The sequence below is a fragment of the Ptychodera flava genome, chromosome 5, assembly GCF_041260155.1.
Source record: "Ptychodera flava strain L36383 chromosome 5, AS_Pfla_20210202, whole genome shotgun sequence".
Lineage (NCBI taxonomy): Eukaryota > Metazoa > Hemichordata > Enteropneusta > Ptychoderidae > Ptychodera > Ptychodera flava.
The window spans coordinates 23,021,661-23,093,749 of NC_091932.1; the positions used below are offsets into that span (position 1 = coordinate 23,021,661).

At 38.1% G+C, this 72,089-nt stretch overlaps 4 protein-coding genes across 4 annotated transcripts in view; 1 reads left to right on the forward strand and 3 right to left on the reverse strand.

Moving 5' to 3' along the window:
* LOC139133294 (gamma-aminobutyric acid type B receptor subunit 2-like) overlaps positions 1 to 5,523 on the reverse strand; it is a 40,400-nt gene extending 34,877 nt beyond the window's left edge. The window contains exon 1 of the mRNA XM_070699825.1: positions 5,395 to 5,523. The gene's annotated coding sequence lies outside the window, so the exon portion shown is untranslated. The remainder of the gene's footprint in view (positions 1 to 5,394) is intronic.
* A 7,948-nt stretch (positions 5,524 to 13,471) lies between these two features.
* On the forward strand, positions 13,472 to 22,453 carry LOC139133296 (proprotein convertase subtilisin/kexin type 9-like). Its single transcript, XM_070699826.1, has 6 exons — positions 13,472 to 13,628; positions 15,597 to 15,837; positions 18,188 to 18,331; positions 18,760 to 18,885; positions 20,730 to 20,933; positions 22,053 to 22,453. The coding sequence occupies exons 1-6, from the start codon at positions 13,572 to 13,574 to the stop codon at positions 22,178 to 22,180; spliced, it is 900 nt and encodes a 299-aa protein (XP_070555927.1). The 5' UTR covers positions 13,472 to 13,571; the 3' UTR covers positions 22,181 to 22,453.
* A 4,847-nt stretch (positions 22,454 to 27,300) lies between these two features.
* On the reverse strand, positions 27,301 to 39,661 carry LOC139133297 (interferon-induced protein with tetratricopeptide repeats 3-like). The gene is made up of 3 exons (XM_070699827.1): positions 39,409 to 39,661; positions 37,906 to 38,018; positions 27,301 to 29,291 (listed from the first exon to the last, which is right to left on the reverse strand). The coding sequence occupies exons 1-3, from the start codon at positions 39,599 to 39,601 to the stop codon at positions 28,074 to 28,076; spliced, it is 1,524 nt and encodes a 507-aa protein (XP_070555928.1). The 5' UTR covers positions 39,602 to 39,661; the 3' UTR covers positions 27,301 to 28,073.
* Positions 39,662 to 59,114: 19,453 nt separating this feature from the next.
* Positions 59,115 to 69,014, reverse strand: LOC139133586 (NXPE family member 1-like). Its single transcript, XM_070700318.1, has 5 exons — positions 68,925 to 69,014; positions 61,385 to 62,139; positions 60,954 to 61,006; positions 60,213 to 60,502; positions 59,115 to 59,246 (listed from the first exon to the last, which is right to left on the reverse strand). The coding sequence occupies exons 1-5, from the start codon at positions 69,012 to 69,014 to the stop codon at positions 59,115 to 59,117; spliced, it is 1,320 nt and encodes a 439-aa protein (XP_070556419.1).
* Positions 69,015 to 72,089: the final 3,075 nt, after the last annotated feature.

Here is a 72,089-nt window from a genome sequence, read left to right on the forward strand (position 1 = left end):
TATGGAATCATTTCCAAAGTAGGAGCGGCATGGGGTGGGATATAGGGATCAGATTCTACTAGCCATTTGTGTGCAACTATTAGCAACTATTTGTATATTTAGATATACACTAGTACCCAACAGCCCAAATTGATTATATTGAAAGTATAATCTACTGTGGCGTTCAGGTACACATCAATTTGCGTTTTGACGCGATTAAAAATGAATGTTTATATTTTTACGTAATAGATCAGCAAGGTGACTTTGTAGTTTGGACATATCGGGTCTAAATGTATCGTAGTGTTTTTATTACAACCATGTTCCTATCAATACAATATATATAGTTGTCTTCCTCCATGAAGTACCATACTGTCCCAGAGATAAAAAGGGAGGTATCATAATATATCTCGTAAAATATCACTGACTGAACCGGCAGGGAAGCAACTACAAGGCGACGTCTGATCTGTAATCCTGATCAAATTTCAGCTGTAACGGTAGATATTTACATAATGTATGTATGTATGTATGTATGTATGTATGTATGTATGTATGTATGTATGTATGTATGTATGTATGTATGTATGTATGTATGTATGTATGTATGTATGTATGTATGTATGTATGTATGTATGTATGTATGTATGTATGTATGTGTATGTGTGTGTTGTGTGTGTGTGTGTGTGGTGTGTGTGTGTGTGTGTGTGTGTGTATGTATGTATGTATGTATGCGTGTATGTGTGTATGTATGTCCTAAATCTATTATATTTTATAGACATGCAATATATATTCAATTTTTTATTTGAAATGCATTATTTATGTGTGTGTGTGTGAGAGAGAGAGAGAGAAAGAGAGAGAGAGAGAGAGAGAGAGAGAGAGAGAGAGAGAGAGAGAGAGAGAGGCGTTTTGTGTAACATAAAACGCTTTCAAGTTGAAAACGACACTATTCTAGTTTCTGCTCTGAGCTTCAGTCTCGAATATCCATTGTTATGCGCGACAAGAAAGAGAGCGCAATACATCTGATAACTAAACATCCAGTAATTCGCAAGGCATTTGAAAACATACCGACAAGAGAACAAAGCGAAGAGATTACCAAACGCTGTGCAGTTTACTGCAATGGAAATGAATCTTGTATCATTTTGAATCCTCTAAAGTAATCAGACCTCATGACATCATGACCTCAATTCGGATGCATTCTACGAATATTAACACTTTTTGTGGCAGATATTTGAAAACGAGACCACCAAACACTGTGTAACCTAGCGACCTGATTAAACCTATCTATTTAAACAGAAAACGACACGGCAAAGATTCTCCCCTTTTCAGAATTCACAACCCGGGTGACCCGTGCGAATTGAAAACGAGCAAATGGAAATCCGGCTGATGTTTTCATTTCCTGTCTTGTAGTGACGTCCGTTTTCTTGCCGAGCCCTGTAGCTGATCACTCAAGTTTTCAACGATGCGCTCAGGTTACGGAAATGATAACAGTGGTGTTACGAACAGTTGCTGATGATTTTGCTGTTTCCAGTTCTCGCAGCGAGTTGTTTGTGTGCTGGTGTCTTCTAATTTCTGCAGGACTATATTTTGATCATTCGATGTACCATATATTTCATTGCAAATAAACGCTCCTTTTCATAATGTTTATGTTGTCAATTTTGGTGAAATATACCGAATTATTTTACGATAAATTTTCACTCAATGATTCTGTTAACTCGTACAAGTCATGCATATCAAAGCTAAAACTGCAAATCATTATGACGGGTACGGTAAAATATCATCAGCGATGTTCAAAGCACATAAGAGCCTATACCTTACTATAGCTTTGGGACAGGCAAAGTCGATAGCGATTTCTTTGATACAATAGACACTTGTGAAGCAGCGGCGCCGTGCTTTTTACCAATGTTTGCCAATGGTTTCAGTTCTTATCGATTTCATTGGTTTTAAGAACGTCAACATAAAATGTCATCAAATCAGTATTTCTGAAGTCGGAGTCACCGTGTTCTTCTTTGTTCATTGCTGTTTACATTCACACATCCGTGCAGCAGCTAGATCGATTGATGGAACAGCAACAAGTTATAGGAGCGTTCGTTATTATTTGAATATTTGGCTTGATAAATATCTATCTCAGTCTCCGCGTTGAGGTGTTCTAAACATTTAGTCATGGACTGCAGTCATAACCAAGATTGAAAATTACGCCTCGAGTTTGAATCACCGATCTCATAAAGTAAACATTTTGAAGTGACCTACATATCAGATTTGAAACTTTCAAAATTCTATCGAAAACTATCAATTATTGGATGGCATTGTGCTTATTTCTTTATTCCGCTATGACTTTATACCCGGTCATCGTCGAACATCGTATATGTTGCTCTGTTGCTATAGTGATATGAAACTGAACGCACGCCATCTTCTCTCCCAATCTAAGGGAGACCAATCATGGGTAAAGTTGCACTGTAACGTTTCATCTATTGCAAGAAAAGAGGTGCAAAGTTGTATGCAAATGAGAACAAGTGTAGCGAAGTGTAGCGAAGCTAAATTAACACTACACTGCATTGATATTAGTAATCACTGTAATTAGACTTCTTTTCTTAGCCTTTGCTACACTCGCAACACTTCGATACGTATCGAGAGGGGAGTTTCTAAAAAGTTTGCACCTCCGATCTTGCAGTGTATATAACGTTTAATTCCACTCCTTGTAAGTTTTGTCGATTATAGATAAAAAATAGAAGACACCGTGCCAATTATCAATTCATAAATATCGGTACAAAACGCCGAGTAAGAATTTTCCGATGATTGTTTTCCTACCGAAGATAATCGTTTGTTAAAGTGTCTTGCAAAATTAAGTACCTTAGTCATAATATTTTTTAAATATTTTTTAATTTCTCTTTGTCCTATTGGACTTTTAATAATCTTGACATTATCAAAAGTCAGCCTGCTCTCTACCCAGTATCACAATATTTACGCGGCAAGGCTTGTGTTTTTGTTTTTCATCTTTTCGCAAAACAACTTGGCGATGCGTTTGGAGGATACAAATGAAAGCGTAAACTGAACTACGCTGACATGCAAAGGTTCACTCTGACTCTAAAAGTTTTCCAGAAACTTCTTTTTTAATGATGCCTTTTAGCGCACGCTGTTAAATGTATGCTGTTGCTATAGGTTTCTCTTGATACTTATGTTGTGGCCTCGGGTTGCAGTACATAGACTTGTTTTGTATTCAATATAATGTTTTCTGAAGGTCGAAGCAGTATGATTTAGAAATCTGACGACAAAGGATGCGAAGAGTTCCTCTGAAGACAGTGTTTTAAGGCAACGTTTCAAACATACTCTTCTGAAGTTTGATCAACTACAAGCCCAAGGACCCAATCCAAACAGAGTGGGCCAGTGGGCCGTTAGACGCACGTGTGTATACAGATCTAAGATTGCGTGGAACAGATTTTGGGTAGATAGTGACACCATATGCGAACCCTAAATTCTCGGCCATAGTTTCTTCTGTAAAACTGTCGTACATGTATATATACAATCTGTATTATATGTCTCGAGAAGTATTCATTCCTGTTGAGACACCTCGGATACATTAACGTGTTTTCCGAATAAGTTCAAATGTCAGCCTCGGTGGTGTTTAATACAATGTACACTCTAAAGTGAAAGTTTGAAATTTCGCTCATATTTTGATCGAAACGATAGCAAACAGAGTCTTTAGAATAAAAATCACTTTTCTAAAATTCACGCAATTTCTATGGTTGGGATGAATCGCGCTATATTCACGTACATTCACAATCCAAAATTACCACAATTCTCTCTCTGTTCAACTCTATGGGAAACATGAAATCTACAAGAAAAACAAACTTGACCAAAAATCGTAAAAGAAAATGAAAACTTCATTTAATTTACCATTTTTAAATCAAGTAGTCAAAATTGAGTGGTCAAAAGCTGTAGATTCGAGAAGAGTTGTAAGATAAGTCTCGAAATTATTCCCAAGCTAAGATCAGCTCATTCAAGATCTTTGCAATTTTCAAGGAAAGTATACATACTTCAGAGGTTGAGATCTGCATTTTCTCTCTATAGACGACGTCAGCAAATCTATTTAAGTTTGGTTGCCCTTGCCAAACATTGTGCGCAAATATCGTCTATTTAAGTCAACTCAAGGTCAGCAGCTGTTTCGTGACTGAAATTTACGATTGATGAAAAGTCCATCGCTATTTGGCGGACGGTCATGTCACCTAGAATGCAACGTGGAGTTATTACCAACCACCTCACGAGCTATTTGAGGTTCACTTCTCGTCGCTCAGACTGAACAGAGAATTACCATGTTCAATAGGTCCAAGCTTTAAATAACAAACTGTGGGTTTCCTCGCAGGAAACACGAAGCCTGTTAGATTTCAACCCGCTTGTGCGCCACTTCCCGGACACACACACACATACACCTTCCATCAGATTTCGCCGCCGCGTCTCGCCCGTTCCCGAAGTAGCGATTATTCCGTGTCGCGATGACAACACGAGCGCGAACCATAACTCCTTATTTACGGCGCGGGCGAGATGAAAGCGACACGGATAGCGACAAGTCTGACGGCCTCGAGTGACCCAAACACATTAGCAAACCAATTATCGTTCAGCTAACCTCCACCTCCATTCTCCTCGCCAAGTTTCTTAGAAATTGTTTTTTTTTTTCATTTGACGGAGTTATTACAATGTCGTTCACGTCGAGTTTACGCGACTGTTGGCAATGCGAACAAAGGGACAGCTAAATATAGATGTTTGAATTTCTCAACATTGAAAAATAACGCATCACTACAATGTAACCGCACTGTCTTCGCCACTATACTCATGTTTTCTCGAATGCAGCGGACAGACATGAGTCGAGTTTTGACATCATTTGACAAAAAGAAAGGTTCACAGAAAATGGCCGTGATATCGAAAGGAACTCTGCAACCGGCATTATATCATTGGTAATGAGTAGACACGGTGTTTAAACCATCTACGAGTAAGATATGAAGTCTTTCGCTCACGTACAACCCCCTTCTCGAGATCTCTTTTCCCCGAGAATCAATTTCTAGTGTCTCTCTGACGGAGCCATTTTAAAGTTGTCCAACATATGCTATATGGATAGAACACCAGAAAGACAGGGTATTGGGGCTAAATGTGTGGTTTTTTGAGAATAAGTGTCTGTCAATCTGTGTCTGCCTGCCATCTCTCTTGCCAGTGCTTTCTTGTTTGGTACAAACGTAAAATTTGTTCCAGCTCCAAGCACATGAAGTGATCAACGCCATACGTCTCTTTGTCTTGAAAGAGTATATAATACAATTCCAAATTGCTTGGAGACCGTAGTTTGGCAGGCTGACACTTTGAAGGCACCGACCGATTCAATAAACGGTCGGAGCGGCCGAATCTAACACATCCTAGTACAGATCATTGACTCACCTATTGTGTCGGGGGCTTGATGCTAAGCGTTATTTTCTTCGACTGTCGCCGAGATGCCGTGTAAACCTCGCGAGACGACGCACGCAAGTCTGCCGAAGGAACACCTTTCCTGATCGGCTTTTATCAGCATTCGCAACAGAACTCGACCCTTTAAGAATTGCGGGTGGTTGCCATGGCAACTGCGGCTGATAATGCATGATAGATGAGTAGAGCCTTATTTGTCTGTACTGCAATGGTCGATCAGCCATACCGTGTGGTTTCATAAACACACGACGCTGAAATGTATAAGCTTCTCCCTTAATACATATTAATTATTCACTACGTAGCCTATTCGCATCAACCCGGACCATACTCCACGAAGTAAATAATTCTCGAGGACAGAGCGGCAATTTTTCTGAGTGCTTTCTAAGCGCGGTAGGCCGTAATGAGTATTTCATCGCTCGGACATGATAGCATCAGTGTCCTGAGGCGGATCTGAATTATCTATGACGCCGAGTTTTCAGAGCTCATTGACGACATACGTGACTGTCGACTCATTTCTGAACTGCAATGGCGCAGGCGAAAGGAGGCTCGACCGTGTCTGGGAGAGAAAGTCATAGAATGCGGAGCTATATCTTGTGGTTAAAAAATTGTCTCGGATCGTTGTTGCAGCCCGACATATAATCTGCGGATGTTTTGGTGACGCGTACAGGAGAAAGATTGCCTTTCGAATGTTTTGGTGGCGGTTGACAGGAAACACGAGGCTTGAAATTAGATTATAAATGTCTTACTCTGCTTATCAATTCAGCTTGTAAGACCGGAACGTCCAAAGTCTGTTTTGTACACTGTAGCAAATATATTTCGGATCTATTTCCGGATCTATAATTTAAGGAGCCAAATTCAGAGTGTACTTCCCGACTTGTAGATCCCGTGCTTAAAGGGTGAGCCGAGCTCCTCGCCTACATGTAGGTATTAATTGAATGCATGCATGTATTGCTGCAGAGACAGTGAAAAAGACACCTGGGAATAAAATTGCTCCTTTCCTCTTTCAATCTGTGATATTTTCCAAGAAAAGGTGTATTAGCTGTCAGCGGTCTTCCCTAACTTTTAACCCTTCATCATTTGACTTTATATATATATATATATATATATATATATATATATATATATATATATATATATATATATATATATATATAAATAAATTCCTTACAGTGTAACTTCTTATATATATATATATATATATATATATATATATATATATATATATATATATATATATATATATATATATATATGCGTATAGATGGATTGATGTTTACATACAATAAAAAACACCGACGAACCCTTAAATTTATGAACAAGTATCAGGCCAGGTAGGGATATGGTGGAGAAACATGATGTGTACATGTAAGTATATATGAATGAGATTATTTACTGAAAACATCGATAAAATCTTGGAATTGAAACTTTGTGAAATTATACTATTTTTTACAATATAAATCTCACATAGTGTAGATTCCACTGTGGCTTTTTGCTTAAAAATGCAAGGGTTTAAATAATTAATGTGATTTCCAACTTTTGGGAAAACGCTGGCTAAGGACGTCGCCATTTATTCCGTGAAACATAAAATGCTCTTGTGTAATTACTCACTGAGAAATCTTTCCGGGAATCGTGTTCTGTAAAAAAAGACGCATGGTATTTCGCTCGAAAAGCCCCGACAGAGTCAGTGAGTTTTGAGTTCATAAAAATCTGATGATTCGCATTTCAAAAAAAAAGGAAAAAAATAATCCCTGCAGATATTTTAGGAAGTAAACAACTCTCTGTCTTTCGACCTTTTCATCTGTCAGCAATTCCAGACGTGGCTGTGAAGGACGCCACGCACGTCATAAAATGCACATATTACAGTTGAATGGAAGTGAGAAGTAATTATCTCAACATTCAGCACAAATACTTGTCGAACGTTTCAGAAAAAGTATTCGGTTTTGAAAAATCTCCCCGTCGAGACGAGCTTACTGGTCGGCACCCTATCTTTTTACCGCTTAACACTGAAGACGACGAAGTTCTTGAAATATGATCAAAACATTTTTGACGGAATTTTAATGAAGGTGATGAGTGAGACAGCCATAGAGAGATGTCGTACTCCTCAAACCTCTCTAAGGATATCAATTTCTCAGAAGAGATGCTATGTCAAAACTTGAAAGGCTAAACTTTGAAATAAGATGGTCCTCTTAGACTTTCGAAGAGTATAGAGCGGTTTCTTTTCGAAATTGCTCACAGTGATAAATCGAACCAGATTAGTTAGAACGCGCCCCGGGGACAGAAATTTGGACTTTCAAATTTAATCAATACTCTTCTGACCAGCCACTTGTGGGGGCTCATTTTAAAGCTCTTGATAAGAGTAAAGATTTCACCGTCTTAGTTTTTCGAATATAGAAAATCTTATTTTTCCACATAGAGGTAACACAGGAGTGGCGGCCATTTTGAATTTCAAATATCGGTAAATCTATGGTAACTTCAAGTTGTCGCTCTAGTACCAACTTTTGCACTGTGACCCCTTGGCCCCGAGTTTTATTCTTGCTTTGGCAAGAGAATGGTCGAAAGTTTCATCCAGGGAAGTTTGAGTAAAAGTTTAAGTCTTTCACTTTCGAGGCGCATATTACCTTAACGAAGAATTTAGAATCTTAAAACAGATGTGGTCAGAATACTGTGGATTATTATCCCACTCGTACCGAAAATTTAAAATTTTGCACAACATGCAAGCTACTTCCCTCAAATGTATTTCCTATATTTTATCTTCTGGTTAGCGTTTTTCATAAAAAAACAGCATACTGACTTTAAAACATTTGTTGCTCTTTTCATTTCCCCCATAGTTAACCTCCAATTTCAAGGTCTGATGACCAATCCACGTGACTAGTGGAAACTTACCCTTTCAAGAAACCATGGTTATGTGTTTTTGATATTTGATTAAGAATGAACGATCGAACGTATAAACGAACAACCAACCAAAGAAACAAACAAATCTTTCAAGCAGTAAAGGAAATCCAGGAAAATGGGATTTTTATCATGATATAATTCGGCACTCTCGGTTTGTCATTGAATACAAATAAAGAGACAACGACCCCTTTCCAGTCCTTGATTTAAAAATAGCTTTCGTGCGAATTCTCATTTCTCTGAAAGATAAAACGTTAAGTGCCATTATACTGGAGTAAGAATTGTGTTTTTATTGATTATCAATATTTTTTCATCTCGAATGGTATTTGTGTAAACAAGTTTCAGGCAGAGGCGATGGATTAGCCATTTTTTTCGAAAGGAAAACACAACAGCACTACAAAATGGCTTTTTACAGAGGCTGATTTCTGACTCAGAACACGACATTTGTACTTTGAATGTTTCCACTAATTCGCTCGGTGCGTTGGTTGATCTTCACACATTACTGGGATGCCTGGTCACGTGACACATGCGATTCACAACAAAGAAAGAAGGAGAGGTGCTTATAAAACGTATGGTAATATCATTCCTTCATTTGGACTCAGTGATAATTGGTCTAATTCGTTTGATTTCAATGGTTTCATTTTGATGTGGCGTTACAGAGATCATTCATGTTGACGTCATATCAAGTCGTCATAAAGGTCAACGATCAGCTTCAGAATTGTGATCGACGTACGATAGCGATACGGACTTTGAGAAGTCAAACAATTAAATAATTGATGTGGTGTTTATGGTGTTGGCTATTGATATGAGCATTGGCCGTAAATACGTCATTACGGTGGAGAGACACTAATGACGACTTTGCATTTCAACTGTATGAAAATAACCACTGTACAGATTGTATATAGGAGGTGTCTTTACGAACACAAGGACAGAAGGTAGATGGAAGCAGGTAGGGCAGAGGCACAGAAGGTAGAGGGGAGCAGGTAGATGGCAGGCAGGAGAAGGGACAACACCTGGCAATATGTAACATCTTTGTATAAGAAACAAACGATGTTATCTTTCAAGACTTTGAGCCACAACTCGGTTTCCGTATCCCGACGACCTCTCGCTAGCTATTCCCCGGAGGGAGACGGTGAGCTGTAACAATGGTCTTCCGAAGCTAAAGCTTTCCATTTTTTAGGGTTGATGTGTGACCTGGCTCGTCACAGTGTTTTTTCAATGCCGAGGACGATAATTGTAGAATTCATTTCCATATATATATATATATATTTATTTTTTTCTCTCTCACAGAAAACAGATCGTATTAGCTCTTTCATATTTAACTGACCTAAAACTGCGCCAATGCATTGGGTCAGTGGTTGAATTCTTAGCATGTACGCACACGTTTAAGTGAGTGGATTTGTGCATCTCCCATTGCTATACTTGTTGTTACAATACAAAAGCTTCTCGTTAATTGTTCGCGTTTTTAATCGAACGATGTATTTGAGGTGATGAGGTAGTGCTTAGGCCAAAAACGATATATATGCATGGTGACCCTAAACAACACATTTTAAAATAAGGTAACTCTTAGCATGGTGGATCTTATCAAATATAACTCTGAACAAGACAAGATAGAACATGGTGTATTTCAGGTGATAAATGTGTGTGGTTACTACAAAACATCCCACTTTAAAGTATTTGACCCCAAACATTGTTCGACTTTATCAAATGCTTTCCTATTTTTTATTATGTGTAAAGCAAAACAGAAGTCAAACACTTTTCCCCACAAATCACAGTCACCTGTGGTCTATTCCGCTCTGCGTCTATGTTCCCCATAGACGTTTGTATATATGCCGGAGAAGAAATGTACACACACGTCTATGGGGCGCATAGACGCAGAGCGGAATAGACCACAGGTGACTGTGCACAAACCTATCACATTTGACTTTTCACTTCGGCATATAGTTGATGTCTTTCTATATTTTCACGATTACGGAGTCTTACCTATCTTTCCCCGTATCACGAAGTAACGTCTGACTGGTGATAAAGTCTTCTCCACGTTAGTGCCAGATAATTACAGTATCCCGATGTTCCAAGACGACTCATGTTTCATTACACTTCAGGAATAAGTAATTCTTGATCGTTGCGCGGAACAGCCATCATAAGCTAAATGACTTTGCCCACTGGAAGTTCAAAAGCTCTTACTGAAAACGGGACCCAACAGCTGTATTTTCTCCACTTTGAAAGCAAGGTTACTGGTTATCTCACACTAACTCGTCCTTTTGAAAGGGATTGGAAAATTTATTAAATATAGTGAACGAAAGGTAATGCTTAAATTTCTTATCGATACTCTTAAAGCACTTCAGCTGTTCAAAAGAGACAGAACTACCGACCCTGCGGTGTTAAATGATATTAAACACTATGTTTTAGAAAGATGTCACATTTCAAAATGCACGTTTTTAGAAATCTATTTGAAAGAAAACATGAGTCAGAGTCTGGATTCAAGATCCTTGTTCCTACCATCTATCCTACAGTTGGACGTGTTGGGAAAGTTCTACTTCTGATCCCCCTTAAATTACGGAAGTCATGAAATTTTCTAGCCATGCCGAATATTTGTAATAGCCCAGACTGGCGATTAATTTTAAAGGTACACACGGAGAAAGGCAGTACATCACTACTAGACACATCTTGTTGAACTGAGTTTAAAGGCACAGGTCATTTATCAGCTTTATGTAAAAGCAAATTAACCAACTTGGTTAACATCTCAATGGAAAACAAAAGGCTAACACAATGCAAGCACCCCATGTCAACAAAAACTAATCCAAATACCAGGATTGAGAAATGCCCCAATCAAACCATGCCCGTGTTGTATGTTTATGTGAGGGGGGGGGGGGTGTATCGGTGGTCATCCTGTCCACGAACAATTGCTTATTATCTCCACCTCTTCATATTCAAATTTTGAATTATCTGTCACCACAGTATCTATGGAGAAGTGTTTGTGTGTTAAACTTGGTATACCTTTTTACTACGTAAGTAGTGCGTTTTTTTGTGGATTAAGAAAGTTGGTATACGTATAAGTATATGACTGCAAAATAAAAAAAATAATTTTGTTTTTTTTTCTTTAACAATGACTTCGCCCCACTTTCCTTCTTGTTGAGAGCAAATGGCACTTGAATCAAACTGCCTCTCACACACAATAACATAAACTACATTCATTGCGGAGGCATCATGGGCCGGTGGCTATAGGGCAGTGGACGTACAGGATCGCGAGTTCAGAGACCCGGCTTGCTATGATGCAAGTTATGTCCTTGAGCAAGGCACTTTATTCCTCATTGCTTCTCCCTACCAGGGAGTGATGGGTACCTGGTAGGACAGTGGATGTAATGCGTGGGTTTAGCCCTGCTGCGCTAATTGGCTGCACATGTGAGCTGTTGTTTGCTTCCCAGGGAGTGGAGTGGTATCAAATTAGTTTTAATGACCAGGGGTAATAATATATTGTAAGGCGCCTTGAGCACAACTTGTGTATATGTGCACTATATAAGAACCTATTGTCATTAAGAACTCATTATTGTTATCATTAGCATATATAATATATATATATATATATATATATATATATATATATATATATATATATATAATGTATCATTGATATATTAATATATAAATAATATATATATATGTATATATATAATTTGTATATTTAAATATATAATTTATATATGTGAAATCCTACAATAAAATAAATTAAAAAATTGATTAAAATAAACAACAAACCAACTACATACCTAATAATTTATGTTACCATAGTGACTGCACCCAGCATTTCAAAATTTGACTTCGTTATGTTTCTGACAAGCCAGCTGAAAAAGTTTGTCCCTGTCGTTATCAGCTGTTACAAATAAGCTTGAGGTTCAAACCTTGAATCAATTACCATTTCAAATACATAGGGAAAATATCCAGGACCACTGCAGTTACGTAATTGTTCAACAGGTGTCAATTTCCCTGAAAAACAGACTTGTTCTGTTTCTGTGTTTGAATAGCTCATTATTCCCGATCGGTTAATTAGACGACGTGTGAAATGACGAAGCTGGATCTAATTTTAGTGGCAGCGGTTTCATCAATATATAAGTACGGTTAAATGTTTTCGGGCTCTGAATCGTTGACGAACAGTTTGGAAATTCAACAAAAGTGCAACAAATACCATAACATTACAATTTATCAAAAATTGTACGGTGAAAACCATTAACAAACTTCTGTAAAGGGCAATAAAGACTGTCGCAAAATATTCAGACTGTATGCCAAATTTATATCGGCAGAGCCAATGTCGCGAACAGAAATGATGTTGGTATATGTCCATAACACAAATAGTAGCATTGAAGGTTTGTTTCCGTTTTTGACTGTAAGTGTTTTCAGTTCTCTGTCATGATCAAGTGGTTTCTTATATTCAAATAGTTCAATATTGCCAGATAATGTATGTTTACTAATCAGTCGAAATCGCATCGTTAAGTGATAAGGAAGGCAGTAGCCCTATGAATGTACTTGTTTAAAAGCTGTAGTTATGGGTAAGCTACAGTATAGACAGAAATTATGTCAGTAAAAGAACTTAAATCAAGTAAATCCTTTTCTCATATTCGTCTCGTAGACTAATAAAGTTCTAATGTATGTAGATATCTCCATCTCAAAATTGAGAGAGAGAGAGAGAGAGAGAGAGAGAGAGAGAGAGAGAGAGAGAGAGAGAGAGAGAGAGAGAGAGAGAGAGAGAGAGAGTCAGACAGACAGACAGACTGACCTTTCGTCGGACAAACAAAAACAAAATAATGTGACTATTTTCTTCAACAAAGCATAGCAAACGTGTTAATTGAACTGATGAGGAATTTTAAAACAGGTGCTATTTCTCAACTGTCACTATCCTTGTCGAGTAGGAAAATATTCAACAATTTCAAACCGTGAAAGGATGTATTCCACAAAATCAATATAGTTAGACAGTACTGTCTTTAAGGGTTCAGCAAAGACTCTTTAAATTAGATACAGTAATACTGTCATCTGGTAGCTCACAGTGTTACGCCGGTTGATACCCACTGACCGAAATGAACGTGTCGACAACAACACATTGGCATAAATTAAGTGTCAACCATAGATATTTTTGAAGGTAATCAGTATTCTATATTTGGCAAGTTTGACACATTTTGTACAAAGCACTATTCAGAGTACGGACTGGGCACAGAGCGGATCGAACTCAAGTTTTGGACGTTATATCTAACACTTACTGAATACACATCGACATGAGTTGGCTAAGATCTTCAATACTTTCATTTATTTTCATATTGGCGGCATACACGGTAGGTTACGTGTATTTTCATATATAGCCAGTGGTTTATTACGTAAACTTTTAGGTGTCATCAACTGAAAGTCGAGTTGTTTGAAGAGCTACTGTCGGTTGCGTTGTCGTGGTAAAGTGAGAGAAAGCTCGAACTTTTTTGCGATATATCGACTAGGAGGCTAGACTTCGATAACGCGTTGTTCAGGTTCAACGCGTTGTGCAGGTTCAAGTATAAAAAGTGTATTTCTAAAGACCATATCTCTGCCAGGTCAAGTCAGCTCTGTCGGCAACGGTGAAGAGGAGCGAGATAAAATATCGTAGCAGTGAAAATAGTTTAGGTTCAGTGGGTTTCGAATAACATGGGTAAGGATACCTAAGTTAGATTAGTCTACGAATGTACAACAGTAAGCAAACGAGCACACAACCTCGCAATTACGATAAACCTGTGTTTCTGATCACAAGCTCAGAATTGATCGCCGTAGGTATAATATCTAAATCGTCTTTAAAGACGAACGTACGCTCATCGGAGACAATACCGGTAATAGAAACTTGATTTCATCACAAAATCTTAAATCTAAAGAAAAAAAATCCACCAACGCACGATTTGTTTTTCTGGATGCCCGCAACGTTTAGCTTCATTCATTGTAGTGGAATTTGTGTCACCTGTAGTGGCGCGCGAACAACATGACTAACTTGTCATAACATTTGCTGGTATATTCCGCCGACTTTTAAAGCGGAGACGTGTTTAGTTCTTTTGTTGATTTATTACCCATTGGTTGGTGTGGCAGAGCACATGTTAGGTCAAAACGTGTTTTTGTTTTACCAATATTTTGTTGCCAGATATCGTTATTCAAATTTCCGAATTGTCGAGAAGTCATTCTTTAACAAACGAAAATACTTAGTTCACTGATATCGTTATTCCGAATTGTCGAGAAGTGTTTCTCTATCTAAGGAAAATTATGATAAATGCTGACGCTATTTAGCGCTATTTAGTGTATTAAAAACAAAAAACCTTGTTTCTCTGTAGAAGAGAGTGTTGTCTTAGTTTGGAATGTAGAATTCTAGACGATTGCTAAGAAAAAATCTAGTTAAGTTCTGGTTGGGCAAGTCAAATAGGTAGCATACAGTGCCCATTATTTACAGAAAGGTCGAAATTTACATCATTAATTACCTTATCCTGCTACAGATGTTTTATTAAATTTTCTGTTCGCTGAAATGCGTTTAGAATGGGTAGTAGTCATTGTCCGTGCGATTCATACATCACCACCACGCGTTGACTTGCAGTCAACAAAGACTTTGGTGGCCTTACTGTGATTCTCAAAGGTCAGTTCAACTTAGGGCAGTCTAAATATATCAATCTCGTACGTGGATTTCCACTCATTTTTTATCTATCTGTGACTTTGTTTTGTATCGCTCCGGCGTGGGTGGAGCATATTTTAACTAGCCGGGACCAGAAGAGGATATTTGCCTTCACAGCACATCACCGAGAAATTATTGGACAACGATTACGTCAGAATCTTTAGATCCATTATTTTTTGTCGAATATATAATATCTGCTAATATAAACGCATATTTCCACTGTTTCATTATTGTTCACATGAGTACAGTTATCTTGCTTTGTAGATTGTTATAACCTGTGAGCCGCCAGTGACATTATGATCATGTAAGTTAGGACAGCTGTGTCTAAGCCTTGTCGGGGCGCCACCGACACTCAAATAATGTGAAACACAAGGCATGTATGAGGGCGCCTTTTAGAATATCAGCCTAAGAGCTAAAACATACCACGAAATATAATGACTTACCGCATTTGGAAGCAAGAAAACCGATACTTGTCGATAATTTGGCATTACTTTGGCATCAAATCATCTGTATGCTTTGCCCAACTAAAACGTGCGCTTTGAATGAACGCTCGAAAAGCAAAACTCCGCTGAATGGTATTGGCATTCGTCACTAACATATTCTCACGCCGGAATGTCTAACAAAACAGGCACGTGTCAGCTCGTACCTGGACATCACCACGCCGTCTTTCTGCGTGTCCCGATGGTCAGTTCTCTCTGGAAAGAAAGACGACGCCACCGCCACAGTCATGTGCGACGTTGGCGAAGTGATGACAGGATGTGGCAGTTTCCTACCGCATGGCAGCTCCGGTTCCCGTGATGGTGATTACATTGAAACAGACGACAACGGCGATGCTGTCTGCGTTGCGCAGAACGGAGCAAATGGACAAGGTTTGCACCTGCAAATGGGTAATCGATATTATTTATTATTGATTTATTGATTTATTGATTTATTGATTGATTTATTTATTTATTTATTCTGACATCCAACAGGCATAGCGCAATAACTGGATGCAAACAGAGATAAATTAAAACATAAAAAAGACAAATTACAACATGTAGAAACTAATTTAAAAAAGGCACTAAACAAGTAACAACAGATACTGACAAACATCAAAAACTCTCGGTAGTAAAATGACTATCAGCAAGAGATAATAAAACAGATGACACTTGTGTTTTAAAAGCACTAAGACTGGTAAACAAATCGATATCAAAACGATAGACACTATTTAAAAGTGACATTGCCCGAGACGAAAAACAATATTTAGACAGGTTAACGCGGTGATTTGGAATCCGGAAAAGGTCAGAAGACCTGAGACGCCTTGGGGCACAAAGAAAGTGAAGGAGCTATTAATATCTGGACAGTCGGTAATGAAATTGACACACTTGTGAATAAAACAAAGATCTAAAACTTGACGACGAATAAAAAGAGGCGAAAGTTTAAAATAAGAACATAATGTAAAACAATTATCAACATTGTACTCCATACCCTCCTTAAAACAAAGAAATGTAATAAATTTCTTCTGAACTCGTTCAATTTTGTCAATGTACGACTTCTGGTGTGGAGACCACACTACTGAACAATACTCAAGGATACTCCTAACAAGTGCAATGTAAATACTTTTGATGGCAGTGGTATTAGTGAAGTCGCAGCAAGTCCGTTTAATAAAACCGACCAATTGATGTGCTCTTTTGATTGTGCAATTGATGTGATGTACAAAGCTTAGATTTTTGGAGAAATAAACACCAAGATCCTTGATGACATCAACACGTGTGATTGATTGCTTATAAAGCTTATAATTGGAATGAACGGAATACGCTTGTTGGAGAATGAAATAACAAAAACATTTTTTAAGATTTAGTTTAACTTTCCATGCTTTGCACCAATTACCAACAAGAGAGATATCTGATTGCAATAGTCTGCAATCCGATTCAGTTTTGATGATCCGAGAAAATTTCGAATCATCGGCATACAGAAACATGGTCGAATGATGGATAGACATGGGCAGGTCATTGATATATAAAATAAATAAAAGCGGACCCAGTAGTGAGCCTTGAGGAACACCAGAGGGAACACACATCTCCGCAGACTCGTGCCCACCGATGACAACCCTTTGTCTCCTACCCTCTAGGTACGAACAAAACCAAGAGAGTAGGTTTCCATGTATGCCGTAATAATTTAATTTGTGAACCAAAAGCTGATGATTAACTGAATCGAAAGCTTTTGAAAAATCGGTGTAAATGGTATCTACTTGAAGACCAGTGGAAACAGCCTCAGTAATAAACTTGTTGTATGACAGAAGATTAGTGGCTGTTGATCTGCGCGGAAGAAACCCATGCTGAGAATCGTGAATTGTACTTTTAACGTGATTGTAAATATACTTATGAACTAAACCCTCAAAAATCTTGCTAAAAAGTGGCAAAAGAGATATTGGTCTATAGTTTGTGACATCGTTTCTAGCACCAGACTTAAAAATCGGAACAACATTCGCGATTTTAAAGGCAGACGGAAAATAGCCAGCACTGAGAGACTTATTAAAAATAATGCAGAGCGGGACACTTAACTCATCTGTGCACTGTAATAAAATTGTGGGCGGAATATTGTCTGGGCCGCATGCCTTACTACAATCGACCGTCTTCAGTGTCCTAGAACTTCGTCAACTGTAAAGTGCAAATTACTAAAAGTGTCATTTTTGAAAACCTGACAGGATGGGACATCGGTAAGATCAGAATCTGCACAATATGTGCTCAAAAATAACAACGGAACATATCCGTGATATCATCGATGGTCGAACATTGAGAATCGTTGTAGCATAAAGTTGAGGGGAAAGAAGAACATTTACGTTTGCATTTAACGAATGACCAAAAGCGTTTAGAATTATCGATAATCGACACCTGAATGTTGTTGATATTTTTTAATGTTCCAGCGGGGCGATTTCGTAAACTTGTCTCACCGACAGCCACTCTTGTTGCTCACTCCACGCGTCACATGTTTGACGGTAAAACGGATTTCAAAACCCAACGATGCCTAAAATCCCATCGTACAAAATTCCATGGCACATGTTCAACTTACTTGAAACCATGTGGTCTGACTTCAATTCAGAGAGAGAGAGAGAGAGAGAGAGAGAGAGAGAGAGAGAGAGAGAGAGAGAGAGGGGGGGAGAGAACTTGAATGTTTCAATAGTCCTTTAATTCAGGGAAGGGCCTATCAGGCTAAAAGCTCACTTTCATTTTGATACAGGTGTTCACGCGATTGCCCGTTGCTGTGTATGGCAAGACATGGAATGCTATTACATAGAAGGCGAGAAGTCGTCTTGTCACGAGAAGTCAACTAGTATAGCTCAATGCAGCGACAGAATCAGCGGATTATTGCCCTATCCCACAGGTGAAAAATTGATTTAAGTGTTGTTGTATTAAATGACTATATAATTGTCTGTCTATGTGTGAACTCAGCGTCACTGTGTTACTTGTACATGTACATATACATATGTGGGTTGAATGCATGTGTTTGCATACATGCTTCTTGTATACAATTGCGTAAAAGCGCGCGTGTGTACTTCTCCTCGTGTTTATGTTTTACTTTTACAAGTGCAGTTTCTTGTATTACAATATTTTATAAAAAAGTGCACATTTGATTTTAACATGTATGCTTTATGAATTAGAAGCTTCCCTGTTAAAGCCAAGAGCTTAAAGTTTTCCAGTAGTTTTTAATCCGAAGCACAAACGTCATCGATCTCCTGTAGTTTGTCTGTACGTCGAGTGTCTTGCTCTTCATAATTTGATAACTAGGGCGGCATCTCGTCCTCTTTCCAGACTGCATGTCATTCACTCCCGATGCAGACATGGATGGCGTCATGCCCGACGCACCGGACCAGGTCACGTTCCTGCAAGATTTCGATTCAAGATCGTGTGTCGCCAAAAATGGTTACGGGGGTGATGGTAGGTATTGTATGTATTTGTTTACTTTGAAGTGCCTGACACAAAAGTACACGACATAGAGAAAACATCTTTTCGTGGGAAAAAGGAGTCCAAAATTGGAAGTGATGGCAAGTTTGACAAACATTTATAAGACTGTAATAAAGCCAGTTTGCCTCCTTTATCTGTCGTAAATATTACACTCCTCCAATACCAGTGGATTTTGTGATGTCATCCCCCAGATTATTACTGATAATATATCAGATTATCCAGCATTCTGGCCTCAGATGTTTTCTACATATGCAAATTCACTGGCATTGCCGAAACTATAAAATAAAAGTAAGAATGTAACCCCTCCCGGCCCATAATAGACGAAAGAAATCTTTGCAAAAAATAATGTACGAGGCGAAGATCATTAGTATGGCAAGTCGGTGAGCACATTTTTGCGTAAATAAAATACTTAATTGAACTGTTCGAAGGGGCAAATAATTGACGACATTATTACATTACCTTTCATATTTGGTAAGTACACATCCTTCAGTATCAACCACTCAACCGATAGCCATAAAATTAATCAATCAGTAATTGAGCAACAAAACGTATACAATTCAGCTTAATTGAAAATTGCAATTGATTGGATGCACCTGTTAAAGGGCTATGAAATCGTGAAAACACGACGATTTAAAGAGTTGCACTGTGGCTACTGCGAATGGATTGTCGTTTACATTGAAAATGTTCAGTTGCCTGAAAAACAACACATTTCGACTTGAAAAAGTTTTGCAATGATCATTGTGTACATAGTTATTACTTCATTTCACATACAGTAATTTTCGTTGTCCCCGAGTATTCCTCTTGTTTCATCTTGTGCTTCTACGCTCTTTTGACCTAAAAAATTGCATCCTTTGGGAGTTTTTTCCATTGTTGCTCTCTGTCACAGTATAGAGCACTGTACAGTCAGTTGGTTATACATGTAACCTGTAGCTGAAGGCAGCAGTTGTGGTGATATTCCTATTACTCTGTTAACTGTATGAGCCTGTGTCATATGCAAATATATGTAAAACGTACAGTGTATGACACCTTAGTTAATAATAATACTTTATTTCTAGAACCAGCTAAAATGTTTAAATAAAGACTAAAAACACCAACAGAGCGAAGATTTAAAAGCAATCCCTATACAATATTTTCCAAAAAGCACTATTAAGACGCTCATACATAGACAACGCAGCACCAATTAAAGTATTTCACTTTTTTCCAATCTTAGATAAAACCTGGATCGCAAAGTGCGTTCCTTGCTCTCAAAAGTCATGATATTATTATTTACAAAAGTACTTATAATACTTAATTTTCGATAAACCCGTAACAAAGATTGTGAATAGGCTACGTTATTGTATGCAGCTTGGACATCATTGATGCACGTTTTCGTGAAGAGACTCCGTAAGAGCGAACAATACATTGTGCAATATGCTTGAAACAGTGTTATTTAGAACTGTTCCAAATTTGGCGAGCAAGAGAATTGGCATTAATATTAAAAGACCTAATCTGACGCTTCGTCTCATCGATATCATTACCCATGCAATTCAAAATTACTCCAAGGTATGAATGCATATCAACAAAATACAACTAGGTGTCATTATGGAAAAGCATGAGGGATATGATAATAACACTGCACTGTTTCCACACAAACATAGAAAATTACCCAGGGAGCGCTGTTTATGATATTTGGGCTAAAAAGACCCCTTTTTATTGTTTAAGGCAAAAACGACTCCCTCTAGAAGTCAATTTAGAAATTTAATGCGGTGTCCTAATATTCGCCCTCTGTGGTCGAAAAGCTGCTATTTATAAACTGAAGTCACGAATATGATCCACAGGCGTGAATGGATACGCTGCCTGCTGCAGCGCGCCCGACCTGCAATGCAAGTCCAAGTGGAGTGAGCCGAGCTCTTGGCTACATTTCGACACCGCCGACGTTCGATGTGATTACGGATGGCAGATGACAGGGTGCATGGGTTTCACATTCTGGAAGATGATCGACGGTGCTTACATCGAGGATATCACTCATAATGAAGGGCAAGGTGAGTGTCAGCGGTGTTTGCGTGTCTAAGACCAGTTTCTAATAATTTCCAGTCGATGCAAGTAAGAATTTCATATTGACTTCAAAACTAGATGGCTTTTAAGGTAGAACACGCATCGGGGACAGATATTCGGACTCTCAAATTTCTAGTTCTTTTCTGATCTACCACTTGTGGGGGGGGGGGGAGGCTCACTTTAAATATTGCAACATTCAGCTATAGGGCACCAGGACTTTTGAGAAATTTGAAAAATATGAAGATCCAATTATCCCAAATTAGTTCCATTTGTGTTTTCGCTAGTTCTGTATTTTGCACAGTAACCCTTGATTTTTATTTTTGATTTGGTAATAGAATTGTTGAAAGTTTCATATGCGAAAGTTTAAGCCAAAGTTTAAATCTTTCACTTTCGAGGCGTACGCTACCTTAAAATGTCCTTCTATCACTCTTCATTAGTTTTCAATCGATTTCATAAGAAATGTAACGGAATCTATAGTGATGATTTTATATTTACGTCTCTGTTTTACCAAATTGGCAAAGTTGTACCTCTACAAAGTTCCCCTTGTTATTAAGGCACCATGGATTGTTAACCATCATTTGGGGTTCCAAGACAAGTATTGAACCCTTCAAATTAATGAACTTTCTGCAGTAAATTAAGATGGTAACACTATCAAAGTATATGCTTCCTGAAAGCCTAGAAATAAGCAAATACTGTGTTTTGTATTATTTGACAATTGTTTACATAAGAACCACGTGACACTCAATTTGAATAATCTCTTAAAATCAGTCTTTACATGATCAAAAGGTGTCGTGTCAATCTTCCAAAGTGTGTCTGCGATTTTTGTTTTAGGTTCTAGATTTTTTTTTATGATGCGACAATTATCTGACCGATAACTTATCCATAGTCTAACACCTTTCAAAGGATGTAACATAAAAAGTAGGACACATTAAAAAAATCCCAGATTTTGAGAGTTTGTTGATTGATAACAGTTAATATTGAATAGTAGGAATTTGGAAAGGCCAAACTGTGTCATGTTATTGATGTATGAATTAGATGATTTATTCAGGCCTTTGATGAAGTACAGTATATATTGAGATAAAAATAATCACTTATCTGTGTTTCAGTGGAATCGATCTGTAAGGCCTATCAAGGAGGCAATGCTTACAGTGTGTGGGCCGTAGCTATCTGCTGCAGAATCAGACCGCCATCATACACGACCCCTTTTTCAACGACACTAGGGGGCAATCGTTGAAAACACAACGGGGGCGATCGTTGAAAGGGCGACTTCGTACCCAGCAGCTCACCTCCAGCTATCCACCAGTGAGACTTTCTTGTAATGCATCTGGAGAGGGCGGTTTTGAAAAAATGTTACAATGTCGCCTTGTCGCGCCACTGCCTGACGTTTGAAGAAATCTTTATACTATCTCATTTCTTTCGTATGATTATGATGGTTTATGGTGACGTTTTCCTTTTGGCTGACATGATGAACATTAAATCTGACGTTATATCTCGTCTTTGAATCGTATTTGTGTGTCTTCTCATCAGCCAACATGGTATTTACTCGCTCCATTCTCATAGTTTACTTTGAAAGTGAGTGGAAACCCGATAAAAAACAAACAAAATACCTAATATGCAGATGGGCAAGGTTAACGTATTGCAAATGGCGAATTACACTGCTGTGTGAAAAAATGGAAGATCAATGACTTCATTTACAAATTTAAATAAAAGAGTTCACATGAACAGAACAGTGAAAAGAGTCTGCAGTATTGAAATAATCGGGTTGCTTTAGGTACGACTTATAGAAATCTTTGGATGCCCTAGAATTATTTTGTTTTCATAACTATCAGATATTGGCGTAGTATTCTTACGTCAAGCCGGCAAACGGGAAAAGTGGTGACAAGGACAGTCGCACCAATTGTAATAATAATGAAAACTGACAACAGCAAGGAATGGGAACTCTGCCTGGTGTCCAGTAAAGGTTTAGCCAATACGTATTTGGGGGTACTGAAGAAATATGACCAAAAGCTAAACTTATAACCTCTATGAACTTGTTCGGGTGGCAGGACGAAACAAACTTTACGCCCAGAGGTGGTACGGTAGCTTCCTGACTCTCCACTGGCAACGTTGCCCAGGGTTTTCTTTAATTTCAAGGAGCTAGCCCGTCTTTTTGAAATCAAGGTGAACTGCAACGGGTGCATCTCGTGCACCAAGGAAGTGCTCCTATGTCCGTATGTGCATTTCTAAATCTGCCTGGCTGAAATTTCGACAGAAATGCGGGTCCACTATCCTTGTTAGGGAAGGAATCATACTGAGAGTAACACTTTTGAAATTAGCATCCAATCTCTTGGTGGTGACACAAACATACAGTGGTCCCGACAGAAGAGGCATGGACCACTCACACCAATGTGCTCTGTGTTTCCTGGTGCAGAAGGACGGGCACCGCAGTTAATAGGTGATTTTCAATATATTTAAGCAAGAGTTTTGTTTAACGAGTTAACTTTCGAAACGGTTTGCCCAAGCTGTTCTTACTACAAAGACGTGTGATTCTCTCTATGGTCACCGACGATAAACATTGAGTGAATTTGCCTCAAGTTGTATATACCCGGATGAGATCAAGACGATCGACCCTGTACAGAAATTCACACATACACTGTTCTCACGTACGTTTTACAGCGATTGCTTTTCATGTATATATACGTATATTTTATTGACCAAAGTTATACCGCTATATCCCTAATGAAGTGTGCAAACGTAATACGCGGAGCGCAATATATCACCAAATGCAAATTATACTAAGTGTTTTGGAAACATAATCACTGGATCGATAAATTGGAAAGTCATAAACTGGTCACTTAACAGTGTGTATTCAAAGACACATTATACAAACAACTCATCCCTATTATGTGAATGAAAAAAAAATTAAAAACAGTATCTCAATGCTACAGAAGAAATATCGACTATCGGCTTTCATCTATGCTTCTACACTCATAACAAAGCCTTTGATCATGCCATGGAGTTTTCCATTATTTTTGTGGCTTGTAATCAATAAAAAAACATTGTAACGCAACCATACACTATAAAGGTTGTAAAAATGCACAGGTTAAAACAGTTACTGATGCGAAATTCAAAGATACACAATTTTGAAAATCTAACTATTGTGAATTTTAATAAACATAAACTTAATTCCTGGTCAGAGTGATAACAGGGGCAATGTAGCTTGAACAGACGGGGTAATAGGTGTCTATAACACATGATATATATATATATATATATATATATATATATATATATATATATATATATATATATATATATATATATATATATATATATATATATATATATATATATATATATATATATATATATACATATATATATACACGTTTTACAGCGATTTCTTTTCCTTCGTCAAAAACCTTTCACTCTGCAACGGAAATGACGACGCAATAGAGATGTTATGATAATCATAAAATGTCTATTGCATTAACACCCACCTATCATTGCGCTCGTAAAGTTTCACTCCTTGCCGATGGAAGACAACTAGTCTGTGAAATTACTAGACTTCGACTAAAAGTGGTTAAATCTCACTTAGTTTGAAAATCCTTATAAGGTAAGCCGATAAATTTTTATGAACTAACTCAATAAACCAGAATAACTGACAATATACAAAGATACGAAATTTTCAAGATTGAAAACTACATGGAATAGTTACATTAAATTACTTAAAGAAAATTTAATCGATGGAAAATTATTTAAATGATATATCGTATTGAATGGTTTCAATTTAATTATATGCAAAACCACTGATTAATGTTGCTTTGGATACATGCGAAATAAATGTTAATGATGAAAACATATGACTTGGTGATAAGCAGGACTTCGAATTCATTATTTGATGAAAAAATTATGACCTACATTAGAGAATGTACTGTCTAATAATATGACATGCTGCTAACGAACGTGTCATATTATTGCGCCGAAAACGCGAATGTTATCGGGAAGTAACATACATATTATTAACCAAGTACATGTAGTATATAACTATGAAAGTCTGCCCAAGTAATAATACTTCTGCGGAACGCAATAAATCACTAAATTCAAATTATACTCAGTGTTTTGAAAATATAACTGGACCGATACAACATTAAGTCATAAACTGATCACTTAATATTGTGTATACAAAGGGATTATCAAAACAACTCACCACTATTATGTGACTGAAAAAGTTATAAAAAACAGTATCTAAATGCTACTGAAATATTAATCGACTTTCATGTTCACTGCTACATTCATAACGGAGCATTTGATTACATTAAGGCATTTCCATCATCTTTGCGGAGTGTAATGAATAAGAACATCACGACATGACCACATACTATACAGGTTGTAAAATGCAGAGTTACTTCACATAATTCAACGATACACAACATTAAAAATCTTACTGTTGTGAATTGTAATAAACATACACTTACAGTGAATTTCAAAATAGCTTGGAATTACAGCGTGATTAAAAAACGTTTCTGGCGATAGAAAATAACGCTAACTGCATTCATAACAAACGCTCTCCTTTGATAGATTTTGCAACAATTTAACCCAATACTAAATCCACTCTTCTCACTCACATAACACGTTGAGTAGAGGAATCAACAATCGTTGGACTGACCCGTACACACTGTACCGAGAAAAACCTATCGTTAGAGTTCTGTGCAGTTTCATCGACGGGAAACGTTATAAAGGCAGTGTACGAATGTTCAAGCAGTCAGTGTACGGGTGATTTTTCAATGTGAGCGCGGCAACACTGACAATGTTGACTCTGGCACAGTGAATGTCGTATTAGGTTAAATTGTTGCAAAATGAGAATGTTTTATAATGAATGCAGGAGGCGTTAATTTCTATCGTCCGAAGCGTTTTGTTTATCACCGAAGCACGTTGTAATTCCAAGCTATTTGGAAATTCACTGTAATACCTAGATTAGAGGCCCTATCAGTGAAAAGATACAGCGAAAGGTATAAAACTGGATTACTTTTGATATTACTGAATCACCTATACTTGGAAATGGTTATGGAATAATGTCTGCTCGCAATACCTTGCACTCAGGCGTCACCTTCGAAATGCTTTACGAGATGCGCTTGAAAATATGCGACATTAGGAAAGTATAACATTAGGAAAGTGTAACCTAATAGTGGTGATTATCCTTAATTTATCAATCATGTTACAGCAATTTACTAACTTTATGTTGGCGAAGGACCCTTCGTTTTCATGTGCAGATTTAATTTTTGAAAGTTATGTTTAGGCCAGAGAAAAAAAAAATCTTGTTCATCGGATTTTTTGGACCAAGTCCCTGGAGCGGCGAGCGAAATTTTTTTTAGGCCGAAGGTAAACGCGGTCCTCTGGCATTTTTGCACAGATGCAGACAAGGCAAGATAATTGTTTCCCTTTTTACCAGAAATATCTCAGACAAGAAACACTGATACTGGTAACTGAATTCAATACTATATTTCCCAACAATAACATAGGCCATTACATTCACAGTTAGTGTTTGCACAACATATTCTGAGTATTCTTGACCGCGGACATCCGGGAACTTGCGGTTTTTTACGTCATTTTTGCGTCACACTGCCGTGAGAACAAAATATTGAAGTGTGAATTTTTCAACCTTTACACCAGTATTCAAAGTTTCAACATTATGTCAATGATAAACACTAAGTTCTGTCCTTTGTCACATAATTTCTGCATTGTTCACTGTCCTGTATAGTCAAATCCCAATTCACCTCACTCGCTAGCAATAGGTGAAAGTGACGTCACTCCGCGGTCAAGAATTTCAACATTCTCTCAGAATAAAACTGAAATGTACAGCAAATTACTGAAATCCAACAATTCACTATTGTCCTTTAATATTGTCCTGGTGGGACCTAGCATCTGAGTTTTTTTCATTTTACTTTGGCCCCATGTTTTGGCCTCTTTACCACTGTCTCTACACATTTTACACGATGGTCTAACAACACAGTACTGTGATCGGAGTGAAGTTATATAGTCATCTTTCAGATCGTACTTTAACATCGATGCAACCATGTGTTTTGTCATTGCCGTAAATTTTTATACTTTCGATGCAATTTTCATTCAATCGGACGTACCGTCCATCTGCTGTCACAATCTTGTTGAATAAATCGCCAAACGTAATATCAGGACAAACACTGAATAGCGTCTTTGGAACTAACTGTTGGCCATCACGTCGAATGTTGGCGATCAAATTAATACTCACGATGTGACATGTACTAACCTTTACAAAACGAGGAAATTTCTGGCCAAATCGACCATCTTTGCGTCGTGATTCGCCAAATTCAGACGTCACAACAACATGTTGGCGGTCAACTACGTCGGAAGTCTCATTCAAAATCCCGTGCCCGCGAAAACCCGACAAAGTGTAGGGCGCCACCAGCGGCAGTACTAAAAATATTTGTAATGCGGAAGTAAGAATTTGCCGCGATCAAAAAAAAAAAATTCCAAATACGCCAAAGTAGAAGCGGCGATTCCGATGAACAATTTATTTTTTCTTCCTGGCCTTATGGTGGTGTATGCGCCTCGAAATCAAAACCTTAAACGTTCGCTCAAACTTTCACCACGAAATGTTAAAATATTTCCTTTTAATCCTTTCAAAATCAAAGATCAAAATCAGCAACAGACTAAAACGTGCAAAATTTGTGCCAGAGTTTACTTTGAGTTCAAAATATCCACCAACCATGTGTTAGTTCTATGGGCAATCAGTTTATTGGATTTTTATGCTGGGACGAGGCTAGGTGATGGGATCAAGGATTTCCATGTGCAGCATTGCAGCACTTTCCCGCCAGCGTGTTTTGTAAGATTTTTTTTTATGGTAAGATTTCGTAAGATATTTTAAAGTAATTTGTTTCTTTCAGTATCAAACTTTGTACTTAACTTTAGATCTGTCACGTTCATACTCATCTTCAATACAATCGCAGCCTTGCCTGGTATAATTAAACACACAGCCAGTTAGAAAAACTACAAAACATATTAGCCAAAATAAATGTCAACATCCTCTGACTTCGCAAAGTGATTCGTGTAGGCCTTGATCAGTCAGCCCTCTGAGGGCACAGCACTGACAAAGATCAGAAGTTATACGATTAAGAAGGTACTGTAAGACAGCCTACTTCTTTTACAGCACGCTTTGCACACCAATACTTATCGCCCTGCTTGATAGAAAGCTGAAAGTAATTTAAAGCAAAGCGGCGGTTATGCTCACCGGGCTGAAAATTCGGGTTATCCATGTAAAATTTACCGGACCGAAAATACGCTAGCGATTTCCAATAGGGGTCACGAGTGATAGTTATTCCAAGCAGAAGCAGATTAATGGCTTCGGGTGTGTTTCCCATTAACGTGCACACTTCTGCTTTATCTAGAATGGCTTCTGGTAAGTGACCACTCGCATATTTTATTGCTTCATCGTAATATCGAATGGCCGTTTCTAAATCTCCATGATCGGCTCCTGTTTCTTGTTCATTTAGATATTTACTTTTGTACGTATTTCCAAGATAATGCAACACATATGTGTTGTTTGGCCACACTTCAAGTGATTGTCTTAACACTTCTATAGACATTTCGAATTTTTTGTCTTCCACGTAGAGCTCACTTGCACAGCAAGCAACAGTTGGCGTTGTGCGATTTAATTTTAGCGCATCTCTGATCAATGACTCTGCTTCGTCATGCTGACCTTTATAGGAAAGCACCCTACCAAGCATTGCTTTAGCATAGCAGTGATTGCTGTTGTGCTCAAGAACATTTCTATATAAACTTTCACTTTGATCTAACATAGACAAGAATTCCTGATCCTTGAAATCGTCGTAAAAGCGAAAAGGCTGGGCTTCCAACATGTATGCTGACCAAAATAACCAATCAACACGACAGGGAAATACAGAAAGACCACGATTTAAGCAGGCAATACTAACATCGCACATTTCTCCCTCGTAATATACAAGTGACATTCCCTTGTGAGCATAAATAAACGCTTTTTGGTTCTTGCTCAATTTGCCATCAAATTCCAGTTTTATAGTTTTCAATATCTCGTCAACCTTGTCAAATCTATTTAACAGGAAAAAGACCCAAGCCATATTGCTGAGAAGTACTAGCTTATCTCCTAGTGGCCCATCGTTGTCTCCATACTTGTCAATATCTTTCCGATTGTCGGCGAGTGCGTCGTCATACCAACGTAAAGCAGTATCAGGATTTCTGTCTTCCGTCAACATGAATTGCGTCATATTCAGATAACCAAGCACAGTTTTGTGCGCCACCAACGACAGTTCCGTATTGGACTTAAGGTTCTCTTGGGCACATCGAACTAAGACCTATAAATAGAAAAAAGTCGATCAATCAATCAAATAAACAAACAAACAAACACAAATTACTTACGTACAGAGTAATTATATAAGGTTATTAACAAAATACCGGAATTTATGTATATCGTGAAGCAGAGGTATTGTCCTAAACGCGTATAGTCGAGAATACTGCCGAAGCGTACGATTTACGAAGACATAAATCCCGGTATTTTAGGAATAACCTTATTATTATGCACCTGTTTAATCAAATTCTACAAGGAAAATGACGAAATTAAGGCGTTTTCATGATGCCCATCGCACATTGCACTAAGTGATCACGAGCCGACTGGGAACACGTTCAGCGCGCCCGCTCAGCGCACAGAACGAAATTCCACCCGGGCAGCACAGTGCAAGTGGTAGATATTGTAGGTCAGCAGCATAATTTCACTCAGGTTCACAGGTTTACTCACGGCGTGAAGTACCGAATGTTTCGAAGTATTTTTTTGTAACAAACGTAAAATCTTCTCTTGCTTTTCCCCGCGCTGACGTGACATAAGATATTTTTAGTTCAAAGGTGAAAATATTGTCCAATAACACCAAAAGTTATTGGACTCGGCGTCAAAGTTATTGGACTAGGCGTCCTCTGATACCGAAACTTACGGTACGACGAAATTCCATAGGTTACAGTCACAGGTGTATAATAATATCTCTTTCCTAAGTTTCATGCATATAGCAATCATCAGACGACTTTACCCTCATTATGACGCTTGCCTTTTAATAGGGCAGAGACGTACCTTGCACTATAGTTCTGGCGGTGTTGAAATAAGACAATATTTTTGATGACGACAACTTGTGGCCGAGAAAACACACACTTCCAACGTTTAGCTTTAGATTTGCATCACATAGTTTACTAAAGACTATCTTCAATGTTCCAAGTGTTCATTGAAGATGATGACATCATCAAGGTATATCAGCAATATTTCCCAGTTCAAATTACTGAATACGAATGTCATTAATCTCTGAAATGTTGCAGGTGCAATTGTGAAATGCAAATGTAACGCCCTTCGCTGTAGAGATTGTATCTTGAAGCATCCCTCACGTGGCCAAGGCGTATGAAGGTCATTGACTCAGATCGTACGAGAAGCAGATAAGAGATAGTGTGATAGTTTAATTAATTATTGGTTAAGATTTCATTGAGAACAATCGAGAATGGGATATTCCATGGTGTGATCTTATTTAATCTTAAGAAACAATCAAAGACTGGCGGGAAAATTACCACGTGATAACTTTTGTAATTATGTAAGTTTGAAGATGTATTTAACTTTGTAGAGAGCTTAGACTAGAGACTTGAGATCAGACCGCTGACAGTGAACGTTACGGTCGCCATCTTGCAATAAAGTACAAGGTTGTGTTACAATCTACATCGTTGTGTGTCAGCTTCAGTTACTGAAAGCATTACGATCCAGACTGGTACCTCTCAACTCATAATTCCCCTAACTACGAGCGCAACACAAATGTTGTTTTAGCTCGATCTGATTTCTTTACTGGCACCTGCCAATAACCTTTTGCCAGGTCCAGGGTGGTAAAGATGGTCGATCCACCTAGTGCTGCTAAACTGTCGTCTATTATGGGAATCGGAAAGAAATTGCCAACCATTACTTCATTTAATTGCTTCACTAGCAATAATGGGCTTGCCCATGGCTGTGGCTTGGCCTTATTAAATCTGCTTTAAAGTCATCAGCCATAAATTTCTCAACCTCCTGTTACCTTTTGAAAGGCACCCACAATGGCCATAGAGCAACAGGGGGCGGGGTGACCAGCCAATTGGAATTAAATGATCTATCATATTTGTCAACCCAAGTTCTCTTTCTACTGAGAAAACATCGCTGTTAGATTGGATCACTTTATAGAGGCGGTGGTTTAAGTCCTCCTTAAGTCAGCCTCATTTGCATGTAATATGGCCATTTTATTCACACCCTCAGTTCTTTGTTGTTTTCCGTTTCTACCTACAGATTCTTGCTTCCTTGTATTTGTTACTGTTGAACCACTGGCACATAGCTAACATCTGAAGAGAATGTGCCAATCACAGACCCGGTTGATATAGTGCATGGTGCCTCTGATACGCTGATCATGTGCTTTAGGACTGCATTATTGTTGCAGACAGTAACAAGGACACGTCCACATCCAGTCCCTACTAGTTCACTTCCGACAGATCCCGCTGATTCAACAATGTCAAGCACCCCAGGACTAAGTGCATGCTCGAGTGTACCTTTAACAACACACATTTGCGGTAGTGAGATGGTAATTGAAATTTCTGCTTGGATTTGACAGATGTTAGGCTTCAGACTTGGATGAAATTCTGCTTATTTTCGGATTTTCTCTCACTGTTATTGATTGTCCCGCCACTAGCACTGAACCTGGATTCTGAGTCATGGTACACATCCTTCCTGATTGACAAGTGAATTGGCAGTGAAGGGGGAAAGATCCATTTCAGTAACAGCAGCATATGTTGAATGTTTAACAACAGTAAACCAATGCTTGTGATATTTATTTCTGCTTCATCCTCCTACTTACCTGTCACTATTACTTTGGGTTATCTCATTTGCTGCCTTCCAGAACGAGGCAAAATTTAAATACACGTGATCTCATCCCAGGCGGAAACCGCCATGAGATTCCATATTCAAACAGTTCTCATTTGCCTCGGTGTGTGAAAACACACCGTGTTTCAGCCTTCCAGTATATGGTTTTTTGACGTCCGTTTTGCTCTACTGTTCCTTCCTGGGAGCGTGAGTTACGGTATCGTCTATTATTTCCTGTTTATTTGCTCTCTTTTAGCAGTCAGTTTGGTTTGACGGTAGTTTTTCAGGCCGTTTGAAGTTCTGCTTTGAGTTTCTGTAGCAAGTGTGTGTTGCTATTGTTTGCTTTCCACGCTTTTGAATGCAGTGACGTGTTTGGTCAGTCTGCAGCTGTGCGAGCCATTTTCTCGTGCATTGTGTATTGTACTTATGGTAATTTATCGCGCTGGTTTTTGTGTACTGTAGGTTTACCGGTTCTGCTTGTATCATGGACCTATGTGATGTTCCTGCGAGTGACGGTTCTAAGGTTTGCGCTGCAGCTAGATGTAGGAAGATTATTCCTGCTGATGACAGCCATGACAAGTGTCTTGCATGTCGCAAGTGTTCAAAGGCTAAGCCTTGTGATATTTGCAAGGATTGGTCGGATGAACTATGGCGCATTTTTACTAATCCTGAATTGCTGCAAGGTAGGCAAACTTCAAAAGGTAAGTCTCAGAAGGACAAGTCCAGGAAGTCGGCTAGTAGTGCAGCTGCTAGTTTGCCCTCTGACGAGTCGTATGTTTCTAAGGACGAGATTGAGGGTATTCTGGACACTAGATTTGAGCAATTTTCGGAGAAGGTTTCTTCTTTGTTGGCTGGTTTTCTTGCTCAATCTCAGAGTGCTGGTGTAGCAGAGGGCAATCATGTGGAGCCCCAACACCAAAAGCACAGTCTGAATAGGGATTTACATGTGGACCCTACAGAGGTGATAAGTAATCAGGAGACGGCAACTGTGTCGGGAGTTGTTCCACAGCCGTCCTACAAGTATAGAGATCCTGATTCTGTTTCTTTGTTTGCTCCGAGTGATCTTGATGAGAGCGCAGATGGAGACAGTCATTCTATGTCTAAGTCACAGGATTATGTGCGAAGTGACATTGCTCATTCTGATACTCATTCAGAATTTCTACTACTGATGCTGACATGTCAGAAGCTTTGTCTGGGAAATGGCATGACATTATTAACATTATTGGCAATGTGCTTGGCTGTACAAAAGATGATAGCAGTCATAGTCAACGTCAGTCCTTTTTACTTGGTGGAGATAGTACAGTTACAGGTGCTCCTCGTTTGCCCATTGAGGGACTGATTGCACAAAGATGGACAGCTATTGAGAAGAGTTTGCCCAGAGTGTCTGAGTACACAAAGTCTGTAGACAAGAATTTCAGGTTCCTTGAGAAAGACTTTGAGGAGTTTGCCAGAGCGCCTAGTGTAGAAAGTTTTGTCCACACTAAATTGGCGGCTGATAAGAAACATTTTTCAGCTAAGGATTTGAGAAGTTTTACCAATAAGGCTGATCTTGGACATCTTATGGTAGATAAAGCTCTGAGAGTTTTACTGAGATGCATTTCACATTCATTGTTGGCAACTGCTTTTGTACATACGGCAGTTTCGCCAGGCTCTAATATTCCTGATGACCAATTGTCTAAGGGTTTGGAATTTTTGCAGTTTTCTCTAACTTCTTCAGCAGATCAACTCTTGCGTGCCATTGCTTTGTCAGTTTCTGCCAGAAGAGAATTATTCCTTGATCAGATGGATTTTCCTACTAGATCAACTCGAAATCGTTTGACTAAGCTTCCTATTCGGGGTGATAAACTCTTCCATGGAGAAGTCTCAGATATTTTTCACCAGGAAGCTGAAGCAGCTAGAGATGTTAGGGAAATAGTCTCCCTTCTAGACCACGTCAGGGAGTTAAGCGACCTGCTTCTTTTCAGCCAAAGTCGCAGCCTTCCGCTAAACTAAACAGACTTTCTGCAAAGAAGTCTTTTTCTGCTACACCTAGTAATTACTTTAAGGGTAAAAGGGATAATAAGGGCTTTAGACCACCAGTGCCGCCCTTTCCGGATAAGCCCAGAGACCATTCTTTTAAGCAATGACGGTTTGCCAGTGGCTCAGTGTGTAAATCTAGCACAGTTAAATATTCAAATTCCATTTCCGGAGGTGCCAGTAGGGGGAAGATTATCTCTTTTCAGTCAGCACTGGGCCAAGATAACCAACGACCCGTGGGTGTTAGGGGTAGTTTCAGAAGGTTATCGATTGGAATTTCTTCAAGTTCCCCCTCTTACAAGCAAGGTTATAAATTTTCCTCTTCCGTCGGGTTTAGGAAAGAGAAATGCTATCCTTCAGGAAATAGATTCATTAATCTCAAAGAGGGCTATCGAGCCTGTCACAGACAGATCAAAAGGTTTTTACAGCTCAATGTTTCTAATTCCAAAGAGATCAGGGGTTGGAGACCAATTTTAAATCTCCGCCCGTTAAACCATTTTCTCAAAAAGAAACACTTCAAGATGGAAACTCTACGTTCCGTATTATCGGATCTGTCAAAAGGGGATTATGCAGTTTCAATCGATCTAACAGACGCTTATCAACATATCCTTATTCACCCAGACTGCAGACATTTTCTCAGGTTTGCAGGGCAAGGTGTTTCAGTTTCGGACACTGCCTTTCGGTCTGTCGTCAGTACCCCGTGTGTTTACCAAGGTACTAGGTCACAGCAGTTTTGGGTGCTTTCTTCGAAAGCAACAAATTTATGTTCACATGTATCTGGACGATTGGCTAGCCAGGCAGACGCAGATCAGGTTATTGCAGTGGGATACAGCACGTATTTTAAGGACAGCTGTCAGTCTAGGCTGGCTACCAAACGAAAAGAAGTCAGAACTTTGCCCCAGTCAGAACATTCATTATATAGGGGCGAAAATAGATTTGGAGGAAGGGATTGCTACTCCTATGCCAGAGTGCTTTCAAGCTATTTGCGAAATGGTAAGTCATCTCTTGCCCGGCAGTTTTCAGACGGCGCGGCATTTTCTTCGCCTCCTAGGTCTAATGGCATCTTGCGTTCAGCTCATACCTTTGGCAAGGTTGAACATGAGGCCAGTGCAAATATTCCTTCTGTCTCAATGGAGACCACATCAGAATCCTCTAAGTCATCCTATAAGGGTAGACGCCCTGTTAATACAGCATCTTCATTGGTGGACCAACAGAGTCAATTTTTTCAAGGGAGTTTCACTGTCCCTGGAGCCCCCAGAGGTTACAATAACCACGGATGCTTCAATGCAAGGTTGGGGGCCTCATATGGGAGATTTGACCATTTCAGGAGTCTGGTCAGTAGCCCAGAGACAAGAGCACATAAACTTTCTCGAGCTTCAGGCAGTATGGGAAAGTTTAAAGGCCTTCGTCCGTCATATCTTAGGGAGATTGGTTCTTGTAGGTCAGACAATTCAACCGTAGTATCATATTTGAACAGGCAAGGGGGAACACGGTCTCCATCTCTCTGCATCCTCACTTGGCATCTAATGAATTGGTGCATTATCAGAAATATCAGGATCAGGGCAGCTCACATACCAGGCAGGTGCAATCTAATAGCAGATGCTCTGTCCAGGAGACGACCTATCCCAACAGAGTGGATGTTAAAACATCAGATGGTAGAGTCCCTTTTCAAGGTGTTAGACAGGCCTCACATAGATCTGTTTGCAACCGCACACAATGCCCACCTGCAGGTGTATTGTTCTCCAGTTCCAGACCAAAGAGCAGAGGCAGTGGATGCCTTTTCAGTTCCCTGGACAAACATGTTCGCATACGCGTTCCTCCAGTGTCTCTGATTCAAGGAGTACTAAGCAAGATGAGACACGAGGAGTGTGTTGTCATTCTGATAGCGCCGAACTGGCCAAGACAACCGTGGGTTTCCTCCTCGATTGCTGGAGTTGCTAATAGAGATTCCAATAAAGCTACCAGAGACCCCAGACATTTTGAGCCAACGTTGTCGGGTTTTCTTCACCCAGATCCATCAGTCCTCCAGCTGACTGCTTGGAAACTGTCAAGAAACGTTTTTGCTCAGAGGGATTTTCAGCGAGAGCTGCAGAATATGCAGCGAACTCTCGTAGATCATCAACCATTAAATCATACAATTACAGGTTCAGAGTATTCAGTGATTGGTGCAAAGAACATGATGTCGATCCCATGCATCCACCTCTAAGTTCTGTGGGTGATTTTCTGGTTTTTCTTTTTGAGGCTAGAGGTCTAAAGCCCCAAACTATTTCAACATATCGTTCAGCGTTGAGTTCTTTCCTTCCGAGTTATGGTGAACATAGTGTAGGTCAGCATCCTCTTTTGGATAGTCTGATTAAAGGGTTTTTTGTTAAGCGTCCTCCTCAGAGGAGACTTTTGCCTTCTTGGAGTCTTCCTTTGGTGTTAGACTCATTAAGGCCAGCTCCTTACGAGCCTATTAGTGAATCTGTTTGAAGTATTTAACTATGAAGACTGTTTTTCTCATAGCTGTGGCGTCTGGGCGTAGACGTAGTGAGATTCACGCTTTGTCTATCAACAGTGCTTATCTCAGATGGGAGCCTACAGGTGTTAGATTGTTGCCTAGGGCAGGTTTTCTGGCAAAGAATGAATCTATATCTCGTGTTGGTATAGAGATATTCATTCCGAGTCTTGAAAATATTTCAAGTGATCCTCAGGATAAGCGTATTTTTCCTTGTAGGGCTCTTCGTTACTACATTAAATGACAGCACACCTTCGTGGTAATACAGAACAGTTGTTCATTAAGGTGTCTCCAGGTCAACATGGTCCAGCGTCCAAGGACACTATTTCTAGCTGGTTAAGGGATACAATCCAACTTGCCTATGATTCTTCCGATGGCCATTGTAGACTTGTGCATTCCATCAGAGCACATGATACGCGAGCTATGGCTGCCTGGTGGGCTTTGTTTAAAGGAGTGTCAGTGGATGACATTTGTAAAGCTGGGTTTTGGGCTTCCTCCAAATACCTTTATTCACTTTTACCTCAAGGATGTGCCTATGGAAGCTAGTTTTGCTTTAGGTTCTTTGAGGTGTGGTGCTATCTAGGTTGGGAGTCTTTATTTGACATACCCTCCTCCATTTAAGCTTTGAATTCTGTGTAACCCAAAAGTAACAGTGACAGGTAAGTAGGAGGATGAAGCAGAATGAAAGTTTCCCCCCAGGAAACATCTTTCTGCGAGAACTCCTACTTACCTGTCACTCCTCCCTCCCTCCTCCCCACTATTTTGATAGTCTATTATGGAGGTTGAGAACTGTTTGAATATGGAATCTCATGGCGGTTTCCGCCTGGGATGACAGATCACGTGTATTTAAATTTTTGCCTCGTTCTGGAAGGCAGCAAATGAGATAACCCAAAAGTAACAGTGACAGGTAAGTAGGAGTTCTCGCAGAAAGATGTTTTTCCTGGGGGGAAACTTTCAATTTTCCAGCTTTGCAGTCAATGAACAAGTCACATATGGTCCCAAGGTCTGTACCATTTGCTCCCAAGGGATTATATTGGTGGTGGTAAAACCGTACCAGCAGTCCCGTTTATCAGTTTTTCAACAACAATACTTAGGATTAAGTTTAGATCGGTACGTTCTAATGCACCGACTGTGCAATTTTCGAAAATGCTGATTTAGGGGCCGTTTTAGCATTGCTAAAACAGTATTTTAGCATCGACGGAATGAGCTCTCGTCCAATCAGAATTGCGCAAGGTAGCATGATATAATATAATTCATATTTTATCATGTTAAAATACAGCATCATATTAGTACTCTCTTAACGAAAAGAGAAAGACAATACAGGCGTTGCAAGTATGATATTCTAAATTATCCTGCCTCTGTGATTTTCACGATTCTTGAAATATAAGCATGTTCCTTGCAGTCGCTTATCGTCTGATACAATTGTAGGAAACTTTTAATTAACTGAGATATATACATTCAAAGAAAGTTGATGCATTGTCGAAAGTAGGTTATGTCAGTTGTCATCAAGTGTCCGTCTGTGTCGACTTATTGTTGCGCAGACTTTCATTACCTGCCTATCTTCATCCGAGAAGTCTTCCAGTTTCCAGTTAAAGTAGCAAGGCAATGTTTTCAATATTGCTTCACGCGAACCATCCGTGATTTCATCATATGTGAATGAAAAATCTAGTAGAAACAAAAGCCAATATAAATGTTCAATTTGCTATATGATGAAGCATTCCAAAGTTTAAGTTATTAAATCTGGCATCAAAAGATAATACTAGAATACTAGATCTTGCCAGATTTTTTAACCGGAAATGTGAACAAAACAAGTGATGGTGGGTCACTGTGATATTTTAAAGCAAGAAGACGATGATTATTTATTCTATTTTGGTAACATAATTCGCAGAATACAAGGCATATTTTTAGTGTGGTAAGAAAGTGTCAGCTCTTTCATAGCAATATAAAGTAGCAAAAGCACAAAGCAATCACTGTACACAGGTTTTTGGATAAAATGATACTGTTATAATTAATTTTACTTCAATGCTACTTGAAAACTGTATCAGAGTATAGTAGGAAAACTTAAACATGACTCTGTTTTCAAATTGTTCTATGTTCAACTCAAACGGTTGAAGAGAAAAAAAATCCAGAAAGGATATGGAGAATATATAATTTACGGGGGTTCTGAGCTTATTAACTACCAGAGAATTGTTAGATTCAAGAGGTCAATTTCTTGTCTTGGAACCTTAATTCTAACATCATTGATATCATTAACGTTAATCGCATCAAGTCCATAATCACTCAACATGTTTATAATTGGTAGAAAAAAAGTGTTTTCATGCATTTCCGCATCAGAAGGCGATAGGCAACGTCAGTAGAACTGCGTACATAGTGATTTGGCAGGCTATAAATTTTGAACATGGTAAACATGTGACACATGAGTGCGAGAGGTGGACCTTGGAACATTTTAAACAATAGCTTGAAAATATGGGGATTTTTAAAAATTTTACAGAAACGGTGGTTTCCTACCGGTAATGTAACCTTTGAATTAAATGTTTAAGCTTTCAGACGTGACAGTTGATTTGTTAACCCGAAACAAAAATGCAAGTCTGAAAAAGCATAATATTAACAAATTTCATCAAAATTTGAACAAAGTTGAATGGGGATTATTCCGTAAAGGCTGAAAGCCTTTTAGGGATAACCCAGCGTCCATTAACGCTGATGGACTTGCAATTTTAGAAACAAATTCAGAATACCTTTTTCAAATTTTACATGTTCTTGCTTTATTTCAACAAACTGTTAAATATTATCTGAAAAACTCCAAGCTCTTGACCTACTGTATAAACTCAAATATTATGACACAATGACATAAAAGCCTTAATATTTTTGTCCTCATTCAAGCAGATGTTAGGCTATACTGATATTGAACGTTTTGACAAGCAGATTCCGAGAACAAGTGCAAGTTGACGAACTACGACATTGTTCGTCTTCGAAGGCACAGCTGAAAATAAAACTGCTCCGAATTGACATAAAAGTCAAGTGACGATCGTGTGAGAAATCCAATACTTCAATTTACCTTCAATTAGTTTGTCTTCGTACATGTCACTTCCGGGACTGAACATGTCATATACTGCTTTATTCGACTTGGTTATTACTTCCATGATAAGAACTGATAAACAAAATCTTCTGTTGTGTTGATGGTACAGAATGCTGCTTCCGTCAACTTCCTCCTTTATCGACCACGCTAAAATGTAATTAAGATATAACATGACAGCATTGGCAAGTCCATACGAATCAATGTGCCAGTACTTTTAGACTGTACGTATGAATTCATTTCCTGGTTCGATTGAATACCGACCTGCTGAATTCATGCAGCAGATTTTTCCTGTATTCACCTGTATATGCACACTTCTTAACCGTCACGTAGTATTAGTAATACAGATAGTTTCATTATGTCTTTGATACATGTGTAATCAGGTATGAATGAAAATATATTTTGATAAGTTCCTTCTGCCATGGTACAAAAGAATGCAGTCTGAATTCGCATGTGTTTGAGTCAGATTTGAATATTCATGGTATGAGTGAATCATATGGGTTGAAATGGCTCAATATCAATCACACATTCCCAAACTAGCATTCCCCAGGAAGACTATATGTTCACTTTTAGTTAAAAAGACTCTGATGTATGAATTAGCTTTAATGTCGTGTGAGGACCTACAACCTGAAGTCCATTTGTATCGAGTTACATGATGCTGAAATATACAGTGAACTGACAAGCACGTCATTTACTGTATATTAAACATTATGGCTTGATGTATGGCTGCGTCATCTTCTAGATTTGCATGCAGCGCTGTGTTTTTTTATAGACTATGACTCAACATTTTCATGCTGTTTTTGACAGATGAAGAAAATCTTCAGAACACAGCTTCTGCCAAAGAAGTAGAAGCGACACTACTCAAGGGTATCTGATGTAGCTAAGTTAAGTTCCTCATTCATTGGTTACAGGTAGCCAATTCATTAAACGGGTTTGTAATAGTTTTGACTCTTCTACTATTAAGGCATAGACAGTAGGGGGAGTGGTCCCCCTCTAATGGCTATGATTAAAGAAGGGGATGTTTACTAATAATATCAAAGTGAAGGAAACATTGGTGAATTGTACTTAAATGTTTTCTAATTCTCACTTATATTTTTCTTAATGTGGTGTTCTATTTAACTTAAAATCATTTATCTTGGTTAAAAAGAGGAACCTAATATATGCGATCTAGGCTAATATTACTAATTATGGATTCACCTGTGATCAAACCCGTCATTAGGTAAAAGTTCAACATGCACAGAACTGCACAATTAGTTATAAGTTAGATAATCTCTCTTTCAAATGATGTTAATTTCGAAATTAAGAAAGGTTTGGGGTATCGAATTGACAAAATGTAGTCCATTCCGGTATTTTAAATGTCTGACAGCTGACTTCAATGATAGTGAAAACCACTGTTGTCAGTTCACTCAATTGCACAGTTCCCCACATGTCATAAAAGTTTTTTTTTAATGCATGTCGTCATAAAGTCAGTGTCTGATCAATTATGGTTGACTGTATTAGCCCCCATACATTGCTTTTCCAAACGGTGTCTTGACAAACATTGAAATTTCATTCATATTACCCTGATACTGTGTCTGGTTATGTGACCTCGCTGCATTATTGGATTTTCAAAGTGACTGCCTCTTAAGAACCACAGAGAAAAACAAGTTGGGATTCTGTGTGTGCCATGCAGGCCATGTGTCAAATAAAATCAGGAGGTTCAATTGAGCTAAACCGGCGTATTTGATTGTTCAAAAAATTCAATTTTCTCCTAAAAAATCTTCTCTTGAAGAACCAGTAAGCTGGAATCTGCTGATATTATCATTAGTGTTAGAACCTGTTAAAGGCATTATAATGTCTCAAGTGGCTTTGCAGGTGCGTTGCAACATACGGAAATCCAACAATAAAGATGAAATGATATTATATGAAATAATATTTTGGCATCCGACAAAAGAAAATTTTGGTCGGAAAGCAGATACATTGTTATCGTTACCGATCTGTACAGAGATGAAGCTCGTGAATGACGCATTGGATGATGATTAATGAGCAATTTATCTAACATAATGTTGAAGTAAAATTAGAATGCACTAAAGCCAAATTTATTTTGAGTCGTAACTTGGTAGGTTTTTTCTGTTGATTGTTTGATGTTTTAACTACACGATGTTTCATTCACGAGCTGACTTCGTCCATGGCAAGGGGAGTGGATTGTTTACTAGACTGTTAACATTCTTTGCAAGGAAATTTAGTCCGGGTGAGTTGCTACATCTTTCAGTTTTGTTGTCGCTCACCGTACAAGATGGCTGTCATATATCTCCGAGTGTCTATGACAAGCGTTCTGATATTCAATGTTACATTCCTGATGAAAAACAATTCGGAAAACTCGCACGTATCTAAGTTTGTTTCGGAATGTTTTTTAAATTGTCTTCACTAAAATCATTTATGGACAAGTATACTTCCGATTAACTAAATATTCAAAAAAGATATTTTAAAACGTATAATAATATAACAATATAGGACAAAAAGAAGCTGATCATTGAATGGAGAAGCAATATGTAATATTGTCTCATCTTATTAGAAACGACACCAAACCCCCCCAACTTGGTCGTAGAGGGCGTAAATGTACGAAGGGCGGCCATTTTGTTTTCTTACTAGGTTCTGAAAGACGAAGCACATGTTAACTAGCCAGTTATCCGTTCACTTCTTTTGACTAACAGAGTGCACATAACTTGAATGTATGTAATAGTCAGAGATTGCAGCTTAAACTGTTGTAATATCTAGGAGCCAGTTCTCACTTTTTAAAGAAAAGTAAACACTTTTGAGTTGGCAGAGTGAAACAATATTCCTATCTTTTAAGAATTCGGAAAATTAATGTCCTCCTACGAACCATAAAGTTTAGAGAAAACTTGATATACTTGTTTGGTCAGCGTAGGCAGATACAAAGTTTTACCGAGGCCTACTATTTAAGTTAGCAAAATAATAACCTCTCTTCCACGCTCTGTGACTGTTTCGCTAAAAGAACATATTTTTTTCAAATGAAATGCTGAACCAGTTTCTGTTTTGTTAAGGTTTCACTTTTAAGAGCAATGCTTTACGAGAACCCTAGATTTCAATTGAATAGAATGTACAACCTTTGATCTATAGTTAGCGTAGGAGTACATCACCTATCTCTAATGACCTGTGACTTCTAAACGGTGAATGTATAATGTTTCTTCATGGTTGATGGGCACCAAAACTTTAGAGCATGCAAATTCGTAGACATGTGCACTGTACCATCAAATCCTGAACTATTGCACTGTATGTGATTGTCCATGGCACGAACTATGAAAAATTCTTTGATAATTGATATGAATGTATTGCCTTAAATATTTGATTAGGATGGCATTTGTGTGCAACAAATTTGGTTTTCGAATTTCACTAAACATCGTTGTCTGTGACGGAAACAATGAGAAACTTGTTTCCAATGCACATCAAGCTAAATCTCTGTTGTATATCTTTGAAAACTAATATGAATACACTTATGTAGTAATAAGAAGATATTTGTGTAGTGATAAGAGGGGAATTTGAGACCAAGAAATTCAGTGATTTCAGAATTTTACCCAAGTATCATTTCAATATATACATTGTAGTGTACGGCAAAAAAGTAAAGCAATTTGTTTCCCTAAGTGCATTTGTATATGTTTGACAATATCCACTTCAATTTTTATAATTTTCCATGAGCCAGTTCTCACTTATCAAAGCGAAGACTACACTTTTGAGTTAGAAGAGTGAGACAACATTCTGGTAATTCAAGAATTCGGAGAATTAACGTCCTCCTAAGAACCTTAAAGCTCAGTGAAAACTTAATAGACTTGTTTAGTCAGCGTAGGCAGATACAAAGTTGTACTAAGGCCTACTATTCAAATTAGCATATTAACAACCTCTCTTCCACACTCAGTTACTTCTTCGTTAACATAACGATTTTTTTTTCGAATGAAATACTGAACCTGTTTCGGTTCTGTAAAGGTTTCAATTTAAGGACAATGCTTTACGAGAACCCTAGATTTCAATTGAACAGATGATCTATAGTTAGCGTAAGATACATCACTTATCTTCAATGACGTGTGACCTTAAGTGGTGAAAGTAGAATGTTTCTTCGTGATTGACTGGCACCAAAACTCTTGAGCATTCAAAACGTAGACAGGTTGTTTTCACAAGCTCTAAAGTTTAGATGCCCATTAACCATTAAGAAACATTCTGTATTCATCACTTAGATAGAAGTCACAGGTCATTTTAGATAGGTGGTGTACTCGTATGCTAAATACATCATGATTAAATACAACGAGTAACGTAGACAGGTCGTTTTCACAAGCTCTAAAGTTTAGATGCCCATCAACCATTAAGAAATATTCTGCATTCACCACTTAGATAGAAGTCACAGGTCATTTAGATAGGTGGTGTACTCGTATGCTAAATACTCATGATTAAATACAACGAGTAACCATTTCTATTCAATTGTAATCTAGGGTTCTCATAAAATATTGTTCTTAAGAGTTGAGCCTTTACAAAACAGGAAGAGGCCCTGCATTTCATTTGAAAATTCCACTTTGTTCTCTAAGCAAACAAGTCACTGAGTGTGGAAGAGACGTTGTTATTAAGCTAACTTGAAAAGTCGCTGTATCGCCTACGCTGACGAAAGAAATCTAGCTAGCCCTCAATGAACTCTACGGTTCCTTGGAAGACGTCGGATTCTCCAAATTCTCAACCATCTAAACCTAAACACCAAGTTTTATCAGGAATCCATGGCAGAAAGTTGTGAAACACCAAATGTTGTAAAATTTGTTAAGAAAAAAAAAGAGTAAAAACGATAAAACCGACGGAGAGAGTAAAATAGGTTGCCGATCAACAGGGCCTCTGGAAATAAATGACAAATTGTCGTTCATCGCTGGCGGGACACTGACGGAGAGAGTAAAATAGGTTGCCGATCAACAGGGCCTCTGGAAATAAATGACAAATTGTCGTTCATCGCTGGCGGGACACTTCACATCGATTGCATCAAGCTGGGCACCGAAAACGAGTTTGATCAATTACTGGCGGACGTTTTGATCAAAGCAACAAATAAATTCCGGGTTGTTGTTGGTATCAGATTTGTTGATGAGGATGTTCATGTTGACTTATTTGGTAATGAGACTGGACAAATTAAGTTTAAAGACCTGCAATGGGACAAACGAGGGTCAATATCAACACAATTACCCTTAGGGGCCGTGGATATAATTAGAATATGCAAACGATAAACGCAACTTTTTGGTTAGGGGTAGGGCGTTTGGCTGTAACATCTCGCTTTGTTATGTTGTTTGGCACGTACCTGACCAGTACGGCACTGGTGTGAACCAGCATTCTGTTGACATAAATGTGATTCAGTGCACGGGTAAATAAATTAACTATCGGTTTTGATGCATCGTTTCATTTCATTCTATTAGCTGCGTCATTGTAGAGTTGGCGCTGAACAAAGATTCATTTTACAGAGGGTTTGTAGGTGGGGGAGGGTCAGAGTGTATGCGTGATTTATATCGACGTACTCACCGATTGTTGGTATGCTGATACACAATGAGGTTTGGTTGGATTTCGCACTTCCAAACTTTCGTTTAGGGGGGAATTAGGCACAACACAATTAGTTGCGTTTACCCGGCGCATGTTTTACTTATCCACTACCCCTAAGCGAAACTTCCTGCTGGACATAAAATACTTCCCACAACCTCTGAAAGATGAAGAAATCAAAGATATCATGTCTCCATATAGATAGGGCTAAGCGCCGGCATGAAGACACCTTCTCTGGATCCATAGAATTTATCTCTGTCAGACGTCAAAGACGTCAAGGACGTGGAGAGAGCAAAGAGAAAAAAGTGATAGAAAGGCCTTCAACTCTATATATCAAGACGAGTCTGTTGGAGTATTGCCTTGAGACTGATGGTGACTCACAAGTCTGTCTCAGGTATTGGATACCTGGATATCCTTGTCCGTAGAGGTACGACAATAGAGGCGATTGAGGCGTTCTTTGCTTTGGAGGCTCTGGGCGCTCTGGAATCAAACGCGTACGACATCTAATTAGCTCCCTACTCATATCTAGCTACCCTGCAAATGAGTATAACCATTCCGATTGAACAGTGACCTTCAGTTGGCCTGATCAATTGGTTGTTGGCTAAGGATTGGCGGCGTTTTTACTTTGACATCGATTTGGGAGTGGACGGAGAGGAGAGGTATATATCGTAAAGGTTGTTAACTAGGTTTGTGTGAGTGCAGTTGACATGGTAGATGCCTTTACTGCCAAACACCTCTTTTGAAAAGCTGCTTCTGCAAGGGGAATCACTGTATATCTGTTGTAAGGTAACAATATTGGCCATGTAATATGATGTTAAAAGAAAAGCAATAATCAAAATTATATAACTTATAAAATTCCAGGTCGCATAAACACAAATATTTCCAATATCAAGAAGGACCATCTTGAACCTCGGTCAAAGCAATTAGGGGTGGTACCAGGTGTCTGAATTGGCTAGGCGTACCCTACTAGTATGCCACACCCGTCGAGAATGGCCTAACAGTGCCAAAATGAAAAGCAATCATGGAAAGCTACTCAATTAATTTATTTGTCAAAGTTAGGAATGCTGTCACGTATCATTTGTGTGACAGATATGTCTTATTTAGAAACTATGTCTGCATATCTACCATAGAACCTCCTAAGCGGTCCTGCCAGTCTACTTTCTGAGGAGCCCTACCTCACTAATGTTGTGAAAAAGGCTTGATACATTGCAATCACAGTGGTTATCACTACCTGCCTACTTACTAAGTTAAAACTCAATCGAACTTTTGGGATATATTTCAAGTACATTTAATTTTTGTTAAAATTATCTAGGTTAGGTTTTGGGAACCATTATTATTGTTCAATGATACAAAATAAAAACAAACGACATGGAGACATGTGTTGTACCAATAGTTAAATCTTCAACACTTGATAACCTTGGTGATAATTTCCAAATTAAGTTTGATTTGAAAGGGCTTTTTGATGGCCTCTATGCACATTTAACGAAATTAATGAGGAATATCGTTAACGACATGTTTTGCCAATTTTGTATCTCTAAATTTTTTACCAAATATTCTCTGATGCCTGTCCAATGTATATACAGCATTCAAGAGTTTTCGGTAATGCTGAATAAATCGACCTTCTCTGTTTGTGATCCAAGGCCAGTGTAAATATACACAATCCTATATTTTCTACATTTCTAAATGACAAATAAATATTCCAAAGTAATCGGTCCAAGGTTTACACATAAGTAATAAACAACATTAAGTAAGTAGTACGTGGGATTTCAAGAATTATCATTTGTGAAAGTAAAGTTTTACTCGACTTACCTGCGACACGCCAGATGGCAACAAAGTAAAGGTTTATTACATGACAAACTGCATTTTATGAAAGAGCGCCACAAAGTGGCTGCGACGAGTTGCCTCTATCTTTTCTAATTTATATCACGTCTCACAACACTGAACCAACAGGCAGTGTAAACTCTTTCTTTTGACTTCAAAAATGTAACCTACATTAATTCCACAAAGGGGCCGCTTTTATTGTATTTAAAATGAACATTGGCATATTGGAACTAATTGTCCCTAAAGGCGCATACGATATATAATAGATATCTGCATTGTGAATTTGCTGCGTCGTAGGATGTGACTGTGACTCAAGGCCATTTTGTTGCAAGACTTTTCTCGTCCTGTAATATGCTAATATATTTATCCAAATTTTGCGTCAGCTTAACGTTCAATCTACTGCATACACACTTTTGGTAAATGTATTTCAATCACTTCTATATACATCGTCCTTCATTGCTGCCATTTTATCAAAGTCTTTGACTAGAATCTTACAGGCCTAAACTAATTTTGTTGACACATTTTCTGAACTTTCTAACCTCGATTGATAGCTCTGCCTGTAGACAGAATTGTTCCCGAGGCTGCCATTTGCCCAGATTATGTGATATTTTCATTATTGCTTTGAAACAGTTTGTGAGAGATGTGTGAGTATGCGGGAGCTTCGTGAACTCTACGGCATGTGAAGGGGCCCCTGTCCGAAAAATTGTAACGACTACAGCTCAGTTATAGAGCCACTCTTTTTTAAGGATGGGTTTTAGCCGAGCAATTTTGAGTGTGCTGACTTTGGTAGGTGACTGGATGCAGTACGTTGTGAGTTCGAATTCTATCGATAATATTCTATATTCCATACAGACATGGTTTCAGAAACTTCCTATGTGTACGTAAGGTTTTTGCAACAAGTCCAAAAACAAATATAACATACTTTAGTCAACTTTGAAGACTTGTGTAGCCCCTACTTAACTTTGGCATAATGTTAGTTGCCTTGCATAACATAGGATAAGAAATTAGCATGTCGGATGATTCGGTTGTAAAACGTTACTTTAAAATCAGGGTGTAGATTATATGTGTATAAGATATAAAATTAGGAACCTTTCACGTCAAATACGTTAAAAAACGAGAACTTATTAAACATTCTGATCTTGTTTTTTAGAAGAATAAACTGACAAATAAGATGTCTTCCAATAAACAGAGTAGTAGGATAATATTACGGTTCAGTAAAAGCGAGATAAAAATAAAACATTTCTCGTCTGCGTAGGCAGACAAAAGATCACATTAAGGCTATAAGCCAACCAAGCAAAATGACAATCTCTCTTGTTATAGACCACAAAACGTTTTCAACTGCTATGCAGTGTCTCTTCCTGTAAAGACGTCATTGTAAAAAAAAGACAACCATACTTGTAAACTGAAGAGACGTTTGATAGAGATATAATCTCTATGTAACTAATCACTGTCTATCTTCAAGGACGTATGTATTCTTTGCGGTTAGTATAGAAGGTCATTTTATCGGGGATGGGTGTATCCACTTCAGTGCTGGGCAAAGACTGTTCAATACAGCAGCTGTTTTCTGTTTATACTTGTACTGCTTTAAGGAATAATGTGCAAGCGAAATCAGCGAATTTATCATGTTATCATCTTCATTGGATAGACTCGGTACAAGTCTGTGAATAAAATGTTATTCAGTGATCGAATTCACTCCAGGCATGCGCAAAGTTGAATCTACAACTGCCATTAAAATCGGCGTGAAATTCCGTCAGGGTACATTGCTTTGGTTATCTTTTACTCTTTTGTGTAGGAAGCGGTGGCAGACTGGTTTTGTGTGAGGCCTAGCAGCTAGGCGATGTCGCCGTGAGTATGTGGGGGTTCGAATCCCGGTTGGGGTTATAGTAAAAATTTATATTTCTTTTACCTGTATTTCAAACTGAATGGAAATCTAAATAGTTTACGACTTCGTTACCGTAAGAAAACGACCAAATGCTGGCGTGGTTGTACACGTATTATCTATCTCAAAATACCTCACACCCCCTCATTGCAAATTCGGATTGTCCTTGCATTGTGGAGTAATAATATTTATAGCATGCCAAAGGCTAAGACGCGTCCACTCAATGGCTTTATTGTGTACACCAAGAAATCCTTTATTGTCTATAGCGGGATGCAAGCTACACCTAAAGATTCGTGGCGTAACATTACGCCTAAAGTGATTGGAGTCGTCTTGAAAGAGCTTGTTTATATCGTTTGTATGAGTACAGTAGATATGGTAGAATGCAGTGATGCAAGTGATATGTACCTTTACTGCCAACCACCTTTTCTGAAAAGGCTGTTTCGGGAAAGGGAATCACTGCTTATCTGTTTGACTATAACAATGTCAGCAATGAAAAAAAGGCTTAATACATTGCGATCACAATGATTCTCACAATTTTCTACCTGCTTACAAAACTCAATCGAACTTTATGGATATATTTAGAATAAAATTATTTCTTGACAATTACTTAGGTGAGATTTTGAGAATAAGCTTATTGAATCTTCAAGTACAAACAACCTTGGTGGTAATTTACAAATTATGTTTGAAAGGGTTTAAGATGATCTTATACACAATTAATGCAATTCATGAAGAACAGCTTCAATGGCATGTCTGACTCATTTTATATCTTTGTTTATTTTTAAAGAAACACCCTCTTGATGCCTGTCAAATTTTTACACAGGCAAGAGTTTTGTAATGCTAAATACATCTTCCTTCACTGTATGTTATTCAAGGCCATGCCAAACATCCGAAATTCTATATTTTTAACATTTCTAAATGACAAGTGAGTATTCCAAAGTAATCGGTCTAAGGTTTACACATAAGTTATAAACAAAACTGAGTGAGTAGTACGTGGGATGTCAAAAATTATCATTTGTAAATGAAAGTTTTACTCGACTTACCTGCGACACGCCAGATGGCAACAAATTGAAGGATTTTACATGACAAACAGCGCCAAAGAGAGGCTGTGACGAGTTGCCTCCCTCATTTCCTATCCATGTCACGTCACACAAAAGTGAGCCAACAGGGAATGTCAACTCATTTCTTGGACTTCAAAAATGTTAACGTTAAGTAATGCCGCAAAGAGCTGCTTTTATCGTATTTAAAATGATCGTTGGCATATTACTGAATTGTTAGTGCAGCTATATTTTGAAAATGAAAATCGTTTATTAATACGATTGAAATTAGACTTGTTCCAAGTTTGTAGGCGTATAAATTAAAAAAGCAGTATAAAGTGAAGGAATGATCTTCAACAGACTGTCACACTAGGTAATAGGCTGGCGCTAAGATTGTGGAATGAACGCCTTAGCCCACAGACTTGTGAACCTTGTAGGGTTTGGGTTGCTAGAAGTAATTCAAAATGGTTAGGCTTTTAAATATGCATGAAGAGCAGGCAGAGTTTTCTCGGGAGTTTGTGTTGGAATCGTGTTGCAACCATTGAATTACTAGCCATTATTTTGTATTACATTGAGTATGGAAGTTTTATTTCAAGAATGTCTCATGCGGTAACTTTTTTACTCTTGATTGTTAAGCCAGGTAAATTATCAACTTGATTTAGTCGGACTGAAAACAGTGCAAGCACGGAACACAGAGGCCAATTAACCAGTGCACTGTGTAGTATGAGTGCTGTGACGGTGTCATGTCTAATTTCCTGACCATTTTCTGCATGTCCATGGTCATCTCTTATCATACCAAGACAGAGCCCCCTCTCAAGTTTATATAAGTACCACAAAAATCAAGATTAAATCTAGTGATAAACCGCTCGCTTCTATGTAAGCAAATGATTGACAAATGCTTTGGAAGTCCGAAGTCCTTGACAATTATTTTCTTATGTAGTATGCTAATAATATAGATAAACAAACGGCCAGACCACATGTAATACTAGAGGACGTTTGCAAGATACAGTGGTCGCTTGGCCAGCCTGTAACTGCTGCCGAGAAAAGTCAAGTGGTTGGGGGCCAGTCATAATAACTGAAAAAAAAGATTGTATAGGGATCTTTCGTCTTCTGAACAAAATGGCCACACTATCTCACGAAAATGGTCGGTCGACGGCGGAATCATATGAATATACGTACGTATTTGAATACGTTTTTTGAAAGCGGAATTTTTGAAGAAACACGCTTACCAACTTGAGCTGACAAAGTCACTGTCATTTATTTGGGTTTCTCTGAATAGGTGAAATTCACCCGTACTGTCCACCAATGAGCGACGCATACAGTGTATGGACTGTAGCTATCTGCTGTAGAAACAAGCCACAAACGAAAACATAGCAGTACCAAAAATGTAATCTATGGAATTGAGTGTTCTTTGTGTGGGCTCATTTATGTTGGTGAAACAGGAAACAGCTTACGATCTAGAATGAACGGACATCGCAGTGGAGTGAATCGATCTTTTGACGTGCAACTTCATAAGCATTTTAACAAAGACGATCAATCCACTTTGTCTATGCGTGTTCGTATTCTTTAAAATATATACCATCCGACCAACAGCCCCACACTTAGTTCACCATTCCGTGGACAGAGAGAACACCACTGGATTAGACAGTTAGGTACTGCAATGCCTTATGTCGTAATGACAACATCAAAGATTCAGGCAATCTCTCAAGTCCTGGTTGTTCAGAAGAGAATGTGATGGGCCTCTTTGAGTCTTTTGTCCGCAGCAGACATATAGTCATGGACATGGGCGTTACCATCAGCTTAAATAAAATACATCTACCTACAACTGCCATGACAAATTTAATGAAATGCTTCTTTTATTACAGAAGCCTTTAGGTCTTAATCACATTTGTCCTTCTTTATTTGCTCGTTTCATCAAGGACTTGAGAAGGTTGCATGCCTATGCATTGGGTTTGTCTTTGACAGATCCGAAAAAACAACCGTATCGACTGGTCAGTATTATTGCTGATATTGCACTTATAGACTGTACAAGTCTTTTCGTGCTGAGCCTATGACAGATGATCATCGTCATTTCATACATGTTCCGTTTACAAACAAAGAAATTTATGCCATAATTATCAGCAATATACTTCACAACAAAAAATAACATCAACTATACCTGTATACTTTAAGAACCAGTCTGTACCTATTCTGTCATATCGGTACACCAAGACAATCTCTAATAAAATATTCAATTACAACAAGGCATTGCGGCACCTAAAATTGACGAATTCCTTCAAACACCAGCATCCTGTGACCACTCTACATCTCATTTCAAATATACTCCCGTTGGCCACGTCATCACTAGTGATCTGAACTTGGTCGAACATCACAACCTTCGTAAGATATTATCTTGTGGACCCAGGTTCAGGAAACCTCGCAGGATCAACTGGAACTATAATTTTGTGAGCTTCGTAAGCTTCCGGCACCAACTCATAGCCCTTGAGGATTAATTACTTCACAGAATCATTAATCTGGAACCTGTTCTACTGACAACTGGAATAAAATTTCTGTGGCTTAATTACCCACCAAAGCACTCTGTCAAAGCATAGACAAGAGCTTTCTAGGCCAATCCGGACTCAATTTTCTCAAAATGGAGTGATGTCAAATTGTCTGAAGCAGAATTTTTCTGTTTGTCCAAGCTCTAAAAGTTTCATTTCTAATTGTAGTCAATGCACTTCTAATTGTCGTTCCTTATCTTTATCCTCTCTCTTTCTCTCTTTTTCTTTCTTCCATTTGTAATTTATTTCCATTTTTAATTCCATTTTATTAAGTTCCAATTTGTCTGTATTCTAATTTTTTGAGTTTTATGGTGGATTCAGGCACATAATCATTCAAGGTGGATTCCTCAAATTTGCCTAAACTGACTAAATGTTTTACAATATTGAACGGACTAGCCTTGTTGCGCCTATAGATCTTATAAGTTGTACCTTAAGGAAAATGGGAAGTGAAATATGCACCTCGAAAGTAAAAGACTTAAACTTTTGCTCTAACTTTCCTCAAGGAATCTTTCAATCATTCTCTTTCAAAATCAAGAATAAAAATAGGGGGTCACCGCGCAAATTTGGTACTAGAGAAACAAATAACCCAAGATTTACTGATATTAGAAATTCAAAATGGCCGCCATCCCTGTGTTAACTCTATGGCGAAAAATAAAAATTTCGAATTTCAAAAAACTAAGCCGTTGAAAAGTTTTCTTTCACCAAGAGCTTTAAAATGAACCCCCACATGTGGTATATCAGAAGAGAACAGTAAAAGTTTGAGAGTCCGAATGTCTGTCCCCGAGGTGCGTTGTACCTTAAGGAAAATGGGAAGTGTAATTAGGTCGACTTTTCTGAAGGAATCAAATTGTCCTGATCACGGTCCTTCAATTTATCTAGCTTGAATTCTGCCATGTTGAAAATTCACTGAGTTCACAATATACAGTAGTTTGGTAAAAGCTGACGGTACAGAGCTCCAGAGTTACGTCAGACAGGCTAATGTGTGAGAAGTCCTTTGGCTTGCAGGCTTGAGGTTGGTCTGTGCAAAGCCCACAGAATAAATCCAGCGTGAGAGTAAAGGTCTTGAAAAGTCTTGAAATTAACACTGCTGAAATGATCCCAAAATCTGCCTGAAAAACTGTGCCGCCCTATTTATGCTCAATGATTCTATCTAGGGAATATAAGAACAACCTAGAACCTCCATGATATGCTAATAACTGTTCTAAAATATCTTCGCTTGTAGTAAGTGAATTGAAGGTCATGGAGAAGAATGACACTAAGAATATTCTAGACTAATTAAACTAAGGTTACGGATGGGGAGAATGACCTACATAACACACTAGATTCGGCCGCATTTTGTACTACTTTTTTATTTTCATGACCAGTCAACTATAAGTAAAGACCAAGTGAGATGTATTCTGTGCGCGAGTAACACCACTCTCTAATTTTAGGCATCGTGTTCAGAATGTTTCCCCTGATTGTGGCCAACTTGGGTTGTGAGTGATAACATGATGAGTTCTCTTTGCATTCGTTTTTCTCGGAATCCTATTGTTGTACTGTGGTTTCAAAGATTAATGGTACAGCAGTTCTACCATGTATTTAGAGGTTATAAACGGCAAGCGAGGGTATTTGGTTGCGGATATAAGACCTCTGGGGTGAAAATTAGCATATTTGGCGGGAAATAATCACCGAGCGCAGCGAGGTGATTATTTCACCCAAATATGCTAATTTCACCCCAGAGGTCTTATATCCGCAACCAAATACCCGAGCGCACCGTTTATACCTCATTATAATACGCTAAAGTTAAAAACAAGTGGGCAATTTCGTTATTAGGGCCGAAGTTGGAACGAGAGTTCAGGAGCGCGCAGCCTCATCGTTTCAGAACGCGCGCGCGTGCACAGTTGAATTCATAAAATACGGTTACGCAACGCATCAATATCGCGATTAGACATCGAACTTGAAGAATTTTACTTAAAAAAACGCTCAAAAAACTTTAAAAAATCATGTTGTTGTTACATAGCCTCCGCTCCTTACAGAAACTCTTCATTTGTTGGTTCGTCAAGCTGCACTAGACTAAAATTTAACAAACAAAATCAATCTGAAGCCATAGACTTGTTCGACATTATGGCGCGTTGAGTTGGAGTTCGAATTTGCGCGAGCTCAAAAATGTTACGCAGCGCGCAGGTCTTCTTGTTGAGAATATAAACCCTGGCTCCAGCCAATCAGATTGCCGGATTCCAGCCAAGCATATTATAATGTTATTTAAAAAAAAACGCTAGGTGAATATATTGACCTGAAATGCAATTTTGATGAAATACATAATAAAGTATCTGGTGAAGAGGAGACTTCATTTATTGAAGGGACAGACAGTCAACTACCGCTTAATGTGCATGAATTGTCAATTTCCACTCTATCAGTTATAATCACGCCTTGCAATTGGAATGTTAAATGCATATGCTCCCATTCAGACAAAACGAAATTAGTGCTCCTACCATTGTACATAGAAAGACTGCATGTAGGAAACCAAAAGAAAACGTGAAGCAAATGCTATTACCTTTGCCGCACCCTAACGGTTACGAATTTGAATTTCTTGAATAAATTAACCAGGGTCAGATGAGTATCCTATCGACGGAAGTACAACTTTGATATTATTGTCCTTTGAGAAGATGTTAACAAAGTCCCTGAAGTTTCACCATGAACGGTATTTGATTATGATCTTAAATGTCAGTGCACCCGCGAGGAAATTGTTTGTATATACAGTCTCACAGTTATTTGAACGGAAGCTGCGATCCCATGTACAGCATAATGCTCTGCGACACTTTAGCTTCGACAACAGAGTGTACTGCAAATGAAATGTTACAATACATCTATATTGTACTCTGGTTTGGTGAAGATTTCATTTTCAAGGACATTACGCTTACCCTAAATATCATACTCAATGGGATAAAAACTTTGCTTACCATTCGCAACTTGAATGGGAAGACAATAAATTTAGCTGGCATAGAGATACATTGTTGATCTCCAGTGACCTGTGACTTGTACGGTAAACGTAGACTATGTTTTTCATCGTGGATAAGTGGATAATATATTTTGAGCACGTCAAGTACCAGAGCAGGGTGACTTAATATTTGAATTCTGTCAATAATTAACCATTAATTAGCGTAAAGGAAACTGTAGGCAAAGCGTTCAAATGAATGGCGTCTAAAATTTTGCTCAGAGGTATAGCGCTTGTACAGGTTGTACGATAGTTGTACGTATAGGAGTACAATTACGAATTTCATAGCTATGGTTTAAATGCAAGCATTTTACACTTCAGTTGCAAGACATGATCAAAAACTGATTCAATGGAAATGGACGTGTATAAGTCATCGAAACTGAGTTTGAACATACTATTTTTGCTGTACTTTCGGTTGTGTTGCCTAAGCCCTATTCTTACACAAATGCCTATACCTGCACAAAGGAAGACATTTAACAAGATAGGATAATTATCGGAAGGAAGTAGAGTTATATGAGAGCCAATTTCACTCACCTACGACAACCAGATGACAGCAAGGTGAACAGTTATTGGTGAGATGCAGTTTGTACTTAAGTGGGCCACGGCAAATAGTTGGAATAGATCAGGTCTGGACCCGTTGGCTCCAACCTTTGTAACCCGTTTCGGTTCATACAGCTGTGATCCCTTAGACGGCGTGCGCTCGCTTCAGGTGCTATAAAAATGTCTACCTCAAACTAGACCCGCATTGATCTGGTTTGATTTAATGTTTTATGATCGGAGGCCCATAGGTGATCCCGCTGGTTGTCTCAAGTGCCAACCAACAGCACAATGTCGGTAAAATGTCACTTAATTCAAACGGAAGACGAATATCAAAATTTGTTATCACTCATCGTTTGGAAATAAGAGCGTTTAGAGGTACGGTCCCATTGAATGTTGTCTTATTGTTATAAACCATAAAACCATGCTACATGTATGAGCGTCATCAATTTGAGACCCTTCAATTGCCAACGGACGCTTTCTAAAACATCTGAGCTGACCTATAACATTTGATTTGAAACGAAATGTACACAGAATTTTTTTTCTTAGCTTACTCTGCCCTATATGGGCAGCAAGCAATGCACATTCATTAATCAGCGCTCCACTGTACACAGTGACTCTGTACTGGAGTAAACAGAGAAATAAACCATTTTACTTTTTACATAACATATTGACTGCGAAACCAGTCAATTTTAACTACTTTAACATTTGAGAAATGGTTGACCTGGCGTTCGTTCCGCTACTTTCTAATGCAAATAAATTGACAACTCAAGTACATGTAGATCGATTGAGTATGACATGGTAAAATTCGCACACTAAGACCAACAAGCATGCCTCCCAAATATTCCGTGTACCGTGTTCCGGGGCAAACCTTTCTTTAACACACAATGTTTTTTGTGAGAATTTTTTTTCGTCAGAAAATTAATTTCCTTTGTTCGTTTGATTGTTACAGGTAAAAAGTCTCTGCAATGATATTAGCAATTAGTCATGGGTTTGTACAAGAGGGACAGCAAATAAAGATACACGGCTATGCTTAGCCTATTACATACTTTTTGCCTGTGTCATTGTCACTTCTTGGCCCATAGATAAATATTGATTTCAGAAAAATCGCGCATCGAAGCAGAAATACAAAATACTTTTATTCCAGCTTTCCTCACGGAAACTTTCAACCATTCTCTGGTCAAATGAAACAATGACATCAGAGGTCACTGGGCAAATTTTGGTACTAGAGAAACAATTTACCCGACACTTACCGATATTTGATATTCAAAATGGCCATTTATCCCTGTGATAACTCTAAGGGGAAAATTTAAATATTTGATTGTCACAAAACTAAGATGGTAAAAACTTTGGTAAGCACAAGCGACAGACCAGAAAAATATTCGAAAAAAAATCTGTCCCGAAACTCATTCTACTTGAGTGGCTTTGCTTGAAAGTATTGACAATTTTGTCGAAAGTCACTGCTTCTATACAAAAAGCGTGCTCACTAACGATAATGACAATGTAATTTCTGGATATTGTTTAGAGTGGTGTCGTCAATTGGTATATCTACAAAAGAGTGTGAACTTGTCAAGAGATAGTACATCGACTCTCTTTTGAACGTGTTTTTTGCTTTGTATATATACGTTTTTATGGTCGCGCACAGGATTGTAACATTTAAGTCGGTTGCTGTGACCAACTCTTTTGGTTGGAAACGGTAGTCGACTGGTTTTGTGTGAGGTCTAGCAGCTAGGCGATGTTGCCGTGAAGTGTGTGCGGGCTCGAATCCCGTTTGGGTTATAGCAAAAAATTTATTTATTTATTTATTTATTTATTATTTATTATTTATTCCTAATTTCTCACAATGCTGTCATCATAACTTCACATGCATCGTTTGAGAAGGGAAATATAACTTTCAAGAACAGTTCTACAAAAATAACAAATATAATGCCGTGAACGAAGAGCACACTTCGTTGAAGGGGTTGTCGCAAACTTTAAATGGGAAAAATAAATTGATTGTTACGCAGTCAACACAGGTTTTTCCAATAATTCGAAAGACACATACAACGCATTTACGGGGAATAGCAAGAGTAAAACACATGTTGGAGAGAAAAATAATGGATGCTTTCTATTTTGTGAAGAAATATTCCCACCCTTCGTTACAGTTATGTGGTCGGACAATGCAATAAGTGACCCGATTCCTGCTTGCAATCATTTATAATGCGTATCCGAATATGTTATATTCTGTAACGTAAAAGTATGACCACTGCCACTCCAGAGAACACTGTGGCCACTCTTACTTAGAATAATTATTCGAATATGCACCTACTTAGTAGTATATTTTCAGTTGTTAAATTGTAATCATCGTATTTGGATGATTGATTGTGATTGTAGTTCTGCTGAATGAAATTGCGCTCTCCCGGCAGTAAAACATTTGACAGCCGTAGGAGAGCCTTTGTATTTGGCAGTGAATATTTCGTCCACGATAGCCTCTACAGATTTGATTTTACCATTAATGAGAAGAGTTCCGTTTACATGAGTTTGACACACATCATCCAATAGCAAACGCTCCGACCAGCAGTAGAAAATGTACAGACCTCCAGTACCAGTGTTTACGAACTGCATCCGTTTATTAAAAACCGGATGTGACATCAACATTGTAAACTTTTACATCACTCTATTAACCTCTGAAACTCAGTAACTCAATAACTTTCTAAACATTGGTAAACTCAAAAGATCGTGACCAGTTCTTCCTGGTCAACACTGTGCTTCCAACCTCAATGTTGAGAAGACATGCCCAAAATGGTCAATGGGGGCGCCCTAACCCAAAATGCGGGTAAATTTTGTTGACGCGTCATTTCTCTTTCTTTATCGGCATAAACGGACAACAGACAACGGAGGTTCTGCAACGATACTCTCTGAAATGTGTGCCACAGACAGCTGACATGCAAAGAACTCTGACGTGATAGTTGTCGCTCATATTAAACATACTCGCATATTATCGATATGTTTGTTTTTTTTTGGTAAAACTGCATTAACCTGCACTAAAGTGTAATGGCCAAAACTGAAACGAAAGAACTATAATGACTGTAACTGAAAGGTTTGGAGATTTGGGAGTTTATTTCCCTCGGCAGCACCCAACACTATCCTATCAGTTATTCCGGTCTCCGTTAAAATCTAATTCGTTTTTTATCTTGTTAAAATATTAGTTCATGTACGTACTCTGTAAACAGTAGAATTGCAATACAGACATTATCACTTTGTCTATAGTTTTTGTGAAAAGAACACTATCATCCGAGAAATTGTTAGTATTTTGAAATACTTTTTGCGACAGAAAAATATATCCAATACACGAATATTTGGAAGTAATTTCAAGTATCGCCTGCTCCCTCCATCGTATCAGCATGGGTGTGTTTATACTGCGTGAGATGCGATGTGAGAGTTGCCATGTCAATGGGTGCTGCTCGCATGAAGTCACTGTCGCATTTACATGCGCTCACTACCTATTCAGAGATAGATCTTACCTTGCCATGCGAATGGTAGAATGTTTATCAGTACTTGCCCCTCCCCAAAAAATTAAATAAATGAAAGAAAGTCAATAAAATAACGCTTGGGATCACATTACAAGATTCCCGAACTAAGCTTCTTTAAATATTCTTACTCCTCAATGCCTTTCAATTTTATCTCCTCGACATCGCATTGTAGGTTGAGAGCGGCGGCCATTTGATTTGCTTACGTTGTTTCCTTTCAAGTAAAAAAATGTTCGGGAACACTCCGAAACCGATATATGTATTATAATTAATAAATAATATTACATTGATGTTATTTTATCATCATATTTATCGCCCAATCTAACAATAAGTAATGCGATAGTATTTACGAAGTTTCTTAGCACAAAATCAGCACCTACCACATTCGCCACTGTCATATCAATTAGAATGTGAAAAGGTTTCTTATGTACATACAAACGACAAAAATAGAAATATTTCCTGCCTTATGACTTGCATTGGCATGTGTATGGCCATTTGTTGCGTATTAGCAATGGCGTATGCAAAGTTCATATCCCATATATCGATGAAAAAGATGCCGTGTCCAACAAACGTGGTTCTCAGTATACGTATCATGTCATAAAGAAGCCAATAGGTAAACGGACTATTGCGTTCATGTGGACCTTTAACAGCTATGAGCGTCTGAGAACAGCGATTTCTGAGCTCCTCAATGGACTTCCTTATGATAAGAAGTCGTTCAAGAAAGCTTTCTACCGTCCAGGTGTCAAAATGAGCCCAAAGACTTATCACAATCACGTAGTTACACTCTGGCGCAGTCAGCGCGTCCAAGATATCAACTATGAAAGGGAAGCGATTTATCGGCACTTCCTGGTGGCGGGAAAGAGCATGGTGCCGATATAGAAACCTAATGCTGTTTCTCAAATCCTCAATTTCCCAACTATAGTCATCCTGTCCCGTTACCCTGTACTTTTTCGGAATCGAGACGACCCGTTGTCTCCAGTTTGAATCAGTCACAACAAGCGGATAACCAGCAATTTCCAAGAATTTTTGAAACCACTGTCTGGTGGTAGAGTCACCGAGGAAGTAAACATTCTTTCCTCGCAGACACTGCTGTACGTCTTTCGGTTCCAACCACTCCCTGCTTGTGCATATGCGCGAGTGCCATCGATCACCGAGCCAATATCCGTCTGACGGAGGGACGGGAAGATCTGCCTGACACCTCGGAATTTTAGGGTCTTTTGGTTTTGAATCTGAAAGAAAATGGCATGAAATAATTATTCAAAGCTGACAATGTGTCATAGTAGGCTGCATTCGATTTATATTATATTTATTTTTGCTCATTGCAACTTGAGATGGTTACCTGAAGAGGTGCATTGCGATAAAAAGATGTTACCTTGCGTACGATATGTTGTATTTTCAAATGTACTGTTATGGGGTCATTTAAACTGTTTAGGGGTAACAAGAGTGGAATGTCATCCATCAAAATTGTTATCTTCAACTTATACCAGTAGAAATCCATCGACTTTGAGTTTTCCCTTATGTCATGGCATTTATTTGAGGAATACTGATTTAAAATACAGTGCATTAATATGTCAATGGAAGACACAATGATCAGAACAAGTTAAAATGTGAACGAACTGCATAGATCAAGTGTATCGAATAAGATGAAAAATAAACAATTCACATCAAAATAAAATTTACCTTCGATAACTAAAGTGGACACACTCCCATTGATTAGTTGCATAGCATTTGGTCTGCAATGAAGTTTTAAAAAAGTTGGTGCTGCAGTTTAGCAAAATATATCACTCCAAGTAAGGATGTTAAAACTGATAATGTCTAATAACTGTACGTCTTTTTTGAGACAGACAAAAACAAATAGGGTTAATGATATATTTAGCAACATATCTATGAACGTTATATCCGCTCATTGACAATCAATCATGTTTTATTTTGTCTTTGAACCAAAAATATTTACATGATATAAGAGTTATGTTGTAGTCTTCCTTTTATCAACATCAAAGAAAGGAAGATCCAATGTCAGATAAAATTGTCAAATGGGACGACACAAAAAACGAGTGTATTTAGCAAACTAAAAATACATAAGAGGAAGGTGCAAGCATCGCAATACTTACGCTTCGAACAAGTAATCATGTTCTATTAATTCGCTGATTAAATACGAAGACAACGGAGGCATATTAAGTGAAGATATGTAAGAAAGTGTATGGCAAGGAAGGGACTTCGGAGTATCACAAAGGAATCTTGTCTTTCCGAGAGCTTTCCCGTAAGGGAAGTCGCATTTGTCCGTCCACGTGCCTTCTCTAATAACGTAGCACTGCGAGGTTTCATTGGTGTCACCTTGAATGAACTTTCCGACCCACCAAGCACGCGGTTCGCTCTTTCGGAAAACATTATCCTGCCACTGTATCGCCTCACGCTGGAGAGCCAACACGACTTCAACGGAGACTTTCCCGGCGTATCCCGCGTAGAAATAGGCCGTATACGAACCATTCTCATGGTCAACAATTCTTCCCATGGTTGCAAACTTATCATCTTTGTTGAACAGTGTCGCTCGGAGAAGATCGCCCCCAAGCGACCGGATATTTTTGTAGTTATCATAGGTGTTAATCTTGATTATAATCATGTCACCTTTTTCTATCGGATTTTTATTTACAATGGCAAACGTCGACGTTATCGCACTTGTCCTGCCTTGATTACTAGGGACAAGTGAAGGTACATCCCGGTCTCTGCCTGCTTTGTATGGTTCATGGTTATCAAAACTCTGCATCTTTGTAAACGTAGCTTCAACTGGCACCTGACCATCCACGTCAACGTTTACCACAAATTTGTTATGATGATTATTCGATACACTCTGTACACGATTTAAATTCTAAAAAGAAAAATAGAAATAATAAAGGGTATAAACTTTGCACGATAATATACCTAATCTGATAGTAGATCTAAGTCGCGATAATAAAAGGTTTCCCTCTTCGTTCTACTACAACTACGTGAATGCAACGCTCCGGCTGGTTCCTGAGGTTCTACATGTCGTAAACACATAATACTGGCAAACGAAGCACTAATAGCTCCTTATTAGCCTATACAGCTATAGTTCCAGAATCTATTATGCATGAAGTAGCCATGCCACTTCGTTTCCCAAACTCTTCCTTACATTTTTGACAACTGCCAGAAATAAGGGGAAAAACAAAAGCTGAGAATTTGCACTTGCAGGATATCTGGACAATCATATACAATTATTTATGAAGGATGGTTAACAAGGGCTTCAGGACAATATCTCTTTCGTTGGGAAGAAAATGCGACTTCTTTGTATATTCGATTATTGTATAAATACTTGACTTTTGCTGGGACAAACAAGTGCATTTTCCTCCATTAAGAACGTCTGTAATTGCTGACTTTCCATGAAATATTACTGATAATTCTAGCGAACTAAGGCTACAACTTTATGCGATGCCGCGACTTTTTCCAGCTGGTTTAGTCGACAAGTTCACAGTAAAATACCTGGACCCCACTATTGCTACCAACGCAGAGATTGTAATGGACTCTGGAAGTTGGGAAACCTATCGATTTTCTTTTATCGCTGTATTCACAATGAAACACCAGAAAATTCTACAGATTAAAGTATCTAACCATAGACGTTACTTATCAAAAATGACTGATTCATAATTTCAAAGACGACTGTAATCTCAGTGTAGGCATGGGATGTGCGATGGCGCAATCACAAGAATCATGGGACTGCAATGGCGGCGACCATGTGGTTAAGCAAACAAGATTGGTATCGTACTGCAATGACGTGAACGTATCAATCAGATGTTTGCCGCCGCCTTCTGCAGCCCGGCGCGCAAGTTATTTTACAGAACAGAATGGGGTTCGTGCTCAAGTAAAATCGTTTCAAGTCTCATTCAATGATCTTATTGAATACGTTACGATATTTGCAGATGGTTAATTCTATCATTCTAATATTTCGAAATATATTCTAATATATTGTAAACTATGAAACAATATACGTTTATCTTTAAGGCAAACTTCTGATTTATTTTGAACATGCTATTCTCGGTCCTTTTTGTCGGAAAAGACCAGCCATATTGGTAAAACTATTCCGATAGAACCAGGCCCTGCAGGAATAAACTTGACCAATATCCACACCAGGTACTGTTAATACAATTGTAAAAAAGGAAGGATTCCTACTCATGTTTCAGTGGATATGCGATACCTATCTCTATGCACATGACTAAACTAAGTATGTGAGGCCTATGCGAGTTCCATTTGACGTATTAACGATAAGCAGAATATTTACCGACTAGTGACACATGTTGTACAGTACAACCTTGTGATATTGTATGACTGTATACGTAGGAACCGAAGAAACATTCATCAGTGGTAAAACCACCTGGAATGTCGCAGTGCACTTACCGGACATTTGATCCAAAGGTGTACGGAGAACTGTGCAAGCAGGCCAAGCAATACCATCAATACAACCACAGTCAAAGTTTTCATTCTACAATAATCGGAAAGGTCATTATTTGAAGAGACTACAGATACAACGATCTGATCAATGGGACTGTTTAAGGCGCACTACTCCTCTGGGACAGAGATTTGGATACGTTTTTGGTCAATACTTGTTGTTACAACTCATGGAGTACCTAAAGTTCTTCATTTTCGAGGCGCGAACAGTCTCACTACCTTAAAAATAGCGTGCCCTTAACACAATATTTTCATGGATAAATTCAACTACCTTATGCAATACATCGAGTCATGCACTATTTGATATAGCAGTCTCCTCTGAAAGGCGATATGAATAAATCGTTTGTGTCTTTGATTTATATTTACGGATTTATATAAACGGATTTTTGCTCAAGCTGAGAGCTCGCGCGTATGCCGGCCTAAATCGCCTATATACCACGGTTCTTTTCGCGTCTCGACAATCAGATCGCTGTATTTGCACCATCAATATACCGGTATGATATATTACCGCATACACCTGTGCGGATAATTCTAATTTTATTTTTTTTATTTATAAATGACATTCGTATTAAACCTTAACATTAAAGTTACGAAAAACGAAAAAATAGTCAACTGATCCACGTTGAAAAATTTCAGAATGAACCTGTTTGACAGACAAAGTTTAAAGATGCGCAAATTTTAAGACTTGTAGCGACACGTTTCCATGGCAATCTCGTCAATATGATGTATATTAAGAGGCTGGATATGAATTGTTATCTTTTGTATAAACGTTCTGTATGAAGTGGTCATTTCATTTATTTTATAATCGAGAAATTAAAATATTGGGTCACCATTCGATAGACCATATGTGACGGACACTTTTCAAAATTTGAAATTCGAAACGGCAGCTAAGTCCTGTGTTAACGTAATAGGGAAAATTTAAAATTCGGTTTTCACAAAATCAATTTTAGATCATTTGATTGACTACTGCCTTCAAAATGCCCCATGCTTATGAACAGTGACAAGTGTTTTCAGATGTTTGAACCATTACAAATTTTGAACACGTGCATGTGCACTGCATAGCGATCCCATTCTTTTCAGCAAGCTTAGGCAATACTGGGCGACGCTTGTGGTGCTCTCGTACAATGTGGAGTACAATAGTACAAAATTTGAGCTGTAGAGATTATAATGTATAGCCCAATGAAGCGGTGCACTTTACCTTAATAGTTTTAAACAATTAAAAGACAAACACCAAAGCACGGACACAAGCTGCTTGATCTAAATATAAAGACTAATAAAGTATCGGCTCTTATGTAAATCGGTGCTCAAACTAGGTGGTTTTTTAATTTTGCTAATGCCAAACTTAATGTCATTTAATATTCACGGAATATCCCAAATCTTCAGTAAATCATTTGGTAAACTTTTCGTAACCTGATCGCAAACCAGTCATAAACTCATAATTTCTTTTTCGCCTTTTCCCCTGTCGAACAAAACTAACAACCCAGGTGACAATTCATAGTAATCCTGTGCATTGGTCTATCTTTTACTGTCCGTCGACTTCAATCCCATGCGTTGCTCCAAATATGCGAATACAATGCTAATATACGCCTCATCTTAGTAAGAAAGGTCTAGAAGTTAATGCGGCTAGACTCTATCGCCCGGAAGCGTAGGTACGTGCATTGTATATTATGATCCATCCCTTTAGCACAAACCTTCAAAAATGCAAATCTTACTCTCCCTGCGTCCAATTTAATGCCATTTTAGAGATCGACATAATCACGATATTTGTGTTACCATGGAGATATAACATATCGATATCACTTATATGTAACGTTAAATGTCATGTACTGAACAAAAACATCGCTGAACGAGTCAAAATGCATCTATCTGAGGCAATTGAGTAATATATTAATAGCAAAAAGTGAGCTACTATTCTAACTTATGGATTCTACCACTATGGAGCAAGATCTTTCAATTTTGTATAGGTACCAATCTAAAAAATCAAGCCATGGAAAATTGCAGCCAATAATTCTTTCATTAACACGATTGGAACTAATTTGGGAGGTGTTAGGTGCCTTATAGCTGAATATCTCAATATTACACATACTCATAAAAACAAGTGTGTAACGAAAAAAGAAAAGCAGATGAGCTTACATTTGCAGATTTTAAAGACATTACTTCACCATCCAATTACACCAAATTAGTTCCAGTCGTGTTCATTGCATCATGAACACAGTAAATCGACATCGGCAAAAGGTTTAAAGCTGCTCCGCCATTTTTGAAAACAAATGCTTTGTATCTACTTAAAAAATAACGAATCCCAACTTCAAGGCAAAGAAATGGCAAAAATGTGAAAAAAGTAGGTGAACTCTCTCTTAAGTATAGTAGTTATCAGCGATTCGACTTTCGTACTGACAAACGTATTTCCTTCTCTGACATAGGTTTAAAAGAAATAACCAAAAAAATGAAAAAAAACATACTACTGGAATTTTGATGTTTTATCGACTGTAAGCTACAACACAGAACACGAAATTAAGGTTAATGGATCTAAGAGTCCACATTGGTCTTTTTCATTTTGCGTAAAGCGAGGGTGAATTCAAAGAAAGCAAAGGCGAAAAGTACGATATTGAATGGACTGATAATAACTGTATCACAACCTATGGCATTTCTCTTAGAATTTTTGCAACTTTGCGAATTCTTTTTATCGAGCACTGTATGCGGCAGTTCAAAACAAGACTGATCAAATTACAAAGTCTGCTGGATACATCATTGTAACTTGATATTAATTGATCGTCTGTGAGATTCAATATTTCATAAGCTATGCATTTACTTTTCCCGGGAAAATCTTTCTCAACTTACATTTATAAGATATTATTTTATAAAAAGAATGCCGAGTGGTTTTGTCTCTGGTCTTCCCTTGTCTGTGAGATTCAATATTTCATAAGCTATGCATTTGCTTTTCCTGGGAAAATCTTTCTCAACTTACATTTATAGGATATTATTTTGTGAAAAGAATGCCGGGTGTTTTGTCTGTGGCTTTTTCTTGTCTGTTTCGTAAGCTATGCATTTGCTTTTCCTGGGAAAAACTTTCTCAACTTACATTTATAGGATATTATTTTATAAAAGTATGCCGAGCGGTTTTGTCTGAGGCTTCTCCACCAGGTGACTTGGTGCCGTACGTTTTGAGTTCGAACTCTATTGAAAATGTACCGTATTTTAAAGGTTTTCAGGCCACACGGGTACTAGGTTTTTTCTTTTTGATCTTTGATGACCTCATGCCGGGATCAAGGGACATTTAAACCCGGAGTGTCATATTTTTTTCAAATTTCATAATTCGATGGCGAAAAATTGAAATTAATTAGAAGATAGTTCTTTGTTAGTATTCTTTGTCGAGAGCCTAATCTGACAAGATGGCCATAGTGTGCCAGAACTAACAAAGTATGTTCATATTTGGCAAATACATAAGATAAAAGATAATAAACAGGAACAAATATAAAAAAACTAAAGTAATTCATTTAAAATTTACCTAAATCAATCACACTTAAGGATGATCGAGCCACTAATTTTTTTACCATTTTGCTCTAACAGTAAGACTTATATGTGAGGATGAAATTACGACAAAAAATCAACATGTCACCAGATTATAATTTGGCAGCTAGAGGGATTTGAAAATCACCCTCTTTATCCCATTCGAATGACAGAAATTATGAATCTCCCCTAAGCGTTGTCCAACCCGATATATTTACTTTCAGTTCCTTTCTTGAAATGCTGCACTTGTTTAATTTACATGTGAACCACAATGAATGATAAATGAAGGATTTAGCTATTTTTTCGCTGAATATGTGCTTAAGAATTTAAATTATCACTTCTCAGGCCTTCCAAAATGACAGTTAAAGCTGTTGCACACTTAAATATAATGACCACGCCTTATCGTTACTTTGTAGAATTCTTTAGATTTCCAATCCAACAATTTTGTTTATTTTCACATAAATTATTGTTCAGATATTGCACATTATATGCACCAAATAAAAATATGGGATCACCAGCCAGCCTATTTACAATGCTACATCGCTGACCATCACCCCCTCCCCATATGTGAAATGGAAAAAAATCACAATTTGATGAGAAATATGTCCTTTTCAAATTACTTTGTTGGGAATTTTGAATACTTTGTAAATTTATCAAAATTCAAACATTTAAAACTTACAACCCGAAGATAATATAATGATCATTCAATCATCACTAACAACATCCGCTTTCATGCTAAAAGCTCTGACAATAAGTTGTATGAAGATAGGTTTCCATCAAAACCACGGTGTAATTTTTACAGTGAGCACGGTCCCGTACAGTGGACGCGCGCGTCGTAGAATGCGCGTTCTATTAGAGAGGTTTAGTTACACGTAATTACGTTCGATCAGTACGCGTAGCGTCTTTGTCACGTGATAACCAGACGTCGCGTACGTGTAGCACAGACGTCAAACAACACTTCTACACGTAGTCATAATTACGTGTAGTATTTTTGAGATTTTCTCAATGATTTCCACGAATTTAGACAAGCAAACTCAAAAGGTATCATTGTAAATTAGCAAACATCTTTGATATCAGAATATTTCGTAGAGTTTGCAACTGTACAAGGAGTACTTGCCATAATTTCCTTACATGAACGAAATGTTGTAGTCGCATTCCACTTTTTGTCTGACGCCTTCTAAAAGAATTCTCTAAACCACATAAATAACTGTATCAAAGAAAATCGGCCGATTTAAGGTAGTTCGAGGGTACAACGAGCTACTATAAGAGTGGTCCTCACTTATCGAAATTCATGTTTCTTAAAAATTACATGAATTTTGCATGTTTCTGAGAAAAATATGCAGCAAAATAATAGGGAGCGCACAACTAAACCTCTCTATTCACACGTGAGCACGGATACGCGTACGCCACTGCGCGCCGTCAGACGTACTGGTAATTACGTGTAACTAAACCTCTCTATTGTTTGCAGCTACGATGACGTAGCAAGTGACTCGATCACCTTTAAGCCGAATATCTGAATATGGGAGGCAACATTTTATACACTTAATGAATGTAAGAACCGATGTATTCATTCAGAGATCGGTCTTGTGCCTCATCACGTTCCATAAAGTATAACAAAAGCTTTCTATGTTAGCGACTTTGCAACTCACATGCAAATAATGGAAACAATTTAATATTTTCACTTACCTGCTGATTTTCAACATATTCACCAACTCTACCTTGGAGGAACTGCATGTGTCCTTCGCTGACAATGTTCATAAATGCATTTGTTCCCATGATGCATTGCAAACCTGAAACTAGACTACGTGTGAGCGTGATTAAACGTTGATATTCTTATTCTATTCCATCACATGATGGCTCGGTATTTCCTTGGTGTTTCGTCTGTTTGAGATAAATTCTGAGACAGAACACAGCTGATGGTATCTTGCAGAGTCAGTGTGGTATTGAATTAAATAAAGGAAAAGGAGTAATTGCCACCTAATTTTCTACATTAACTGCACAGACAAAAGGGTCAATGTAAACGAATTTTTCAAAAATTGACACACTGTTTCTAAGAGATCAGTTAGTCTCACAGGTTGCAAAGGTTAAAGTTTTTCGAAAATAAAAATTCAAACATGCCTTGCACAAGAGACCACATCCTAGTATTTCTCCAGACTAACGATTAGTATAACTGTGCAGAAGTCGTTTATATTTTATAATTAATAAACAATGACAAATCGTTTGCAATGCTTGTTGTCTACTTGATTTCATGAAATATCTGTTAGGACGTTCCGATTGAAAATCTTTGATTGGTTTGCCAGTTGATTGTATAACCCGATTCATACTTAATGATCTGTTTAAACGAAGTTTTCAAAATATATGCATGAGCGCTTTTTGAGGGTGATTTGCATTTAATGCATTTAACGATGTTTTAACTCACTAATTTAGTGTATTTAATTTTTGTTCTCTCGCTCAATAGTACGAATCCGCTCAATATCCACTTTAATATATTCGTAGTGTCTCAAGAATTAATGAGTTGTCTTGTAGGTCTTTCAACACTGATAGAGCTCATAAGAAAAATTGATTAGATTTTATCACAACGGTTTTTGCTGCGTAAATGACGTGTACAGTACACTGTATAGGTTTTCAGAATGAGATAGATAAGAGAAAAGAACCCTATAGTACGCTAGGTTTATTTGAAACAAATAATATGGGCAATAAGACACTTTCTCCTCTAGAGCGGAACGTTCATGAAAATCGCCTTATTTTGTGCATATGGTGATTACAATCATTTTTTCTGTCTACTTAATCATACGACAAAATTATTTTCACCATATGAAATATTACGTGTTTAGAATACATGTGATGCACGCAAAAAATTAAAATTTAAAGAGTATAATAATAAACTTGCAAGTGTATTGTCTTTTTCAATATTATTTTAATATCCTTTTTGGTACTTACAGTCATTTATTTGATGCAAAGATCAGATGAATAAAATTACATAATGCAATTTTATAGTTTAGTGAAGAGAAGTCATTAAAATTATAAATGATAATGACAAAACATTTCCATAAGTAAAAAAATGTTTTTCGTCTCACAAAAACTCTGACGTTAAGCATTCAACGAGATATACACTTTTGAGGCGGAAGGAGTTAACAAATATATCGTTGAAAAGAAGTAAATGATAGCTGACGCACATTGCATTTTACTTTAAAACTCGCTGCATCTTGGTAATCCAGTGTCATAAGTAAAGATAAACAATGCTTTAAAAGTAAAGGACCTTCAAAATAGACTTTTACAAACTTTAGCTTCTTTTTTTACTTGTTTGTTAACTTCCGATGAAATTGCGATGTGATTGTTTTCACAATAGTGATTGGATCAATATTTGACTGAAGCCACGGCAACGGTCTGCCACTGCAGGCAATGAACCCTTTGAAGGAACACGTTATTGTAAGTCTGCTTGCATAATATAGGTTGTCTTGATCGGTCCATTTTTGGTCGGTTGTCAATCCAGCTAGTTTGGCGAGCTGTTCGAATTGTTTCCAATCCAACTTCATGCTCAAATTTCCTGGGTTATTCATATGGATGATCTCGCCTTCTTTCACATTTACCAATACTCTCTGCAATAATTAAAATCGAGAACGAAATCGATTCTATAAATCCATGATGATATCCTATCATCACATGTAACTTGAGATTGGATACTGTGATTTAAAATGTCAATAAAACATTAATGGGATCATTACAGACGTTGATATCTGCACTATTTTTCAGTTTTCAAAAGATCGCATTTTATGCTTGGAATCATGTTACATCGATACAGGCATTACAAAGCCATTCCGACATGTCATCATGCTTGAAAAAATCTGAGAACTAAAATCAATCTAATCCAAAGCTGATGGGGAAAATCGAAATGTCCGAGTATCACTAACACATTAATGCCCTGTGGTTCATTGAATATTATTCCATTTTTATTTTTTGTCGCATCGTGGTGCTATAGTGATAGTTTCTATGCATGCTATCGCTATTCTGCCTCCATAGTTCATTGCTTACTGTTTCGCATGATTTTAAAACATTGGCGATACATATGTCGTATCATCTAGAAAGAAGCTGGAACTGACGACGGGTGTTGAACTTGTTGATTGAATACGGAACCATGACTAGGCCTCACAGCCCAGCCAACGATACATCAGTCTGCGACTCAGCCTGTAGTGTTGCTACTGGAGTCTGTCCTAGTAAGCCCCTGAGCGAATGTACTGTCTTGGTCACTCCACAAGGGAGGTACGTGTAACTGTGGTCCTGAGCGAGTGTCCGAGTTAGTCCTGAGTGAAAGTCCCTGAGTGAATGTCTCTACCTATAGGTTAGTCTGTCCACTTATACATCATCTTGGCTATGTCGGATACCGACGCCATAAAAATACAATAAGATGACATACATTACTTTGATTTCTACCGACGATGGAAAAGCTACAAAAGTACAAATCATCACTTGCCCGTGTGTGGCATGCTACAATTCTTGTTTTTGAAACCAACGCCATGCAGTAAATTAAACTGATAATAACAGCTCAAAATTACAAATGGTTGAAATACAATAGAACATGGCGGTAGTATGCAGGATACCTCCATGAGAAAGATAAATAACTGGGTGAATTTTGAAATGTGTAAACGAGTAAGACAATGTTGCCGATACCGTGCTGGTATTTCGTGGCGCCAGTATTGTTATAATCTAAATCGGCTTGAATTTCAGCTTCATTTACCGCCGCCAAGGACGCTAATGTATCGTTAGGGTGAAATACTAGTTTTCTTTGCGCCAATTGGGAAGATTATGAAATATACAAGAGTGAATTTTGTTCACAAAAGCATTCAAAGATAA

What these genes read in the sequence shown, in the direction of transcription:
- LOC139133296 (XM_070699826.1), top strand. Translation starts at nt 13,572, where the DNA reads ATGAGTTGGCTAAGATCTTCAATACTTTCATTTATTTTCATATTGGCG. An exon ending in TCATATTGGCGGCATACACG is followed by an intron (nt 13,629 to 15,596) that starts GTAGGTTACGTG and finishes CTAACAAAACAG; the next exon opens with GCACGTGTCAGCTCGTACCT. An exon ending in AAATGGTTACGGGGGTGATG is followed by an intron (nt 18,886 to 20,729) that starts GTAGGTATTGTA and finishes TATGATCCACAG; the next exon opens with GCGTGAATGGATACGCTGCC.
- LOC139133297 (XM_070699827.1), bottom strand. Translation starts at nt 39,601, where the DNA reads ATGTTATATCTTAATTACATTTTAGCGTGGTCGATAAAGGAGGAAGTT. An exon ending in CGAAGACAAACTAATTGAAG is followed by an intron (nt 38,019 to 39,408) that starts GTAAATTGAAGT and finishes TGTTTCTACTAG; the next exon opens with ATTTTTCATTCACATATGAT. An exon ending in TCTCGGATGAAGATAGGCAG is followed by an intron (nt 29,292 to 37,905) that starts GTAATGAAAGTC and finishes TTCTATTTATAG; the next exon opens with GTCTTAGTTCGATGTGCCCA.
- LOC139133586 (XM_070700318.1), bottom strand. Translation starts at nt 69,014, where the DNA reads ATGGGAACAAATGCATTTATGAACATTGTCAGCGAAGGACACATGCAG. An exon ending in AATATGTTGAAAATCAGCAG is followed by an intron (nt 62,140 to 68,924) that starts GTAAGTGAAAAT and finishes TTTTCTTTTTAG; the next exon opens with AATTTAAATCGTGTACAGAG. An exon ending in CATGATTACTTGTTCGAAGC is followed by an intron (nt 61,007 to 61,384) that starts GTAAGTATTGCG and finishes ACTTCATTGCAG; the next exon opens with ACCAAATGCTATGCAACTAA.